We start from the raw sequence: 72,089 nt of genomic DNA, 5'->3' as shown, positions 1-72,089 counted from the left end.
GATCTAGGTCCTGCTCACAGTGAATGAAAAGGTACAACACCAACATTATGTTCCTAGATACTGAAGTATGTTTCCATGCAATTGGCTATGGGAATGTTACTACAGCTATTCTACAGGCAATCAGCTAAAGGAGGGCTGCAATTCATGCAGAGGTCATCAGCTGATCATGAGCATCACTTACAAAACACATGCTGCTGCCTAAGCAAAGCAGGTGTATTTGTTCACATCCACTAGAGAGGGAGTGAGAGAAACAGACAGAGACAAAGTAAGTCAGGGAGGGGTGGGAGAGTAAAACCTAAGCATGCTGTGTTACACACCTACCAGTGCGGGGTTTCAAACCACTGACTGACTATGAATTGCTATCACATGTCTATGCAGTTATTGCATGCGCCACATAGCTTACATGTTAAGGTGCTGTCCAAACGTATATGTGATGGTGAGTGACATCTGCAAGAGTGATATGGTAGCGATACTGTAGGTGTAGTACACGTGCCTGTCCACATGAACAGGTGTCAGCATCAACACAGTCACACTCTCTCAGGACTCACACACATTTACACACTTGTCAGGGTCAGGAGTACACTTCCTAACTAGTTAGTTTGCCACAATACAGTACTGTGCAGGTATCACATGCACTACAGGGGTTATTCAGAGTTTATATGGGCAAAGGGTATGTGAAGGTGTCTGACATCAGACAGCATGCTTCAGTATGCCAATGGGGGTTTAGTGAGTGAGAACATGGTCGAAAGTATCATACACCACACACACAGACACAGTGTGCTAGTACTTACATACAAGCGTGCATTACTTCATGTGCGTGTAGCAGTTGACTGTGCCAGAAGGCTATACAAGGCTAGTTGAAGGGTATACCTTGGCATCAGGCAACATGATAATGGTCTGCAGTGTGGCTCAGGGGTGTAGTGTCTGGATTGGCCCACACAGGTGGGTATTGTATTCAGCATCCAGTCACCTCGGTAACTATTGTGTGTGGCCATTGTTGTGCAATGCTTGCCATGTATGTGTTCTTTAGTCCATGACATGGATGCTGTCTGGGATGTGCACACATCCCACAAGCATGTACAGTGACATGTGGAACTGTACCTGGGGTGTCTGGCCCATGTTATGTACACCGATTATCATCAGATGTGCCTGTCCTTGGGGCGTGGCCAAGGATGAACACAGGATAGCAGCAGATTTCTTCAGCTCCACCAATTTCATTACATTGACAGGAATTAATTACTTAAAAAATTAATTCTTGAAGTAATTTTCTTTCTAAATATGTTTGTTTTATATAGTTCTTGAACTATATCTAAAAAAGAAAGGAAATCTTAATAATATTCCTGTCAGAAATTACTTTGGAAATTTTCCTGTCAGTTTATCAGTCTGAAATGAGTTCCAGTAAGACAAATTCTCAAGACTCCAGCATCAAGAAAGAACTTCAGTCTCTGATAATTATAGTCCAGCAACTTACTGCTAAGATGGATAAAATGGATACTAAAATAGACACTTTCATAGAAAAAACTACAAAACAAATAGACTTGTTACATGTGGACCTGCAACAACAGAAGATCCGGATGACAGGCATAGAAGAAGCTGTGAATGACATGGAAAATAAAATACAAGAACAGGAAATCAACATTGAGTTTCTGCTGAAACAAAATACACATTTACAAACAAAGCTGGATGACCTGGAAAATAGATCTAGGCGCAATAACATTTGGATTTTTGGACTGCCAGAAAATATTGAAGGTAACAATATTACTTCTTTTTTAACAACATGGCTCCCTAAAACTTTAGATTTACCAGAAGCATTCTCTTTTGGTATCGAAAGAGCACATAGATCTACAGCTAATACTAACTCTAACAAAAACTATCCTAGATCAGTTATAGTTAGATTTCTATCATCTTTTGATAAAGAGATGGTTCTTAAATCTGCTTGGGCTAAAGCTCTTGTTAAGTTTAATGAGACAACTGTGCGTTTTGACAATGACTATTCTTCCATGGTAATTGCTAAAAGAAAAGTTTTTCTGCCACTAATAAGGGAGCTTAAAAACCACAGTTTAAAACATACCTTCTGTTTCCTGCCAAGCTTAAAATCTTCCTTCCTGATGGTCCTAAGGTCTTCGATGATTTAGACTCTGCTTTACTGTTTGTCAAAGAAAAAGGATTTTGGATAAAATAGAAGAAATGGAATGGGCTAGTTCTTCATTAAAGAGATTGGCAACTGAAGCTTCCTGGAAGACTTCAGAGAAGAAGAAGAGACTAAAAACAAATGATTTGTTATATGTTTTTTTTCTCTCTCATCATTTTAGTTCATTATTAATCTTTTTGAATATAGTTCCTGCATTTCCAGAAAGCCTCAAATATTTTGGAAAAGATTTAATCAAAGTTATTCTCTATGTGCAAAGAAATGTTTTGTTTCATAACCAGTCAAAATGCCTGAGGATTTAATGGCAGGCTGTGACTCGATTTGAATTTCTTTCTGAAAAAAGTAAGGTTAGTAATTTGATACATTTTTTATCTTTACCTTTTTTTTTCCTTCTTCTTTTATTATTTTCTTTGTTTAAACAATGACATTCTATTTAGATTATGTAGTGGGTAAAGGGTGTGGGAGGGCAGGGAGAGAACAGTAATGAAAATATCATTAATAGAATAATAACATATTTATTTCTTGTAAAAGTTTATAAGTTCTTCAAATGCTATTTCTAATTATACTTTCTTGATTATACTGCTTATGCTTGTTTGTAAATAATCTGTCATGCTTTAACTAATAATAATCAGAACTAAATAAGAGTAAATAATATGTTTTATTTTTAACTCTATTAATATAAACAGTAAGTAACATTCCATTGTATATACTTCTTACAGCTTTCTCTTACATTTTTTATTTCTGCCTCACTCCCTTTTATTTTCTACTCTCTTTTCTTTTCTTTATTAATATATAGAAATGCTTTTAGACTGTGTGGGCACAGTGAATAATAGGATTTGTATGAAAATTGAGTTGGGAGAAGAATGCTGAGTTTTATTGCTTGTTGGTAATTTTGAGTTTAATTTCACTTGCATAGAGGCTGTGATGATCTGTGGAATACATTGTGGAGGTTCTGTCATGTTTAGATGCATTTACACTGCTAAATGAATGTTTGTCACTAGTTTTAATAAGTTTCCGCCAAAATGTTAAGAGAGACAATCTGGGATGTGGGCTGTCTTATGCACAATGTCCTTGAGTTACCTCAGAATCTTCAAATCACAGAATTCTCACAGAGAAACTGAAAGCAGTTAGTATAAACATTGACAAGGTTATCACACTGACACACCACAGATTCAGGAAAAATACTCTGTTCATAAAATATGTCAGTTATAATGAGTTTAAATGATGTAGTTTCTTGTAGTAAGTAAATGTCTTATTTTAGAAGGCATAAAAATGAAACATTTATTTAAATGTTTTTGAAAATCTACTTAACAGCAGCATAATAATCTGTGTTAAAATTTGTGTTCCAAACATATACTTTACTATAACTCATTTAATTCATCTGATTGACAAACATAAATAATCTTATAACTCTATTCTGGAAGAAATGTCATGTGATATATTTTAAAGCAGTAGGTTAGCATGATTGTAAAATCTGGTTACCAATATGTGTTTGCTGTGCATTATTTTGTATAAAGCAGACAGATTTATTCTAGGGACAGCAAGTAGGATAGTGCTCTACTAACACACAACTCAGTGAGATCAAATATATATATATATATATATATGTGTGTGTGTGTGTGTGTGTGTGTGTGTGTGTGTGTGTGTGTGTGTGTGTGTGTGTGTGTGTGTGTGTGTGTATGTATGTGTGTGAGTGTGATGGCTTTTTTTCTGAGAATCTGCATAACTATCCAATATGATTTATAATAATTTCTATGAATACAATATTTTACTCTATTGACAAAATGAATGTTTGCCACAAGTTTTAATAAGTTTCCCGCCAAAATGTTAAGGGAGACAATCTGGGATGTGGGCTGTCTCATGCATAGTGTCCATGAGTTTCCTCAGAAGCTTCACTCACAGAATTTTCACAGAGAAACTGAAAGCAGTTAGTATAAACATTGACAAGGTTATCACACTGACACACCACAGATTCAGGAAAAATACTCTATTCATAAAATATGTCAGTTATGATGAGTTTGGATGATGTAGTTTCTTGTAGCAAGTAAATATCTTATTTTAGAAGGCATAGAAAATGAAACATTTATTTAAATGTTTTTGAAAATCTACTTAACAGTAGCATAATAATCTGTGTTAAAAACTTGTGTCCCAAACATATACTTTACTATAGCTCATTTAATTCATCTGATTGGCAAGCATAAATAATCTTATAACTCTATTCTGGAAGAAATGTCATGTGATATATTTTAAAGCAGTAGGTTAGCATGATTGTAAAATCTGGTTACTAATATGTGTTTGCTGTGCATTATTTTGTATAAAGCAGACAGATTTATTCTAGGGACAGCAAGTAGGACAGTGCTCTACTAACACACAACTCAGTGAGATCAGATATATATATATATATATGTGTGTGTGTGTGTGTGTGTGTGTGTGTGTGTGTGTGTGTGTGTGTGTGTGTGTGTGTGTGTGTGTGTGTATATGTATGTGTGTGTGTCTGTGTTTATGTGTGTGATGGCTTTTTTTTTTTTTTTTTTTAGGTAATAGCGGAGGTGTTTCTGAGAATCTGCATAACTATGCAATATGATTCATAATAATTTTTATGAATACAATATTTTACTCTATTGACAATAATGAGTTTAAGTAAATGCTCATATACAAACAATTCAAGATTTTTTTGGAAGCTGTTGATAGAATTCACATGACAGAAAATAGATGCATCTTAATGCATGTAATGTCTGAATCATATTAGCCAAAGTTTTTGATTTAAATGAATGTTAGAACATAATTTTCTCTCCTCTTGATTTCTAACATTAAGATTATTTGAATGCTATTAGAATTCAAGTGTTATATATTACATAGATCTATATAATAGTATGAACAGTTTAAAAAAAAAAAAAAAAAAAGTTTATTTTAGTTTATATGATGCTGTTTTACCAAATGTGTAGTTTTGTCTTGATAGATAATTGAATTGAAAACTGTTAACCTCAGTTAAATATAACTAGTATTAAATTGATAAGGTGGTAGCTGAGGTACTGCTGCTTAGGGTAGGGGGTTAACTTGAGTAGTAAATACTGTTCTAAGTTGGAGTTTTCAACTCCAGGCGGGATGCAAGGTTTAATCCTTACATTATTTTCACTTGTTCATTGTTATATGTATATAGTTTTGACATCCACAATATATTTTGTACACTCATTGTCACTACAAACAAAATTGAATCCTATACAAAATCCCATAAGAGCTTTAATAAATACAGCTATATTTAAAGGTACACCTAAAAGAGGAGATGTAACATTATTTATCTTGTTATTTGTTATTTCAATCATAAGATTCTTGAGTTTTAAAAATGCCAAATGACATCTTTAAAAGGAATTTCTTTAAACATTAATGGATTGAATAATCCATGTAAAAGGGCAAGCCTAATAAGATACACTAATCTACACAAGGCCAATCTAGTCTTCCTGCAAGAAACCCATCTCTTGAAAAAAGATATTGATAAACTAGCCACTAATAAGTATGCAGTATTGGTTAGTTCAGAGCACACTCAGAAAAAAGAGGAGTGGCTATTTTATGGAATAAAAGTATGCCCATTCCTAAAACCATTAAGTCTTATCAGGATGACAAAGGAATGTTTTGTATGGTTACAATACAAATTAATGGGAAGACTTACACTTTAATTAATGTATACTGGATACCTGGAATTGGTATTAATACAGTGAAACATCATATTGATAAGATCATATCATTCTCTATAGGGGATATTATTTTAGCTGGTGATTTTAATTGTATACTACATGAAAGTGATACTACCACTATAAAGAAAAGAAGAATTACATCTAATGCAAAACATTTAAATGATTTTGCTAATTCTTATCATTTGAATGATATTAATAATCAGATAGAGTCAAAATCATTACCATACACCTTTTTTCTAACAGATACAAAACTTATTCAAAAATAGATAGGGTCTTTATTTCTAACCAGATGGTAACAGATTTAATTAATTCCAAAATCATTTCATGTCCTATATCTGATCATAACTCAATTGTTTTGAATTCATGATAAAAAATACTCATAATGTTCAGATCAAAAGGATACCAGCATACTTAACTCAGCTAAAAGACTATAAAGAATATATACTTTCAGAAGTACAACATTTTCTAGACATAAATAATACTCCTGAAGTCTCCATTGTCTATGTTTGGGATGCCTTAAAATCATATCTATATGGACAAAGTATCAGATGGTATAATAACAAAAGGAAATCTTGGGATAAGGAATTGTTAGATATTCAAAGTAAACTAGACTCTTATAAACATAATAATAAAGAAAATATTATGGACAAGAAAGTTATTGAAGAAATAAGCAAACTAAATGAGAAATACAAAGAAATTTTAACTCATAAAGTTAAAATAACTTTAGAGAAATACAAGTTTTGTCTTATTCAATAAGCCCCAAATACTTACATAGACTTAAAAATAAAACAAAAAGATTGAATAAACAAAACCATATCAAAGAAATCTTTTCTCTAAGGAAAAAGAAGAATGTTTCTAGTACACCAGAAATACTGGATGAATTTAGAAATCACTTTCACAAGATTAACCATAACAACATTAACATGGAACCTAAAGATAAAATAAAGGAGTTTATAACCACAAACATGAATAAAAAGCAATAAACAACAGATTAAACTATTGGACAAGAGTATTTCATATACAGAAGTTATTACACAAATAAATAAGCTTAAATCAAACAAAGCACCGGGTAATGATGGTATTATACCAGAGCTATATAAAATCCTTTCTAAAACTACATATTCATTAATACATAAGGTTTTTATTCTGGCCCAAACTGAGTTAATAACCCCCCCCATCTTGGCAATATACATTTATTTCACCAATTTTAAAACCTAATAAAGATCCAACTAGATGTTCTTCATATCGACCCATCTCATTACTTAATGTTGATTATAAAATGTTTATGAGTATTTTTGCTGATAGATTGAAGACAATTATCCCGGCATTATAGACATAGATCAGGCGAGCTTCATTGTAAATAGAAATACTTTTGATAATATAAGAAGAACTTTAACATTAATTGATTTTGCAAATAGGAAAAAGAAAGATTTAACACTTATTAGTCTTGATATAGGTTCAGCATTTGATTCAGTAAGTTGGGACTATCTGTTTACCTTACTGAAGTGCACAAATTTCTCTGATGCATTTGTAAATTTAATTGAGCATTTATACAAAGGAACGCTGGCTTATATTAAGGTAGGAACATATGTTTCACAAAAATACCCATTCTTAAAGGTACAAAGCAAGGATGTCCACTTTCTCCACTATTATTCACTTTAGTAATGGAGCCTTGGGCTAATTTGATTAGAAACAGTACTGACATAGAGGGTTTTGAAATAGAAGAAAATACAACATCAAAATTCAACTTTTTGCAGATGATGTTCTAATTACATCAGCAGGATCTAATTCTTCTATGCAGTCTTTATTTGATAAAATGATGAATTTTAAAAGTATTTCTGGTTTAATATTCAATGAAGAAAAACTAAAATACTACCTATATATACACGAAAAAATACTCTCATTAGTGATTTTACTAAATATGTACCCAACTCAGGTCAGATAACTTATTTAGGTATAATACTATCTAAAGATATTAAATCTATTATATATAATAACTATAATACCTGTTTTCTTAATATACAAAATCTTTTAATACCTGGAATAATATGTTTTTTACTATGGAGGAGAGACTTACAATTATTAAAATGATAATATTCCCCAAGATTTTATACTTAATACAATCAATAATACTTTCACCTACAAAAATAACTATCAAGAAACTGAATACACTAATGTTAAATTTCTTATGGGCACCTAATAGACCTAGGATTGCATTAAAGAAACATACTAATAGCTGGTCTCAAGGGGTATTTCTTTTCCAGACTTTAATTTATATATTATCTCTTCTATTATAAAAGTTATTACTTTATTAATAGATCGGTCATATGTCGCAAAATGGAAAGATTATTGGGAGCTAATTAGTATGCACTTCATGAAAATCTCCTTAACACATAAAAATATGATTATAAATAACTCCATGTTGTGGTTGCTAAAGGAATTTTGTACTTCACCTATTACACCTAAACATATGGTCTGTTACCCATTAAATATTATTATTAGTTATCGTAACTTTATATTCATGCACCCTAAGTATAGGGAATGGAATTTTATTGTATTCCTATAATTTATACTCAGGGTATGCTTATGTCATCTACTTCTGAAGGAGCTCATTTAGCTATAGATAATAATCTAAAGTACTGGTATCAGCTGATATCTGATAATAAAGTTAAAAATCTAGATTTCTTAAAACAAGAATTTGATCTAAGAGAAACTTGCTGGTTAGAGGTTCAGATCTTTAGACAACATCTCATTGATAGAATAGATCTAATGTCTATAACAGTTAAAGAATCTATTCCAAAACTGATTGATTACTTGATAATAAATTTACAGCATAAAGTTTCTGATAAAGGTAAACTTTCATATATACATAAAATTATCAGACAAGAAACTTTTTACAATGTAGATTCATACTGGAATTATTTCACCTCTATTAATGGGGACCCACCAACTCAACAAGATAAACAATATATATTGGAATCTGCTTATAGAACTACATCTTCCATTGTCTGGAGACTTTATACATGGAAATTTTTACATAGATCTTTTATACACCTTTGATGATGAATAAAATTAATAATAAAGATAATCTATGTAAGAGATGTAATGTAGAAATTAATGCTGACTGGGCTCATATGTTTTATGACTGTATGAAGTTGAAAGAATACTGGAAGTCAATTAATGAATTTTTGTAGGCTCTTTTACAGATAATTTCATTATTTCTAAGTCTCTTATATTATTCAACACACCTGTACCTCAATGTGTTAAAAGATTAAGCTTCCCTTGTTATGGTCTATCCTAGCAGTGGCTAGGAAAATAATAACTAGAAATTGGATTTCAGATACACCTCCTTCGTTCAATGAATTTAAAAATGTTATGAATATAATGTGTCATATGGAAATAAGCACAATTAGAATGAGAACAACTAGAAAAATATCACATTTTATTGTATGGGATAATTTACAAAATTTGTTAAAAAATTCTAATTTCAATAGCACAGTATTTTAGTTTAATTAATTGATCTGATTGTAGTGGATGTCTTTGTAAATACTTTAGTTGTTTTGTTGAATATTATAATAATACCTATTTTTAATTATTTGTATAAAATTGTTATGATATTTCTCTTATATGTTAAAACAATAAACTTGTTTTAAAAAAAGAAAAAAAAAAAAAAAGATGTGCCTGTCCTTGCCTCATGTGCCAAGAACTGATAATGGACAGCAGGTGTGCCCAGCACTCACATTGATAGCATGATACAGGTATTATCAGGTGTCAGTGGGCATCTGTCCATACAGGGCATGTGTTTAAGGCTTGGAATGTCCTTGGTGGGTCACATTTGATGGCACCACAGGTGTTGCAGGCGTCCAGTGGGGAACATAGTGAAGACACACTGTCTGAATGTATGTACCTATTGTACTGATGGACAGGGTGCCATGCCATCTGTAGTCCACTGCAATCACACCATGGTTACTATCTGTGGGCAATATGCAGGGTACTACCAACATAGCAGTTGTTGCCTAGGCAGTGTGTTTGTGTATGAAATATGGGTTGAGAGTGATCTCTGTGTAATACAAGGGTTGTTTACTGTGCTCACCAGGGCTTGATGTCACATGTAGGGGTATGGATTGCCACCCCAGCCTCTCAGCTAATTCGCATCTGTTATCCTTGTAGGGTGGCCATTGTGACATATAATAAGGCCACCATATAAGAAGTTTGCAAAACCCACTACACAATGTGTTCAGTTGTTACACACTCACTGCCACACAGGATACAAATGACAAACACAGACACACACACACTTGTCATCACTGGGATTAGAACTCCTAACTAACTAGTTTATTACACTACAGCATTGCACAATGATAGGACACACCACAGAGCTTACTGGAGCATTCCTTCCCCAAATGTGTATTTCACTTTGTATGACATCTGCAGGCTTGCTGAAGAAGGTCATTGGAGGTTGTAGTAACTGTGAATGGCCTCAAAAACATTGGACCCTACACAGACAATGAAACACACACACACAAACAACCACACTTGCCATGTATGTGAACAGAGCCCCATACCACAGTACTATATCACACTACAGCATTACACTGTTATAGTATACACCATGGAGATTACTGAGCTATTCTTTCCCCAAAGGTATATTTCACAGTGAATGACATCAGCAGGGTTGCCAAAGTAGGCCATTTGAATTGTAGTGAGTGTGACTAGCCTAAAAAGCATTGCTCCCTACACAGACTAAAAAACACACACACAAACATCCACATTTGCCATGTGTGAGAATAGAACCCCTACCACAGTACTATATTGCACTACATCATTATGCTGTTATAGGACACACCATGGAGATTACTGGGCTACTTCTTTTCCAAAGGTGTATTTCACAGTGAATGACTTCAGCAGGCTTGCCAAAGTACGGCATTTGAATTGTAATGAATGTGACTAGCCTAAAAAGCTCTGCCCCCTACACAGACAGAGACACACACACCATTGCCATGTCTGGGAATAAAACTCATACCTAACTAGTTTATCACACTACAGCATTACACAGTTATGGAACACACCACAGCGATTATTGGGTTGCTCCTTTTTCCAAAGGTGTATTTCACAGTGAATGACATCAAAAGCCTTGCCAAAGTAGGGCATTTGAATTGTAGTGAGTATGACTAGCCTAAAAAGCATTGTCCCCTTCACAAACAGAAACACACACAGTTGCCATGTCTGAGATTAGAACTCCTAACTAGCTAATTTATCACACTACAGCATTACACAGTTATATGACATGCCACAGAGATTTCTGGTATACTCCTTTCCCAAAGGTGTATTTCAAAGTGGATGACATCAGCAGGCTTGTCATAGTATTGCTATGGAGAGGGTAGTATGTGTGCATGGGCCATAACCCATTCATCTGCAAGTAGACACACCACATGCAGGCACACTCAGGTTTATATTCCACAGGTACATGTATACAACTGCCAGGTGACTACTGCCTTGTACAGTCATGTTGCACAGCTAGCACTTGCACCACAGCATCTGTAATGCTGATGGATACCAGTTCTACAGTGAGTGACATTTACACATCATGTGGGTGTAGCCATTTGGCTGCATGTTGGGTGGGACAGGCTCATGATGGAAGGCTCTTTGTCACGGTCACTCTCCAACACATCTATGTATGTCTACTTTTGGCATATTATAGTGTGTTGTCCTTGGATATATGTCTGTATTCCTATCCAATGTGTGTGCGAAGCATGACTGGTGCATACTGAGGAGTGTATGCAGTAACACCTGCAACTGTCAGATATGTATGGTCCATTGTTGTTGGCAGACATGGGCTTCATTTAAGTGTGTGAGCATGCCCAGTATGCCCTTTTGTATTGAATGTGGGGATTAATTCCAGGTAGTTTGTATTCCAGTGCAGACCTTTGTTTTCTACACCTACAGGTAGCAAACTATTACTGCAGGATATCTGTAGATCAGTTGGCAATATGGGGTCAAACAAGTGATAGGGTGTACTGTAGATGATTGTGTCTGTGCTGCTTCTGCTACGTGGTACTGGTGTTAGCAGAGATATTCAGACATGTGTACTGTTATACACTGTGATGTTTTATGTCCTCAAGTACTGTCAGGTGGACATTCTTGCTCACAGTGACATCCTGGGGAACACAGGATGAATGCAGCTGTGTCGAGTATTGTGGGCAAATGCCTACATATTCATGGAAAGTTATGCCATTTTGGAGGGGGAGCTGCAGACACTTGCTGCTGGGTCTGTGTATCCAGTTCAGCACCTTAGTACAGTGCTGACATAGGATCACATACTTGTACATCCATCGACACGACAGTATGGCCTTATCTTTCTGTGGCAATATCTCACAGTTGTACAGATTCACACAGGTTACCCAGAGGCAGGGGTCATATGTCAGGACATTACCCCTATTGTGGCGTATGGGCAGGTTTGTAGCCACCCATTTTTGTGTTTGCAGCCAGGGATAGTATGTGCACACAGCTGTGTTTCAGACCTTGTACATTCCATGCTGCCCATGCTCCCACCCCCTCTATTATTCTATCCTCTTCCATACTTTATGCATACATTCTCTGATACTTTGCCCAATATTATCACCTAATCACAGCTGCATTTTGGTGTTGGTTCACAGTTCATGCAGTGGAACATGGTGGACATGTTACTGTGGTTTGTCCACATGGCCTTGCATATGGCTTATGTGGAGTGTGTTATGTTGTTATTTGGGTGACCTTGACATAACATACATTGGCAGTACAGGTGAGACACAGATCTTTGGCAGAGGCCTGTAGGCCATTTGGTGGTGATGCAGGCCAGCTGTAGCAGGCCATTGCATTCTGTCAGTCCTACAGTCCCAGACTGCCATAAAGTATATTCCCCTGGGGTGACAGGGTAGGTGTGCTAGGTGTTCATGTCAATATTTTCTACCAGTATTGATCAGGTGGTGTGGATGCTGTCAGGGTGCTACTTACAGCTAGGGACATACCTGCATGGGACATGTGCACTGCATGCTACATTCTTTCGCTATTGCCATACACAGCTGGGGGTCATATTGTACCCATTCCCAACAGCAGGGATATGACCAGAGAGGTACCTGTGGGTGGTGTTTGGGTGAGCTGGGTGCATGTGTGCTATGGACACTACTTTCACCTGACTCACAGATATGCATGGGGCATTCCAGTTCTGCTGGCTTGTACGGGGATATCAGCTGTTTTCCAATACATCAGTCCTATCACCTTTGTGATCTGCAAGTGTTCGGCCAGATAACATCGGTATTCCCTACTACAAGCCCAGATAATGCGATGCATACCTGTATGTACAATTCCAAGGGTGTGTCTATTTCACGGTTACACATTATATACTGCATATCTGGGGTACTTTTCCCTGTGTACTGCTTGTATATCTAGCCCAACAGTCATGCCATGTCCATCTTTCAGATAGTGACACATATTACCACCATACATTTACAATGGTTTACTACTAGCATGTATTATACTGTTGGAATTGCCTTTGGCACTGCAGTTGTGAGAACTTGGCCCTGTCATCGGCAGTAGTGGGCAATGGCCACTAGGTCAAACCTCAACATGCATACATACTGACCACTCTCACAGAACATGAAACACACACCAACCTAACACACATATACCTGCATATTGTACAAATGCTACAATCTATCCTCCTACCTTGGCCACCTGTGGTCATCTGTGCTCCACTGGTATTATGCCTACACATACATAGGATTTGGGTGGGCACACCTGACTGTTACAATGTGCGTACATCGGATTGGGGGACACCAGACCATTATTACATTTCTACATAGGATTGGGGGGGCACACCTGACTGTTTCTACATTGCTACACAGGATTGGGGCACACCTGACTGTCACTACATTTCTACATAGGATTGGGGGGAACACCTGACTGTTTCTACATAGCTAATAGGATCGGAGGGCACATCTGACACTTGTACACATTTGCTATGACTGTACTGGTATGCCAGGTACTCCATTTTGTTCTGTTTTCTAACCTAATTAGCTGAGTAGAGGCATATCAGTGTGCTACAGGTCTTAGGTTTGATTGACCTACATATTAGTTTCTGACTTCCTACCCTTCAGAACTAACACCCCACTGATTGACCTGATATAGTGTGTCTGTGTAGGCCTGGGGGGAGGTTACTCATAGGCATCATTTAGAGGCCTTAGCACAGCCTTTGTTTGTGTTTGTCTACACCTGTCCTGCTGGATGAGACTGTTGTTGGGTATGTGAACCTCCCTGACTGGCATGTATATGTGTCATATGGACACACATGTGGCCCAGCACATTTCCTGCAGTGGGTTTTGTCACCATGTGTAGTACTGGCTACTGTGGTGACACCAGTATTTGTTATAGATCTCATGCTGCCATTGTAGGTGTCTATCTGCTGGCATCCCATTCAGACACCCGATTCCCTTGCATGCTCACATCCATACCATAGATACAGGTAACACCACATACTACTCCATTCGGCAATTGGCAAGGAGAGTGACTTAACTTGGGGGTGTGCCAGTACTGAGGATGGTGCTGGAGGGCTGCCTATGTCCGATGCACATAGTACACTCCCTATACATGGCTAAGCACAGGTAGTGTCATGTTTGGCATCCCTTTTACTGTATGTGCGAGTCAGAGAGAGGTGTCATTCTCTGGGTTGCGCCTGTGTCACTGTATGTGCTATGTGTTGCCTCTTTGCCAAGGCCAGGGCATACTGGGTATGCCTCCTTCTGCCTACTGGGGCAGGCTCAGGTTGTTCCTCCTCCTAGTCACTCTGTGCCTGTGCAGGTATTGGCAATGGTGGGGGGATGTGTGGTCCTGCCCCATGCTGCTCCTGCTGCAGCTGTTTCCACAGGATCATATTGTGTAGCATGGCACATACAATGCCAATTTGAGTACATGTAGCTGGGGAGTATTGCAAGGCTCCACTGGATGTGTCCAGGCACCAGAACCATGACTTGAGCATCTCAAACACATGCTCTATTACAACTCTGGTGTGTGTGTGTGCCTCATTATGGAGTTCTTGTTTGGGTGTGTGTGCATTTCTGATGGGTGTTATCAGCCACGACTCCAGTGCATAACCAGCATCCCTCACTAGGTGACTGTAAGAGATGTCCCCCCTGGCAAATCTCTGGTACAGCTGCTTCAGATGCCAGGTGTGGGTATTGTGATAGCTTCCAGAGCAGCCAGCACACACATTCAGACCTGGCAGTTGATGGAGGGGAAGCCCTTGCAGTTGATGTAGACCCTACTCCGCTCACCAGGTGGTGCTTTGATGCATATATGCATGCAGTCTATAGCACCCACTACCTCAGTGTATTCTGCTCTTTGGTGGAAGAGATGCATATTGCTGGCCAATGCCTCGTGTGTTGGGGAAATATACATGCTCACTGGCATGTATTGACATGGCATCCAGGAAATGCTGGAGTACCCTGGATGCTGATGCCTGTGAGATCCCCATGATATCCCCAGTTGACCTTTGGAAGGTACTTTTAGCTAGTATTCTTAGGCCTACACATACCTTGGTATCCACTGGGATGGGTTCCCCTCTGTTGGTTCTGCGTGTGAAGTGTTGCTGGCACAGCTCAACAATTTGCTGTTAGAGGTCCCTGTCCACCCTATAGCACTCCACCACCTCCAACTCATGTAGCCCTTGGTAGGTTACCCTGGCTCTGTACAGTTTTCTCCGTCTCCTCACTGTGGGTTGGTCGACAGCACTCTCATCGTCACCACCCTCAGCCTCTTCCACATGTTGATGTATGATAGCTATTGCAGCCCCTATCATTTTGTTGTATTTGTTTGTTAAAATTCCCCTGCTTGTATACACTGGTGGTGTAGACCATGTGAGAAAAAACAGAGGGAAAGGTGTTTGCATACTTTATTGTAGTGTTCTGGGCTAGGCTGGTCTACTGCCTGTGTAATTGGCTGATTTCGATACATTTAACCTGCCAGTTATGCTAGTTTTCCCTGATTCCCTTCCTACTGCTGTTTTCCCTTCCCATTGCCTTCCTGTTTAAGCTTAGTGGTACACCATGCAAACACAGTGCTCAAATGTGCATAGAGCTGCTATTTCCTGGTTTACTTTTTTTTTCCATTAAAACCAGGTGCGCGGTGCACACACCTGCTTAAGCAATGTAAAGCGTGTTAGGCAGCCTCAGACACACACCCTTGCTTAGCTCTGCTAAGCTACAGGCAAACCCAAGCCACAGGTCTCCAATCCACTTACAGTATGCCTGACATACAGCCTATGATGTCAGCTTACTCCTAGGCTTGCACCATGTATTCCTGCTCTTACACTGTTGGGTGCTGACTAGCATGCAGGGGAAATCTGGGATTCAGTATCATTCCCCTCATTTGCATAGGATTGCCTGCTGATACATAGTTACAGGTCCCACACTGAGCCTCCCCCCTTAGCAACCACTATTCACTGGCCATGTTGTTGTCTGCTTGCCATTGAGTATACTGCAAAAATAGCGATTTTGGTTAGAATGCTTATTTTAGGGTTTTTATTTTATTTTTCACCTGATCCCATTTGTGTGCCACTGCCCTATGCTTAAACAGCCAAGATCAGCTAAAAAATATATAAGTTGATTATTTTTTTATTTTTGCAACTGTTTTCCATGCCATTGGCCATATATTTAGACATTGGCATGCTTTCTACATAATATCCACCCTTTATTTGGAGCTGTTATGGCTCCTTTTTGTAGTTTGCAGAAATGTACTTGGTTACTGGCCGAGTACATTTCTGCAGATTACACTAGTCCTGCACGGCCAGCTTCCAGCTTCCTGGATCACAAATTCACCTCATTTGCATGGATGTCACCTGCAAATGGGGTGATTTGTATACAGGGGCTGAGTCCGTACAGGACTAGTGCAGGAGCACTCATGCACGTCCCTACAAATTATTCCTGGGTTGCACTGCAGACATATTGCCTGCTGGAGCTCCTGCACTAGTCCTGCACACCGTGCAGGGCTTGCTGAATCTGGGGGAGTGTGTTCTTGGAACAACAGTTCAGAGTAGCCACATTAAGAAGAATTGCTGTGGATTTTAGGTGAGGAAACCTTGACATCTACCTATAAAGGAATCTAGACAGGATTCAGGATACTTGCAAGCACCTAAGTGAAATGGACCAAAGGAAATTACTGATTTTGTGTAAACAATGTTGGTAAAAAATGATGTTTCATTTTTTTTATTTAATGTTTTTCACTTAGATAGTTTGAGGTTATTGCTCCTCACATTCATCATCATGTGTTTAAATTTAGTATATATATATATATATATATATATATATATATATATATAGAGAGAGAGAGAGAGCTCTATGTTATCTACCATTTATCTGTAAAAAATTAACCACTTTTTGACATGTATTGTATGTATATATATATTTGTGTGTGGGTTTTTCACATTTTAGTGGCTCTAATACAGATGTTTTCACTACCTAAAATGTTTTTGTTGCAAGGGAATTGTTAACGAATTAAGTTGTGCTTTTTCAGAAATTTATATTTGTGGTACAGGTCTACTTAATTACATATAATTAGGTCAAAGTCTTGATGAAGTGGATACTATTAATAAACTGCTGATATCAAGAGCAGACTGGCATAAATGTACAATGATGCAAATAGAAAAATCTGGGCAGTAATACACTAGTGATCACACAAATTATCGGTGATCACTACTATTTTATATGTGTGTGTGTGTGTGTGTGTGTGTGTGTGTGTGTGTGTGTGTGTGTGTGTGTGTGTGTGTGTGTGTGTGCATGTGTGTGTATGTTTACTATTGATATAATCAAAGAAAGAATCAGCTACATACTCCTGCACAAATGGTCACTTGATCACTGGTGAAATTAAACATATATATATATATATATATATATATATATATATATATATATATATATATATATATATATATATATATATATATATATCTATATATATATATGGGTCTACTTTGATAGACCGAACGCTACTACCGACACAAAATCACCGCCAGATAACCGACAACACACAAAACCGACAACGCAAAACACCAAACACCATAACACCGACACACCGAACGTAAACAACACATCACACTACATAACATACCCACTAGCCCTAACCCAAACCCTAACCCTAAGGTCCGACACTATCGCACACTCACCCTACCTGCACCCTAACCCTAACTCACTTAACCCACCCCTAACCCCAAGGTCCGACACTATCGCACACTTCACCTACCTGCACCCTAACCCTAACTCACTTAACCCACCCCTAGCCCAAGGTCCGACACTATCGCACACTTCACCTACCTGCACCCTAAACCTAACTCACTTAACCTGCCCCTAAACTACAGTCCCTCACTATCACACACTTACCTTACACGAACCCTAACTCCGACACTAACACACACTCACCTTTCCCACAGCCTAACCCGAAATCCCACAATATCGCACACTTACCTCACCGCTCCTAACGCCGTCACTGTCGCACACTTACGGAGTCGCGATCGCACATTACCCTTGTCGGTCTTTCCACTGTCGGCAAATCACCCTGTCGGTAAACTTACCTGTCGGTCGTTTGGTCTTCGTTTTCCGCGTGTCGGGGAATCGACAGTTCGGTCTTTTAAAGTAGACCCATATATATATATATATATATATATATATATGTGTGTGTATAGATGTATATATATATATATATATATATATATATATATATATATATATATATACATACTGGCACACACACACACACACACACACACACACACACACACACACACACACACACACACACACACACACACACACACACATTGATTGATCTATAGGTATGGTGACCAGGTCATTGCATTTACCTAACTGAATGTCATCACAGAGATAATGATCACTCATTAAACAGATAGTGTTTTATACATATTATAGTTTGCATCAAATACCATTTTGTAATGGCCAAAATTAACTTTATAATAGTATCATTATTAATTGTAAGGCATTTATTTATTTTACTTAATTTGCTTTAGTCTTAATATCAGCAGCTTCTTAGAAATTTAGGAGGTTAACAACTATCAGCCATATCCAGGTAGCTAATATGACTGGATTCTAGAATTAATTGTACAGAACTTGCTACCCGAATATGTTAGAAGCTTCTTCATATGCATGCCCCATCTTTACCAAACCCAGTTTTGTAACCTAAGTGTGAAGATAGGTGAAGGCTAGCCAGATAGAATTTTGTAGATAATTCTGTCATTTGTAAATATTAATATAAGCCACAGGCTTGTTCTCTTAAAAGGAAAATATGGTGTTAAATGTGGAACTGCAAAAATGTAACAACAGTGCACTCTGCTGTAACAAAGTTGATAAGTCAATTCTTTGATGTCAAAATTCGGAGCCGATATGTTTGTATGAAGGAAGTCTGCCTTTTGTTTTGAGGCCAGAGTTAATGGCTAGAATTTGCATGTATAATTTCTTTTATTGCTCTGGTTCCTGACCAGCTGCAAGATCAAAGGGGCTACTAACCTCCAAGAGTCTGTTAGCCTGGGAACCAGAAAGAAATTATGTAATCTGAAATGAATCAGTGGTACTGTGTTATCAGTTTAAGGACAAAAAGAATGAGAACATTTGTCTTGAGAACATCCAACATTACCAGCACTGCCTGTTTCTATATGTAAGTAGGATCTTAGACTTTAGTGTTTCTCTTAGAAATATCTAGGAATTAGGAAAATTAGACTAAGGGTTTTTCTGTGATGTCAGAACTTTTCTACAGTATTATTTTAATCATTTCTCTGTGATCTCTGAACTCTTGAATAGAACTGTGTAGTAAGAAGTATTGTCTTTTGTTTTTATTATTTATTATTAAATATTTTTAAACCTTTCAACTGTGGCTGTTTTGTGTAGAGATCATTTAAGCTCTAAGAGTACATTGCATGTATATAGTGAGGAGTGTCTGCATGGTTGTATATAATTCTTATCTCAAAGTGTGTGTGTGTCAGCTATTTGGGCAGAGACACGAAGCACTGGTTGGACAGAGAGGGTGTTGGAGGTTTTAGCATGCCCACTAGGCTAAGATCTGGACCCTATAGCTGTGCCAGTTGGGAGTTTGATTGGGGACCTGGAGAGATAGGGAAAAACAAGCCCCAGACTGACTGTGATCTCTGTGTGCTCTTAAGGGAAATTGTACTTTACTGTGTGTGTATTTACTATCCTTTCCCTATATGGATGCCACTCACTGGTGTTAGTGGTGAGTATTAAGGCTCCTTGATTGCTGGGCCAGTGGACGTGTGCCACACTAAGATTTAAAATTATGCTGCATGTGTTAATAGGTGGAGTGCAAAAGGTCATCCCATAAGTATTGTTTTTCAAATGTTCCTTAATTTGTTTCTAATTTAGGTTGATAATGTTAATGAAGACTATAAAAATTTGCAATATAGAATTTCATATTTTACACCAATTACTGGTTTTCAGGCAAAATACATTCCATTTGACTAATTCATGAGAGTTGGAGTATGTGTTATGAAATTTATATACAAAAAAAGGTTAGTGTTGCACTTAACATGCCTGCAGGTGGAGAACCAGCAAAAGAACTTAATGGTTACTCCCTCATCATTATTATAATATCAGCATTTGATGGATGAATGTATGCTCTATATATATATATATATATATATATATATATATATATATATATATACATATATATATATATATATATATATATATATATATATATATATATATAGATAGATAGATAGATATATCTGGCTTTACAAGTAAAGCAGTTCAAGGAAAATACCTCTGTCTTCAAAATGACAGATTCTAGAAGAGGATGATATCATGTAACATTTCTTAACTAATTAAAAGTTTAAATTATCATGGTAAATACATTATTAATATTTAAGATGATAAACCCATTTGAAAACATTTTGCAAATTATATCAGTGCAGTATGATAGTCTTTCCATCTTGATGAAAATGTTAAGACAAACCAATTTCAACATTATGAGACGAGTTTATTCCAGCTGATAAATTGTGGTATGTGTGTGTGTGTGTGAGAGCATGTACAGCTATGTGTGTGTGTGTGTGTGTGTGTGTGTGTGTGTGTGTGTGTGTGTGTGTGTGTGTGTTTGGTGGAGGTTGGGATTTTGCAATGCTACCATGCTCTTTAATGGTGGGAGCCTTGCTGATCAAACTCAGGGAATAAGTAAGCTTTCATACAAATGCAATAATCAGATTATGTGGAAAACATTTTTCACTTGTCCCAGAATCCCTATGTATTTAATCCTTACTACTGTGGGAGCTCCTGCAGTAAAACAACCAACTCTCTCCTGCTGGGGTTGCTGAGCCAATGGTGTCCACTCAACCCAGTTATTATTGCCCAGCTCATCAGAATCCAGACCATTAATCAATCTCAAGTCAACCATTCTCCTGAATCTAGGACTCTCTACCTTGCAGTTAGCTACATTGTTTCATTTTTGTATGATCTGCTGCTGTCATGACTTGTGTCTTAGCTTCCCTGGGCATTGTACTGAGGTTTTCTTGGCCTTGTCCTGGTGTTCTGAACACTGATTTTTTTCTTTGCAATTTGAGTCAACATTAGTCTTTTTCTGTATACTGGGGTAATGCTGCACCTGGGCATACAGGGGAACATACCCCCCCCCCCGTGAAACTATGTGCACCAATGAGTGTCACAGTCCCCAGTATAAAAATGAAAAAAACAAATGTTACCCTCCATGGATCTGTGATCTAATTTCAAGCATCAGCAGAAAATTCCATTTAATACAATGGAATCTTCTGATGATACAATATGCTATAATTCTTTGTACAGTTGGAAAAGTGTGAGGTCTTTTCATGTATGGTCAGAAGATTCCATTGGCTACAAAGTATGAGTGCTTTTCAAAAATAAGATACATTTGGCCTCCCAAGACAAGGATAACCACAAAATATTCTCTAACTATGTCCGTAGCCTCAAATTCAATTCAGAATTGTGTGCAGAGCTGATTGTTAATGGCACTACCTATACTAAGCCAGAAGATATAGCAAACCTACTGGCAGACAAATTCAGCTCTAATGTTACTCCTCTCTCCGTCTCAACTTCCCCTCAGAAAATACCAACAAATATAACACTCCCAGCATCACTAGCAAACAGGTCCTCAGTGCTGTCTCTAAGGCCAAGAACACTCATCAATGGGCTCAGACAATATCCGAGAATGCCTTCTAAATAACATGAAATATGACCTGTCAAGCCCTCTGGAATTGTTATTTAACCATAGCCTCCAGAAAGGCTTTGTGCCTCATGAATAGAGAACAGCAACAGTCATCCCTCTGCACAAATTTGAGCCATCTACAGACCCTGGAAACTAAAGTCTCACTAGTCTCATATGGAAAACCATGGAAAGAATTATCATGGAAATGATCAATAACAACACAGGAAACCCCCAAACACTGGACCCAACTCAATTTGTTTTCATCAGGGGTAGCTCAAGCCTACTTAACCTGGTGGACTTCTTTGAGCAGGTCACCAAAGCAATGGATGAGGGTAAAATGGTTCACAATGCATACCTTGACCTGGAAAAGGCATTTGACACAATACCTCATTTTGGCATTGTTAATAAACTCAGGAGAATAGGTATAAACCCTTATTTCATCCAGCAGATAGCCTGGTGACTTACAGACAAGACCCAGGAAGTTAGAACTGGGTGTCCACCTCTACAAAGAGTCTAGTCAAAAGTGTAACCGCTCAGGGATAGGTCCTGGGACTGTTCCTTTTTGGCATTTACTTTTCTGAAGTTATAAGGAACAAACCACACTGGATCCAATAATAAAAGTTAGCACTTTCGTTCACTGAAATTAGTAAACTTCTTCAGACAAAGATAAGAAAAAATAGGTACACTTATACAAACTTACAAATGATGACATCATTTCCTTCTTACAAAAACCAAGCCCCAATTTAAAGTACTAAACCACCAGCATGGTAAAAAATAAATTGATACAATCAATTCAAGAAATACAAATATGTAAATATATTGAAGTAATACATAAATCAAGTCATAAGAATAAATGTAAATAAACACATGTAAGCATCTAAATATATTTAAAGAAATAAAGAAATAAAAAATTAATAAACTCATGGCCTCACCTGCTATTTCAAATAGGATGAATGGACATTTCCAAACTAAAGACAACGCTGGCAGTGCAGTAAGTACGCCATCTGTTATTCCTATGTTGAACGACTGGTTTAAAGACCCAGTTTGTTTTATTAATGTGCCTTTACAGGCCGACAATTCAAAGAATATTGGTACCGAAAAAAATAATTTAGTTAATAACTTAAAATCCTATGATATTAAACTGTTTAGATTAAAAAAAACTACAAATTGAGGTGCAATACCTGTCGGAATATGTTAAGAGACAGCAAGTCCCAAAGGGACTGAGACAATGGCGCTTTCCCATGGGCTTAATCCTAAACTCAACATTTCATAAAGAACTATTAAATTTATTTGATCGACAAGGAGTTGAATTTATGGAACTATTGGTCAACGACTATTATACCCAGATGGACATTTTGAAGGTTGAATTGGCTGAATTGGATTCTAGCATCCATTTGGACAAAGACTTTTTGCACTATAAATATGACTTTTTACATATTTTTTCAAGTATTGAAAATGCTTTGTCAAAAATTAAAGAGAATAAAATCAGGAAGCTTAATAGATATTCTTTAGCTTATGGGAAGGGCCTAGCATACTCTTCACCTTCTTCTAACCTGAATGGGAATGCTAATTCAGGATTGAATAGGGGCTTGACTGATTCTATTGATAATTCCACTAACATGGACAATAATGGGAGTTTAATGAATGGTACTAAGCCCAATGATGTATCCCCGATTAGAAGAAGTGAGAGGCTTGCTAATAGACATACTAGTGTTAGCACGAACAACAACAATAATAATAATACTGATGGCTTAACCCCAACTCAGGGTTTTCAGGGGAACAAGAAAGCAAACACTGGTGGACAACAAAATCGTCCACAACAGCAACAATTTTGGAAGAAGAAAGCTCAGAACAGGAGGAGGAGATACTTTTTTTCTCCTGGTCCTGTAAATTACCCTAGTCCTGTTAGGATTTATCAAAAATCTGTTCAAATTTTACTGAACAGCACACAGGATTTCAGAATATATAATTATTCTGCTTTTCTTCCTGCTCCTTTGCTTATAGATGTTCTTGCTAAGGGCTTAACTTTTGTCCCTTCTATTAGAAATGACTTGGCAAGAACTCTGATTGATCTTAATACCTTTACCAGGAAACTTAATTTGAATGTGTTGTTCAGTAATAATTCTAGTCTTATTAAATACTTTAGGGTTGTTAGTGTGTTTAATCCTGCTTTACACCCTTCCATATTATTATTTGAAAAAAATTGTGAGAATGATTTTTAGGACAACTTTGAATAATAGGGTGTCATTTAGTAGAGAATTATTCAACCTGTCTCGACCAGAGAGGAATGTGTTAGAAGATCTGAGGTTTGCTAACATTTGTGTCATTAAACCTGACAAGGGGGGTGGGTTGGTTTTTATGGATAATGAGGATTACAACAACAGTATGTGTTCACTTTTGGCAAATGAGGCCTATGTTAAAGTTTCTCTTAATGAAATGAAGGCTGCATTAATGATTTATTTATTGATGGACACATTGATGTGGACTTATTTAATTTTGTTTCCATTTCCCACCCACTGACCCCTACCTCATTTGGCTTACCCAAAATCCATAAAAATTTGGATAAACCCCCTTTTCGTCCAATCATTGACGGAAGGCAATCCATCACATATGGTTGTGCCAAATATGTAGATGCTAAGCTTAAAGAAGCTCTGAAAAATGAAACCCAGATTTGTAAAGATTTGTGGGCATTTTTAGGGGCTATGAATGACCTTCCATTTTCTGAGAATCTTAATTTCCTCACAATCGATGTCCGTGATTTATATACTATAATTCCTCAGGACATCGGTTGTGAGTGGATCAGGAATTTTTGCTGGAACAATGTGTTGATGGTTCCTGTATTGATTTGGTGATTTATTTGTTGGAGTTGGTTTTAAATAACAACTATTTTTTATTTAATAAGGATTTTTATTTACAGAAATCGGGTGTTGCCATGGACTCTCCCTGTGGGGCCACGTTTGCAAACACCATGATGGCTTATTGGGAGAAACAATTCCTTTTCAAGGATTTAGTTTTCCAAGAAAGGGCCGCATGGTACACTCGTTATTTGGATGACATTTGTATACTTTTGCAAGGGGATAAATCTTTAGCTGAATTATTTGTTGAGCATATTACTAAATTCACCAATTTTTTAGAATTCACATGGGAATTCAAGACTGATAGAATTTCTTTTCTTGATGTTGAGTTGATTAAAAATCTTTCTTTGAATAAGTATATTTCAAAAATTTTCAGAAAACCTACTTATTCAAATGCATTTCTTCATTTTTCCAGTTGCCATCCTTTCTCCCAGAAGAGAGGGGTCGTTAAGGGTCAACTTGTACGGGCTGCAAGGATGATTTCTTTGGAATGTGATTTTATGGATGAATGCAATTTATTGAAGGAAATGTTTATTAAGCGTGGATACCCCATTAAATTAGTGGATGACCTCATTGTCGAAGTCTTCTCTAAAAGATTGAAGGGTTTTTTTAAACCTTTATTGATTGTAAATGACAGTTTTAGTATTGTTGAATCAGATGACAGATACTTGAACACCCATATAGACCTAGTAGGTGTTAACTGTAATGGACTGACAACAGGCCCAAATGGTATTACATCTGACTCTAATCAGTTGTGTGTTCCCCCTGATGCTGACATAGCTAGATTGAGTTTTATTACCACTTTTTCTATTGATGCCCCTTTATTGAAATCAATTATTTTTAAAAATTGTTTTTTTCTGTTGGATGATATATCGATTAGAAATCATGTGGGTGATTCTCCTTTTGTGGTATTCAGAAAAGGTAGGAATTTGAAAGCCTTTCTTGAAAACGGCACCTTAAAATGCCACTTACCACATTGTAGCATTTTTAAATGTAAGGCTTGCCGCTGGTGCAAATATATTAATGTTGTTACCTTTTTTGTTATAAATGGCAAAAAGTATCATATTAAAGGTAAATTCAATTGCAACACAAGGGGGGTTGTTTATTTGAGTTCATGTTTGAAATACCCTGCTTTTTATGTGGGCAAAACCGAAAGACCTCTCAAAAACAGAATCTATGAGCATATGTATGCAACTGATAAAATGAACTTGAATAATGCATTGGTTAGACACATTAATGCTTTCCCTAACCACAAGTTTAGGTTTCTAGTTATTGAAAAAACATTTGACAACATTAGGGGTGGACCAATAGATTTGAAGCTAGATGACAAAGAACTTATTTGGCAACTGAAATGGAATGCTTTAGCTTTTCCGGGCTTGAATAATTCAGTTTCTATTAAAAGCATCTTGAAATTGAGGGCTTTGATGAGATAAGATCACATATACATCTGATATATATATATATATGTCTTCCTTATAATAACATATTAAAATGAGAGATATATATTATTATTTTTTATTTCTTTAAATATATTTAGATGCTTACATGTGTTTATGTGCATTTATTCTTATGACTTGATTTATGTATTACTTCAATATATTTACATACTTGTATTTCTTGAATTGATTGTATCAATTTATTTTTTACCATGCAGGTGGTTTAGTACTTTAAATTGGGGCTTGGTTTTTGTAAGAAGGAAATTATGCCATGATTTGTAAGTTTATATAAGTGTACCAATTTTTTCTTATCTTTGTCTGAAGAAGTTTGTTAATTTCAGTAAACGAAAGAGTTAACTTTTATTATTGGATCCAGTGTGTTTTGTTCCTTATTCTTTTTCATTTGCAGTTTTTGTTTTTTACCAGTTTTTTCTGAAGTTATGACCAATGTATAGGGCCCCTGGCCAATCACATTTGCAGATAATTGCAAATTAGAAGCAGTCAAGGAAACCCCCACTGATACTAATGTTCTCCAGGAAGGGCTGACACAGACAAATAACACAGCCATGGACTTAAACTAAATGCCAAGAAATGCATGATAGTATCCTTTGGGAAATCATCCATACCTGGTAACTATCATATTAACAACACACCCCTAAGAGCTGACCCATTAGTCATGGACTCGTGGACACACATAGTCAGTAATCTAGCCTTTGATCATCACGCATCTGCAGTAGTGAGGAAATCATTCGATTTCTGCAACTTAAAAAAGAAAGGTATGGCATTTAGGTCCAAAAAGGTCATTGTTCCACTGTATTCAGCATTCATCAGACTTATCATTGAGTAGAATGCCCCCTTTGGTGTGCACCTAACCAGGCACCTCCAACACCCACAGAGGTTCCTCAGTAAAATAATACAGAGAACAGGTAACATGTCTTACGCAGACTGCTTCAAACCCCTATTCCTGTATTCTGACTACTACAGGCTTTTGAGAAGAGATCTATACCTGAAATAGAAGTCATTGTCAGACTCCACCCAAATGGACCTTCTGCATATCTGCAAAACAAACAGCACCAGAATTATCTCTTCTAAAGACTAAAACCCTGCATGTAAAATAAAAAGGTCCTGCTGAAGATACAGGTATGTATTCCAGAGAATATCCCCTTCTCTGGAACATGCTCTCCATCCATGTAAAGCAGAGTTCCTCCCTAATCCAATTCAAGTGTAACTTGGACAACTGGATTGGGAACAGGAAATTAATCTCTGATTTGGCATTTATGTCTCTAATGGACACAAGCAGCCTGTAAATGTTTTATCTCTTAGGCCCCTGCTTATAAATTTTTCATCTCCCAAGCCCTTGCCTATACTTACCAATGGTACCAGCATGTGTCAAGAGTTTTGGGATGCATGGTTAGGCTTAAAAAGGCTCTAGTGGTCATTAGCTTAGTTGACACCTATGAACCTATGAATCAAAACACAAACTCCAAATCTCAAACTCAGCTCGGCTGTTAAGTAGATGTGCCTTTCATTTTGAGCACGGCATTGTATTTTTCAAGCTACCTGATTTAGGCTCTAATGGGAGGAGGAGTAGAACACACACACACACACACACACACACACACACACACACACACACACACACACACACACACACACACACATTTTTCCTTTTCCCACCTACCATATATGGCACACCCACACCATTCTGTATATTTCTATTATTCATGGCTTTTCTGCACCTTTTAAGTGCCTGGACTTTGGGTGTCAGTTTAGACAACAGTCTGGTCTCCTGTGGTTCATCCCACCCTTGATTAAGTGAAAATGCTAACTAGTGAGCAATGAGAAGTAGCAGAAATCTGCTGAAGTTTCAAGTAATAGAAATATGGCGTGCAGGCTCAGAAAAAATATCAATCTCATTTTGTTATTGAGGTGAATAGATGGTCAGAAAGCATTTGCGAGAAAGCCCCATAGAAAACAGTAGTCTAGTGGTGGCATGATAAAAAGGGAAGAACACCTGTGTCAGTTTTGGGATTTTTCAGGTATGCTTGTTGATAACAGTAGACAATCAGATATTTATTATCTTTGGTGGTAATTTAAATGGACGATCCATATTTCCAGCAACCATGTGCCACAGACTAAAGAAAAATGAAAAAAAACAGAAAAAAAAACAAAAAAAGAAAAACCCAGAATCAAGGCAAACGGTATTTTGTAGGCCTGCCTTAATATGTGCATTTCAATTGAATGAATAAACATGATTCTGCCCACCTTACTTCTGTTTGTTTCTTCTTGTTTTGATTTTCTATGTACAGTAATATAGATTGTCCTCAACAACAGTTATTTATTTACAAATTTATTTAGAAAAGGAGTGTTGATGTGGCAAATGTTGCAAAATGTCAGCAGTCAGAACTGAGAAGTGGAGATTGTATCTTTTAACTGCTTCTGATTTTGCAGAACCTCCCTGATTTTGCCTCATGTTTTATTTGTCCCTCATAAAATGTTTAGTTTTCTGGTAAATCATTGCTGCTCAATGGCACTCTTCTTATTAACCAGAAAATTCACGTCAATATATAACCTGTTGCTTCACTAAATTTTCAAGTAACATAATTTAATGTAGTCCCCCAGCTCCCACTGAATGAACATCAGCAGGTACCTGATGAGTCATCTGTAGTAAATACCCAACTAACACCAAAGAAACTGATTTTCTTAGTTTCTTAGTTTCTTGATTTTTATTAGTGTTATACAGATTATCTTTCTCTCATTTTGGCTGAAAATGATGCTCTGCCCCTCCTTGTCTATCCTAAAAAATGGTAGTTTTTGAGAAAAGGTTGTGGATTATATTTAACCTAACAAATAACAACTACAATAAAAGTTATAGATTTATTTTACTTCAGAAAATGCATGTCAATTCACATTCTGTTATTCTGTCAATGTCTTAACTTAATGATAATAATATTTAAAAAAAAGTGCCCCTGATTATGTGTGGATTGGTCCTTGATTCGGGAGGCAAGAGGTTGAAAGTTATGAATGTTTTTTCATAGCATACAGTATACATTTGTATGTTTTGTTAGTATTTTTACAACCTATCACTTCCAAAAGAATCAAAATGGACAATTTTGCAGTTCATTTCCAGTCATGAAGTAATGCAGGTGGATTGGCCAATCTCTCTCTGGTTCAAACAGATGAAATGCAAATGGAAAAAATAGTTCTGCAGCAGTACAGTCTTGTGAAAAGTTTGCTTGAAAAAGGTGGTCATATACTTGATCTTTTGTCTGGAAAAATTCTTTAAAGCAGGCATTTATGTGCAAGACTGGGGCAATTCATTGCTTTTTATGTTAATACCTGCTCACTTTTATTAATTTTCATTCATTTTTAATCATCTTGAAAGACACTCACTTCCCAATTTATGGCTGCAATTTTGAAAGTGACTAATACATATAACTTTAAAAAATCTGTATTTGATAGAGAGAAGGAAAACAAATAAACATAATGATGCGTCTAGGCTTGGTGACTCTCAACAGTATCTGAATGTCATTGTATTAGATTATTTTGAATTTCATTTGCACAAAAGCTGTCTAATAAGTTACATTATACATTTAAGTGTTAACATTTCTTGCCATTTTTCTTTGACAATGCTGCATTTAATAGGGAGATGTCATCACCAATGAGAAAGGAGTTTGTTCACTGTTTCTTTATTTATATTGCAATGATATAAAGCTATACATTTTTGTACTTGCAACCCTTATCTTAATGCCTTAGAAACCCATTTCTGCCAGAGTTGGTCAGTAAATTCACTATCCTTGTTCAGTAAAGAATCTGTTCCAAATTTATAAACTACTGTTTAAGTTGTTAAATGTGCAAGCTAATTCACCGTGCAAGTGATTTTTTTAATCTTGAATGTGAGGTAGGTGTCTGTAGTGCTATGTTAAGATATGTTTATTTATTTATTTACTTGATTTTGTTTACTAGGGAAGTCTGACTGGGATTGTTTGCTCATTTAACAGTGGCCCAGGGACAAAAGCTCCAGTAGCACAGTACTATTAATAAAGAACAAAACGGAAGTATTTGTACACTGTTACAAAGTTCAAATATGTTTTACAATGTTTAGAAAGCAGATAACCCTGGAAAGTCAAAGAAATGCAAACTATTGATAAAAATCAGTGGGGGACGTGTCATGAGGATAGGATAGCAGCAGAATTCACTTGTACTGTTATATTTTATATTTCTGACAGGACATATTGAATTTTGTCTATCTTATAGACTACCTGAAAATAAAACTTTGTAATACAAGATGTCCTTAAAGATATAATCAAAATAATTTCTCGATACATAGAAATTTTACTGTCAGTTTCTTTACTGAGAAATTACTCTCACAGACAGCTTGAAAAATGAGCCATCTGAAAGCAAACTTATAGGATTCATCTTTTAAGAAAGAACTTCAGTCAGTTGCTGTTGTTGTTGTTGTTTGTCTTATGGCTTTTTCTCGGTAAGGGGTTGCCACAGCGAACTCCAGTCTGCTAATGATTGGCAGTAGATTTTTTACGAAATGCCGAGGTGCCAGCTTGACACCCAACCTTCAACGAAGGCATGCCCATTTACGCACGCATGTCTTTTGTACACTACCCAACCACGGGGAGGACATGCAGACTCCACACAGAAGGCACTCCTAAGCCAAGCCGAGAATCGAACGGGAGAACCTCTTGCTGTGAGGTAACAGTCGGTCATCACCAATATTCAGGATTTATCTCTGAAAGTAGACAAAATAGATACTAAACTAGATAATTTTAAACAGAAGTGTTCCAAACAAATGGACAAAATTCAACAAACACTACAACAGCAGAATGTATAAAAATCTGGAATAGAGGACTCTTTAAATTATATGGAAGGGAGACTGAAGGAGGGTGAAAATAATATTGAATTTTTATTGAAGCAGAACACATTTCTCCTGAATAAGATTGATGATATTGAGAATAGAATTCGAAGAAGCACTATTAGAATTTTTGGTTTACCAGAGAAAATAGAAGGAAATAATATAGCAAGCTTCCTGACAACCTGGTTACCCAAAATCTTAGACTTGCCTGAAGCATTATCATTTGGCAAAGAGAGAGAGTGCAAAGATCCTTGGTTTCTACTCAATCCTCTAAGTACAATGCCTGTCGAGATATACTATTGTAAGTATTTTTTCCTCACAAGATAAAGAACTAATCTAAAAACTGCATAGTCAAAATCTCTTATTAAATTGAATGAAATAATTATCTGCTTTGATAATGACTATCCCACCTCAGTCATCTCTAAAAGAACGTGTTTCCGCCCATTAATTAGAGAACTGACGAAAGTTCATCTTCTGTTTCCAGGCAGACTGAAAGTTTTTTTTTTTGCTTTTTTTTGCTGGATGAAACAAAAATCTTTAAAGAACTGAATGCAGATGTAACTTATTTAAAAATTAAGAATATATTGGAGCAAACAAGGATATGGACTGGAATAGTGCTTCCTTAAAGTGTCAAACAGAGAAATATAGATGGAAAACAAATGAAAAGAAGAATCAACTGAAGGACAAATAAAGTACAAAACATTTTATTTCAATAGGGAAAATAATTTAAATGTGATTTCCTTATCTATTTACATCATACATGTTTACCTCACCTGAGGTCCAGATCGATGTGAAAGGAGACTTGGATTTTCCTATCCCAAGGTAGACCAATATATTTTATCTTCATAGTAAACTTTACTATAGGACTAATTTTTCATAACAGTGCTACTTCGTATTTGTCTGCTTTATCTAATACCAGCATTCATAACATATATTTTCTGGATGTATTGCTTAGCACTGAATATGGCATTTGGGATGCATTATCTGTAAGTGACTACATGCAACTACCTTGTATATAATCTGAGTTTTCTCTTTTCCTTTATTTAAAAGTCCAACACTATTCAATGTATCTTGTATGGTGTACTGTTTATTCTTTTTTTTTAAATAGGGAGATTTTCTTTGCTTTAAATGAAAATCTACTGCAGTTTCAGATAATAGAGCTTGTTTTTCTGCTTTTGTATCAGCTTGGATATATTTTTGGTGTTCTGCTGCTTTTCAGTTGCTATGTTTCTGTTTGATTGGGAGGTTTTCTGAACCAGCCACAGATGTTTGTGTGTTTGATGGCTTTTTGTTTGATTTGGCATGCTGCCTCTGAATCCTTGGATGTACATAATTTCTTTGCAAGACCTGAAGTCTCTTGGTTTGTGGAGTTTAAATTAAACAAGAAGCAGTACTGAAGCTGTAACTAGGAGGAACAAATAAAATAAAACCACTTAAAGTGATTCAAATGGCATTTTATTCCATAAACAGTGGTTCAGTTTGTGGAGATGCATGTGATACTAATTAGCATCATGTCCTAGGTGCAGGAGGTCTTGTTGAATTGTTATAAATTGAAGGGTGCCTTCTACTGAGACCTTGGCAGGTAGAGATTTGGGGTTTGGAGAGTGTTTTGATAGTCTTGGCTTTAATTATAATTACAGAATGAGCGGGGAAGTTATTATTGGCATTTGAGAACTGTCTGAGAGCTCATTCTTTTTTTGTTTTGTTTTGTTTTTTTGTTTTTTGAACCTCCCACCATTTTCAAGAGGAGTGTACTGGCAAGAATAAGCTCTGATGATGTCACCAGGCATAACTGTCAGTCAAATTCTTTGGGGTGAGGTTTACACTCCATGCTGTTAAAAGGAGTAGAAATGGGCATTCATTTTTACTTTCCAACATAGTAATTGATTCAGTAACACACATAATAAATAATGAGTTCTTCTGGAATGGCAGTTTTCTCAAGTTAGTCTAATAATAAAAAGTGAATTTAGATTACTTAAAACTGAATGTGTAATAGTCTGGATGACAGCTTTACGCCATCAATGCCTAGTATTAAAAGAAATGTTACATGCACTGCCTAATTTGTTTAATTTATAGTTAAGTCATATAAGCTAGAGTCAAATAATTACTGAAAACTTAAAAGTTTATTGAAATGGGAACACATTTATTTTAAATGTTTGCAATATGAATGCTCTTTTAACAGTTAAATGGGTATCCTAGTTGTCATTGTAATTAGATACTATAAAGGATTTGTTACAAAAAAGGGGGATTCTTATTTCAATTAAACATGGATATCATAGAATATATAATTGATTATAATGTACCGGTTCTTATATTGAGTTTGTAACAAATTAAAATCTTGCTGTTTGTGCTGGAAAATTAAAAATTGCTTATTTATATAACTGCAATTAAGGCTCACTATTTTAAGAAAATTTTACAGAGTTTGTTAATGTTACCTCAAAATCTCTGTTTTATCTTTCAGACAAACAAGATATAAACATTAATAAAATGTTATATTCCTCTATAACTAAAACTATGTGCTAAGACTTTATAAATCAACAGTTAATAGGGTGAGTATTTCAAATACTGTATTATATATTCCTCTCTCTAGAAATGGCAAATAATTATAAGTACAGCAGAGAGGAAGTTGCTTTATGTCTTGATGGGTGGAAGTATTTGGATAATTTCTCTATTCAGACATGGAGTTATAGACTCCAAGTGGGGTTTTGTATGATTTTTAATAGTATTTTTACATCATATAACTTGTTATTTTTGGGTGTCTACTGTTGTTCTTATTGTATTTACATTTTGCAGTCTATATAATAATAAATATACTAATTGTTATCAATTATTTTCTAGATGGGAAGTGATTCAAAAGCTTAAATTCCATTCGAATTACATGAGAATACAATATAGAGAATCAGAAATTAAATAACTATGTCTTGTTTTAAATGTATCTCTTTAAATATCAGTGGCTTAAATAACAGTTGCAAGAAAGGGAGCCTAAATAAATATTTGAAACTATGTAATTCTCAGATTATATTTTTGCAAGAGACTCATTTACTACAATCTGACATAGATAGACTTAATAATAAAGCATATTCTGTCTTATCCAGCTCTAATTATTCTCAGAAAAAGGAGGGGCAGAAATACTATGGAGAAATTCTATTTCTATACCTAAAATAATTAACACAATCATGATAAGGGTTTACTATTTTCAATAACCTTGGAAAGTGATAAGAAACTGTACACCTTTATTAATCTTTATTGGTTTCTAGGTTTCTAGGTATAGGAATTAGAACTGTTAAACAACTTCTAGAACAAAGTGTTTACATTACAAAAGGTAATATTGTAATAGCAGGCGACTTTAATTGTATTTTAGAAGCTGAGGACTCTAACACCACCAGAAAAAGAAAACTATTACCACCTGCTAAACAATTAAAATAATTCATAGACTTAATGCACATCAAGGCAAATGGTGTTGCAGTGGAGCACCCTGATGTTAAGAGGTAGGGGGCCTGTGTCGGCACAGTGGTTGGTACCAACTGAGTAGGCATGTCTTGTACGTGCTGAAGAAAGGCTAAGATTGGCTGAATTCTCCTGTACATCACCTTACTGGTATGCACTCATCCAAACTCTGAAGCCCCCATTTAGTGAGACTTGCTAGGCTACCATGTGATGGAGTGCCTGGAGGACCGATGCCTCCACACCGACCCTGCGAGGACATCCCCAGATAGACATAAGGTGATCTATCCCTAGCCTGGGAGATACATGGCTCGATTGTTCCTGAGGCATTTGAACCTGTATAAAAAAAAATAAAATTTGAGAGAAGAGAAACAATAAAGGAAAAAGAAATGTATAAGCAAAATAAGTATAAAAGAGAAAAATCCACACAATACTGTTTTAATGCAAGGTAGCAACTCAATAAACCAGTGAAAAAATATTTATTGAAGTAAACTTGTGTATGGGAAGTACTTACGCATACAGTTGGGGGCATTGATTGGGAAAGTCTTATATAAACTGGGGCAAATGTGTATAAGAGTATTGGTTATGCATACCTGTAATGAATAAAATGGCAATGGATTTTTTCTTTCTTAATGGTTTTGTCTTTCAATTTTGCACTTTTCATACTCTTTTTCTGTACATTTTACAGTACACAGACATCAAATAGGAAAGAATTTGTTATGTACTGCAGTTAATCATGGTTATAATGACCGCATTACACATTTTTCTTGATGTGCTCCTGCATTCATTTGCATTTTTTTCAGCTGCAAAGGTTTGCAGGATTACCACTGAAATTAGTTTTAAAAGCATTGCTGTACTGCAGTTTATGTTACCCTAAATTGTGTGTAATAATTTGTGCTTTTCTTAGTTAAGTAATAAATATCTTAAGGACACCTATTACTCTTATCAAAAGATTCTACCAGCTGCTTTGTTCTTTTCTTCTCCTATTGGGAGTTTAACTGCATTTCCTCCTCAGCTAGAAGTAAAATAGAGAAGGATAATGCAGTCATTATAACCATGATTAACTGCAGTATATAACAAATTCTTTCCCAGATTTAATAAAGTATGTGTAGACATAGTGTAGAGCCGACACAGAAGTTACCATGTCCATGTACACAGTTCCCCCTCAGTAGCACAACATGCATATTAATGAAGGCTCATTGCTGAGGGAGAGCTTTGGAACATAGTTATTGAATCAGTGCAGGGACTGTGTTACTAACTGTGTCTGAAGATGAGTAACACACTCCCTGCGCTGTCCAAGTGCAGTATATCAGTGCATTTAATTTATTTTTTTACGTTTGTGGGGTGTGGTGCAGAGTACAACACTGCTACGCAGTGAAGAAACACCTGCCAGATATCTAAAAATAGAAACTGGATGCATTTCATTATACATTTAAAGGTCAAGTTTAAGCATAGTTGAGTGGGTTTGCACAATGCGGCGTGATGCTAAGCAGTGCTTAAAGTTAGCTCATAGGTATACATAAAGGTATAACAGCATTCCACATATCCATGTAGCCAAATGGGTAGAGTTACAGCAGTAGTTTCAGGGTTTGAATACATGGAAGGGAAATTAAGCATTTATTTTCCAAATACAAATTATGCCAATCATTTTAAATCATGATCTCCTGCACTCAGCTAAGCTCTGCTAAGACCTGCTAAGCCATGGTAAGCACTGCTTAAACAATCTCTGTTTATGCACTGCTTGGCACCACTAGGCTGTGCTTAGCTGGTTTGCACACTGCTAAGCACTGCTAAGCATTGCCAGTTTAAGCACTGCTAAGCTCAGTTGTGCTGGTTTGTGTGGTGCCAAGTGACAATTCCCAATTTTAAATATTGCCTAATGGCATGTAAGGGAAGGAAAACAGGCTATATTAAGCTCACCAGGTAGGAATACAACACAACCAGTTAAAGTTTGAATTGTGCAGTAACTGTGGCTGCATTGGAAAGGGTACATTGTTCCAGGCACAGCTGTGGGGCATTCAGGAGTCCAGGGTCATGGTTGGACTCCTGGTGAAAAACCATGATGACTGGCTGCTGCAGGGGCTGTTCCAGAGCTCAGAGTGCAAGGCTGAGTCCTGAGACTGGCTGGCACGTGAACTCACCAGTGTTACAGGTATCCCCCACACAGGTTTGCAGGTCCATCCCCACTGTGATGACCTGAAGCATTGGAAGGGGGATCTTCTAGTCACCTAGGTCCAGAAAGCTTGGGCTGGGAATGCCCCACAAGTTTGTAAGTACTATCACCATTGTTCACCAATACCTAATCTCAATGTTTGATAGTCAGGAATGCAAAATGGTCTGCTTCTCTCCCTACAGCTGCAGAGGAGAGAGCTTGCACTGTTGCCGCGCATGCCAGGCACTTGGCCAGGTTGTGCCATGACTGTGGTGAGTACAGTTGTATTTTGCAATCTATAATCAAATAAGCAAGAAAGGGTAAAGCATTAATGGCCAATAGGTATATACAGTGAAGATCTTTGTATTGCAATGAATGTGGACATAGAGCTGTACTGCAATATGTGACTACTGCCAACTATAGTTCAATAAGCAGGGAACAGTAAAGCATTAACCCTGATAAAGTGAATGAAATAAAGTTTCAACTGCAATAATTATGAATGACATCTGTATTGAAACCCTTGCATTACAGCAACTGTTGTGCAATAAAAACTTGAAACTATACCAGTAACTGCATGAAGGTACCCCTAATAAAGCTGTGTTGTGTAATATGTTTAATTAGGGCTATTTTGCATGAAATCAATTATGACAACTGTTCTGAAATAAAAACATGAAAGAATACCAGTACCTCTCTTAAGGTATAACTAATAAAGAGTGTTATGTAATAACTGCAGATTCAGAGCTGTATTACAAGAAATGAACCGCAACACTTCTTCTGCAATAACATATGAAGCAATAGCAATAACACCCAAGGTATATTGTGTATATCAGGCTTGTCTTGTTTTAACCATTGCATTTCAGATATATGCATTCATGCTCCAATGTACAGTGCTGCAGTCAAGTATAAGAGTGCAAATAGGTGTAGACTGAAAATATACTACCTGCAACTGTATATGGGTGAGGTAGCCAACCCAATAATCTGATGTGGTTTGTAGACTTCATATATATTTCCACCCACTAAAAATATATTGTGTACACCTGCATTCTATGCAGCAATGTATAGGTTACCTAGTATCTCTGTCATGCATTAATTTAATGCATGTGTGTTCAACTGGCACTGCAGTCTAGTATAAAACTGTAGTACTGTTACCAGGTCATATTTTGATTCCTGGTGAGCTCTAGGCAAGTATTAGTCAGTCAGTAATCAGCAATGACACAGTAGCTCAGTTTGTTAAAGCTCTGTATGAAGTTTATTTTGCCACACACACAGACCAGAGTTCAAATCCAATGCCATGCAGTAATAAATATTACTGAATCAGTTATGTATTGATGACAGATGTTCTCTCCACAGGAAATACAGGTAAATGGGTGAGGTAGCCCATATTATGAATAAATAATTTATGTATTCAGATGTAACAGACTGTTAACATCATTGGCCAGGAATGTGATAATACTACAAAAAATAAAGGCACAAGTCCAATAATAATAAAATAAAATAAATAGAATGTGTAATCTTGGTATGGCTGTATGCCTGGAGTGTCTGTGAAAGGTTCCTGCAGTTCTATCCCCATGTCTGCCAAGCATGGCATGATAGTTGTTTAGCCTCTGTACTGTACACATACATGTCTCTCACGTGTCACACTGTCATGGAATGTAATTACTGTTGTTTAATTCCTCTGTCACAGATGTATCACCAATATGATTTTTTCAATAGCAAAGTAACAGTACATCAGTCCACAGTACACCGTGGTAGTTATATAGGTCCAGTTGATGTGCAAGTGTTCTTTTCAGATGTGTACCTGCTCTTTTCAGATGTGTACCTGCAGGTGTTACTGCTTGGCCCATACTGTCCCATGTGGATAGCTTGAGAGGTATGTACATGCTACAGCAGCTATAGAGCACTGCTATACATAAAGAAAGGACAGACCTGTAGAGTAGATATCAGTGCTGTTGTAAACTATATAGCCTATACCGGTATTAATGGACTGTATCTCTCTCTCTCTTTCCCAACCTCTTATCTGCATCTATATTTATTATTGTTATTCATTGGTTATGGTTTACTATTAACATATGTTGTTCTGTAAACTTTATTTTGGGGCATGTGTTTTATTATTGTTATGTATTACAATGGCTGCATATAAACATAGCTTGTTGAATTACCTATGTTGTTGGCCTTATGCCATAACTGTTACTGGCATGCTGTTAATATACAGACTGTTATGTTATTTATTGTTGTGTTCCATATAATATGCATTGAAATGTTAATGGGTTATTTCCAAGGTTCTGGCATGCTGTTACAACTAACAAAATTTTTTGTTCATAACTAACCTATACACACTCCTATACCTCTGTCACCACAGCATGACAGGGCCGTGGCACCAGTTACCAGCGCATCTGTGACCCAGGCTGGTGATGCCCCCTCCACTAGCCCTGCAACACCTTTGGGTGGAACCGCCTCAGGGGACAGGGCCTGCCCCCCCTGGAGCAGTGGTGGATGGGGTGTTAGTCACCCAAGATCAACTACCATCCATGGTGTGCTGGATCATTCATAGCAGCTATGAACAACACTTTCACAGGATTGAGGGCAGACTCAACAACTTGGTGGGGCCTGGTGGTACTGGTGCCCTGTCTGCAGCACAGCCACCTTTGGGGGAGTGAAGGAGCAGTGTTGACCTCCCATGAATGGGGATGTCAGTAATGCTGCTGCCATCTGGAGGCACATGCATCTCTGATTCTACAAAATCCTCCCCATCCAAGGTGTTTACTCCCTCTTGTGCCTGCTGTCTTGTCTGTCTGCAATTGTAACCTCTCCCACCCAACTTACCTCCCCACATGTACCTACATCTCTTCTCCAACATTCCACTCTATCCTTATTAAAAAAAAATGGGCACCTGTCCCACAAAATATATCACCCCATACATAGCCCTCCATTTCACGTGTCCACTGGACAGAACTAATTTGGTCAAATTGGCTTGATAACACATTTATGTTGTCTTCACCCATCTCTCTGAAATTTGAGAGTCCAAATTCATCTACAAAATCTGTCAAAATGCACAGCTGTTGCTGTACAAGAAATGGAAAGCTATGGTTCTTTCCTACACCCATTCTGCATATCCCAACCTGCCTTTCAGTATGTTTTACCCTGCTTGTCCCCACTTCACCACTATCCAATCACCCCCTTTTTTTATCTTTTTAAATTTTTAGTGCTAGTTTGTTTGGAGCTAAGTGGCACGCTGTGCAAACCTGCTTGAATGTGCTTTAATTTGCCTTAATGATCCTATGTGTTTCTTACAGTGTTAGGCACATCTACAAAATAATCACCCCGACACGTCTCAAACCTGGGCCCCTGTCAAATACACTATATTGCATTAGCCACTAGGCCATTCAGCTCTTAATCATAGGTTCATAGGTGTGTACTAGGCTAATGGCCCTGGAGCCTTTACAAGCCTAGCCCATAGGATTACCCTGGCATCATGCCACCCGACCTTAGTTCCCAGTACCTCTCTCGAGTAAAGCCACTGGAGTGATCTCCGGGGTGAATTTTCTATTTCCCATCCATTCATCAAGATTACTCTTGAAGAGGGCCAGTGTGATGCTCTGTTTGACATGTATGGGAAGTCTACTCCATAGCATGAGCAGTCTCTGGGTTATGAGCCTGTCCCTCCAGCTTGTTCTGTCAATTATGGTAATGATGTTGAGGTCTCTGGAGCATGTGATGTGGAGGCATTGGGATTTCTTTAGATGTAGCATTTCTAACAGAGCTGGGTAAATTCATGCAATTTTAACCCACACAGGTTGCTGCTACTAAATTAACTGCTCCCATGCTTGCATGTAAAATAACTGTATGTAGAGTGCACATATGCATATAGCCTAACTATATGTCACCTACTACTCTGTTATTGGCACTGTAACATAACAGATGTACCTTAATCACATGCCTCGATTGGACTGTAAAGTGTACCCTTACCCTGGCTCTGCTGTAATGACAGGGCTGACACTACTGCCACAGTTACATGTACAGCCTGCTGTCCTCCAAAGTATTCACACACACCCCCATGTGCTGCAGGCTGCAGCAGCAGCTGCAGCCTGGAGCATACACAGCTGTATGTTAAGCTAGCTGCTAAAGACCTACCATACTTCACAACCCCCTAGTACAAGGGATCCAGCCATACATAGGGGGGTAGGCAAAAGTCCACCGATAGGGATATGTTTTACAGTTTGCCCCTACAAAGATAGTGAGCTGATAGCATAGCAGCTACTGCATTAGTATGCATATTCTGATGGGTATGACGTCTGACACTCACATGTCTCTCTCTCTCTCCTTACTGACCTAATCCACAATGCTTAACACTGAACTGCCAGATAATCAGAATGTCATGAGACAATGTCCAAACATATCAGGCAAAACTGTGGACATACCTCATAAATCTCAACAGTGGACAGTATTTGTGCCTAAACTCTGTGATGCTGTAGTCTCCACACCTCACTAATGTCCATCCCAAAGAGTAAAAAAGGGGCCAAGGCCTGCATGAAGGCCTTAAATATTGCAAAGTGGTGCCATGTCATTGGCTAATGAGAGTGCAACTCACCTGTTTTGCATACAGTTAGTAAGTCTGAGCTACATATTGATACACAGGCAATTACCTGTTAATGAGCATTACCTACAAAAGGCAAGCAACTGCTTATGGGGAACACGTCTGTATGTTGTTTTACTTAAACAGACAATGGTTTTGCAAGCTGTTTGCAGAGGTACACATCAAAAAAGGATTACTTCACTCTACCAGTATGTAATAGATGTTCCCATATAATGGGATGCAGACAGGAGGATGGAGGTATAAAGAATAGGGATTACAATAGGCCTGTAGTGCATCTATGGTATTCACATGTTGGTGATACTCTGCTGTCCAACAGCTACTGGCATGCCTCACAACTGTCCGTGCTTAGAATCAGATCACAACTCTGCCCCTGTTACTCCCTCCTACAACAGTTGGCTGTTGTAGGAAAGTTAGTGGATTATGAGTTAGAAATATTGACAATAAGTAAGGGTGTACATAGCTGTAATATCAAATGATCTACTGTAGTTCACCTCCTCTCAGTCTGTCAATATCACACAGAAATAATTCTGACATTGTAAAAGTGTCCCTGACTGTCCCTGATGTACCCTGGCTAGGTCACTGCTTTGTTGACTTTTGTACCTCATTGCTTGAGAGCTATGGTTAACATACCTGCCAACCCCTTACAACAGAAATTCAGATCATAGTTAGTGGGGGGGGGGGGTAAAGACCCAAAGTCAGTTACAGAGTACAAACATTGGCCATACAAAAAAAAACTATGAATAGACTAACAGATATTACTATAGCATAAGTGTTTTCTGAGGGGACTGGCATGTGACAACCAGAGTCTCTATTTTCTGACAACAACCATCAGTGACTGGCCAACTGTTTGTCAGACAAACATGTGTGTGTGCCAAAAGGACCACATCTCTGGGGCACATGTTCACATTCCATACACATCTGTGTGGTGGAGAGGCATGATGCCTACAGGGAAGATACACTACAGCAGGATTGCATTGCTACCTGTCATTGTGGCATACTGGTGCTGCTGGACTGTCCCCATATAGTTGTTGTAATAGCACACAGCTATTTGTCTGACAGTGGCTGCATGACCTAGTAGTGAGACTTTGCTTGTAGGGGATACACCACAGCAGGCAGCAGTGATGGGTGCAGAGACATACAGTAGAATCTATGACAGCACACAGGGATATACCCAGTATTGCTACTATCTTGGTGATAGCCACACATGTAGTGTGTTGATAGACTGTGGGTATGACATGTGAGGGAGCGGTGGATAGTACAGCCCATATTGGTTGTACAGGGTCTTTATATAGTGGATGTCCACATATCTGGCCCTGTGATGTGTTCCCCTCTTTTTGTCTTTCAGGAACAATGTATCACAGGAGGCATGGACCTTTTATAGCTGCAGAGAATAATGTTATCCTGGATGGCCTCAGACTGCATCATCACATTCTGCTGTCCAGGGCTCATGAAAATCATGACCAGTGTGCAGCACTGTGGGCTGACCTCATCACAGTGGTTAATCAAATTGGCCAAGAGGGTAGGACATACGAGTAGGTCCAACAACTGGCCACAGATATGGTCAATGCTGCACAGCAAAGGGCAACTGCTGTGGCCAGGGACAGTGTTGCCACAGGTGGAGGGCCTGCAATGAAGCAACTACTCTTGGCCACAGAGGAATTCCTGGTGAACGTAGGATCAACACCAGCTCCCAGGCATCCATCACCCCATACATCCTGGAGGTGGATCCCACAGTGTCCACATCAGAGGAACATGCACTTAAGCTTACTGTGTTCATCAGTGTAATTCTGCATCAGTCATTGTGGCAGGCTCTGCATACCAGTACGCAGGTGTCAGGTCAATCTGCATTGGGAGGATTTGGTTTCAATGCATAGCTGTGCACACAAATTCAGAATGTCAGCAATGTAGGCAGAAACACATTAAGTACTGCACATGTGGCTATACGCACATATTACCTTGTAACAATGCAACATTTGGTATTGCTAACAATACTGCTCCCTCAAATTTTCATAGATATATCAGGTGTGGCCGGAGTCCATGGCCTTGTACCTGATAATTGGGATACTGTTGTTTTACAGATCATATATACCCTGAGAATATTAAGGGATGCCATTTTGCCATAGGCACAACTGTTATGCTTAGACAGAGTTAAATAGTTGTATGTTCCATTTCGGAGGATTTGACTACAGTGCACACAATGGGTAATCACAGCTGTGTATCTGTAGGAACATTAACACATTTGCACTTATAGTTATGAAGGACTATGCAGCCTGCTATACAGGAGCCAGTCACTCCAAGATGCCTGTTCACACACAATAGGGAGATGGTACATACCTGAGATAGTGATACTACAACTGGCATTTATGCTCAAGATAGGTGCACTAGGTGTTAGGTGTAGGTCTATCAGATACACTGTCATATTGCTTACCTCACAAGTGTATTAAACTGGCAACATTAACAGGATGTAGCTGCAGTGTATGCTATATAGGGCTTGTCTTGTCTGTGTATGTTGTGTGTTTTTGTCATGTGCATGGGATCAGAGATAAGATGTGGGATATGTAATGCAGTTGTGGCTCCTCAGCTGTATGAGTGTGTGTAGATTACTGTATGTACTGATTTTATCTTCCTTCTCACATGTGAAAATGGGGCTCGGAGTCTGTCCCCATCACAACCTGATGTCAGTGTTTCATCAGACTCTGATGATGATGGTGGCCATAGTGAGGCACAGGTGGGGTTGTCGGGGGCCGAATCTGCCCCAGGGGTTTACATCACACTTCCTCCCCCATTGTCCCTGCACACAGTCAGTATACCCACACATACTCAGTACCCTAAGTCCACAGATATTGGACAGTCATAGGGTGGCAACATTGATCAGGACAGTGTGATAACTATGGCATCAGTGAGTGTAGACATTGGCCATAGCCAGAGAGCTCTCAAGGTCCCACACAGGCAGAGTTACAAGGGTGCTCGAAGGAGGACTGCTGCCCATTCAACACCTGTCACAGGTGTTACATCATGGGTCACGCGCAGCATGTTTTGGTCAGTCAGTGAGGCTCAGGCATGTTCCAAATGCAATACCAGATGGATGCTCAGGGTTATAGATGCATCTGACATCTGTGACTGCCTCCACTGCATTGGTGATGCCATGGATCATTTCACTGATGTAGTGGAAAGACTGAGGGCTGAGACAGTGTCTGTCTTTCACCACACATTGTGCTGGAAAATCTGGTTGGAGTAGGGCATCGGACACATAGACGTAGGTCAGCAATGCCATCTGCTGACCATCCACGTGGCCATGCACACTCGACCTGCCGTAGTGGCAGAACCTCCAGAGCTACAGAAGGAAGTGTGCTGACCACACATTGATGTGGCAAGCCATTGGAATGTGATCCTGGGTGGTCCCGTAGGAGACATGAGCCCAGCAGATAGCAGTCACCATCAGCTACTAGCACCGCATCTGAACCTGGGCATGGTGGTGCCAGTGCCACTCCTGGCAGAGCCAGTTCCCATGTTCATGGCCAAAGATGGTGAACTGTCCACTCTGCCATGTACAGTGCACAGCTGTCCAACATACACATGTGTAGGGCTAATACTGGGCTTGACTGTGTAGATGCACACACACAAATATTACTGTCACATGCAGGTCACCAACAGAGACACATGGCACCCTCCATGGCCCAGCTAACCAGCACCCCTTCCTGACTCGCACACATTATGTCAACTGTTTGGCACAGCCTAGGCCTCTGGTACCCCCAAACCACACCCTGTGCATGTGATGATATCTGTGCCACATTCCTGTCATCCATGCAGTCAATGCAAGGACAAGCAAATATGTATCTGATGCACAGGGTGACTATATTACTTTAAATGTACCTGTGTAGTGCACTATTGTTATGCATGGCGGGTGTTGTGGGCCACAACAGGTACTGTATGCTGGCATGTGTCATGCTACATATCAAACTTTATGTATGTTTGTTGCAAGATGTTAGACCAGTGGTAGTGTTATAGAATGACAGGTGTCTCACAGACCTGTGTATATTCCTGTCCTAGGGGTCTGAGTGGCTAAGCTATGAGGCTTGGCAGCAATACAGCGGCACAGGATGGCATGGCAGCACAGCAGAAATATGACATTGGCAAGGTATGGCTGTATACATGCGTGATTACCTAGGTGCATATGTGCAGAACAGTGTGTCAGGGACAATGGGGGCAGTCAGCATAATTATGCATGTATACTCTATGACAAGGTCTGCTACCCTGGATACACATACAACTCTAGATGCAGGCAGACAGCAGTTATGCCTATGTAGATGAGGGTTATTTAGGGTCAGCAGCTAGTCACAGTGCTGTAAAATGCATGCCTATTATACACAAACAGCCCAAATGGCCATGTCCAAACTGCTGCAAGGGAATATACTTGTACACACACAGTGAGTGGCCTGCTGTGAGATTAAACCTCCTGCCTCAGCACTATTACACAATATACCTTGCATTATTAATCACACGCATCACAGAGTTTATCTGATATTAAATTGTCAGTCAGTGCTGCTAAGGTGGATGACATCAGCAGGCCTGGTAAAGGAGGCCAACGTAGAGGCCGGCAGGTAGTCACAGGGCCATAAAATGCATAACCATTGCTAGAGATAGGCCATACAGGCATGTCTTTACTGCTGCAAGAGATATATTTGTACACAACACAGTTGCCTGTTGTGAGATTAAAACCCCTACCGATCTAGTACTACATTCTACAGCACAAAGTGCTTATCACATGTGCCACGGAGTTTGCTTGACATTAGGCTGTCAGCTAGTGCTGTTAAGGTGGATGACATCAACAGGTGTTGTAAGGGAGGCCCATGTTGAGGAAGATGCTAGTCACAGGGCCATAAAATGAGTAACAATTGCACAGACATATGCCAGATGGGCATGTCTGTAGTGCTGAAGGGGAAATATGTACACACACTGTGGCTGCTATGAGACTAGAACCCCTACCTACCTACCTATTATTACACACTATAGCTCACAGTACTTATTGCATGCTCCACAGGTTATGTCTGTTCTATATGTGGATGTAAACACAGTACGTTTGGGCTACACAAAGTGGTCTTGTATTACACAGCATGTGTGGCCTGCAGAGTGAACCTGCTTGATGCTGTTATTGTATCTAGTGTCCTAGGAGTGGGACACCTGTTAATACCCCTGCTATGTGTGTACAGTTACCAGTATTGCCATATCTGGCCGGTTGCAATTTGGTAGGTGGACAATTGGCCAGTGATAATATGGCCTGTCCAAGTCCTGCTTTGCAAGCATTGCACATTACACCAGCTGCTCACCGTTGTTTGTCTACAGGGTGACATTCCCCAGGCAAAGGTTCTGTGGGTGAGTGGGAGTGGATTATGTCCTTTTGCAGCCTTGGTCTGTTACCATCAGACAACTGTTGTGATGTGTAGGTGCAGATAACCCCAGCATTTTGCATGTAAGTGGGGACATTTGTACACCCCCCCACACATATGTCTCTCTCTCTCTCTCTCTCTCTCTATATATATATATATATATATATATATATATATATATAAGTCAAAATGTAGAACAAGTCACAATGTCGAATCAGCTAAACAAATTCAGCAGATTTGACATTGTTGCCAAACAGATTAAGTGATGTCCATATAGAAGCTTAGGTAAAGGAAACTCCTATACTATACTATTTCCGCAGTCCAGTACCACCCTGATATTTTGTCCAAGGCATTCCCCAGCTGTTTGCTGAACATAATATGTGTCTCACACTTATCAGCTGTACAGATTGTATTAGAATGTCCAGAGTTTTGGATCATATTCTTGGTACGTTTTTACATAGCACTGTGATTTTCTTGCACATTAGTGGCAAATCATTATAGATGACGTTAGTAAATGATGACATACATTTGAGTGTCAAACTCGATACATATTAGGGGATTCATGCTAATGCATGACCTGTTTTTCTTTGAACTTTCCACATCTGTCTGGGCAATGGTTTTTCATTCTCCTTATATTTGGGCCTTTGTCCCACTATTGTTCATGGCTTTGTCCAGATTTACTGCTCTAAGAGGTTGAGAGGTATGATTTTACTGGGTACATTATGCAATACCACACACAATGTGACAGTCCTCATACCTCTCACTGTACATGTTTTTGCAGAATGTCCAGCATTACACCCCATATGTTTGCTCTGTTCCTCATACAGTTGTGTTTTTCTGGTAATATAATATAAAATACAGGGCACTGAATTGTTGTAAGTATTGACACAGTTAATTGGCAGCCTTTACATCCTGCAGCTAATCTGACCTGTTGTAACCTGCTTATACTAGTCACTTTCTAGGTTAATCAGAGCATGTATAATGTCTGTAGGATTGTCCCTCTGTCCACCCATTTTCTCTGGCTTTGTCCAGCATTCTTGCAGTGACAGATTGTTGCATTATGACAGATTGTTGCGAGTAACGCACACACAAAAGTTGTAGATGCAGCCAGCTTCGATCCATCAACACCAGCAACAATACTAATATCCTTACACCAGTAAGCCACACCAACCTCCAGAAAGCGAGGTTTAATTCCTCATACTATCAACAGCATACAGACATACACTGTGTCCCTTGCTGTAACCCCTGCATTTTGTGAAAAATACATATGGCCAGCTTCTATGTCACAGTCCTGAAATTGTGTGGTCTGCTGATATATCCTTGCGAACATATTGTTCCTGCATTTGCATAGGAACACTGATTTGTTGGGAGTACAGTACTCTGGCATTGACAGTCATGCGTCTGTCCTATGACCCCACTGTTTGGCATTTCCCTTGTATAATGCAGTGGGGTTTCCAGCCATGTGACCTAATGAATATTATGGGGAACTCATTATTGGACAGAGTACCTGTTGTCCCAAGTGGCTGTTAGTTCTCTGCAAGTAGCCCAGTAGCCCAATCTATTCCCTTACATACATATGCTACCATAGTCTAGTACCCCACCCATACATTTTTTGTATAGAAGAGTGACTTACCTTGCAAATGCAGTGGTTGAGAGACCTGTGTTTCAGTACTGACTCTGTCTGATGCCCACAGTACACAGCCAGTACATGGTTAGGTACAGGTTGTGTAGGCTGGCTGGCACCCTCTTTACTATGTATGCGAGTCGGAATAAGGTGTCAGAGGTGTTAGTCCCTAGGACCCTAGCTTGTCAGTGCATGTGCTATGCATTGTCTCTTGGCCAAGGCCATGGCATAATGGGCACACCTACATCTACCTACAGAGACAACCTCCCTGTGTGTGTGGCTGTTGGGACCTAGGCACTGGTGGGGGGGGGCTGTATCCCTTCCCTCTGATGATCCTGCCACAGCTGCTTCTGCAGGATCATATTGTGTAGCATGCCACATACTGTGAACATCTGTGCACATGTGGCTGATGAGTACTGCAGTGTTCCACCAGATATATCGAGGAACCGGAACCATGATTTGAACAGCCCAAACACATACTCTATGATGTTCCTAGTTTGTGCGTGTGCCTCATTATGGCATTCTTTGGTAGGTGTGTGTGCATTACTGGTTGGTGTCATCATCTATGTTTCCAGTGTGTAGCCAGCAATCCCCAGTAGATGGTCATATGGGATGTCCCCCCTGGCAAACATCTGGTACAGCTGTGATGTGTGCCAGATATGGGAGTCATGATAACTGCAAGGTCGGCCAGCACACACATTGATGATAATGCCCTGGGCATTGCACATGACCTGGCAGTTGATTGAGTGATACCCCTTGCGATTGATGTAGACTCTACCCTCCTCACCGGATGGTGCTTTGATGTGTACATAAGTGCAATCTATGGCACCCAGTACCTCAGGGTAGTGTGCTACATGGTAGAAGAGACACATACTGCTGACCCTCTCCTCAGGGGTGTGGGGTAAATAAATGTGCTCACTGGCATGTGTTAGCATGGCATCCAAGAACTGGTGGAGTACTCTGGATGCTGATGCCTGTGAGACCTGCATCATGTCACTAGCTGGCCTTTGGAAAGTACCTGTAACTAGTATCCTAAGGGCTGCACATACATTTATTTCCACTGGGATGGGTTCCCCTCTGTTGGCTGTGGGTCTGAGTTGAGGGAGGCAGAGCTCGATGAGTTCTTGTAGTATGTCCCTGTTCACCCTGTAGTGGTCTTTAATCACCAGCTCATTTAGCTCCTGGAAGGTTACCCTGGGCCTGAACACTCTTCTCCCTCTCTCTCTCTAGGCCTATTGTCAGCAGCAGCACTGACTTCAGCATCTAACACATACAGATGTAACAGAGCTGCAGCAGTCCCTAGTATTGCTTTAGTTAAAAATCCTATGTTTGTACTCCACCGGTGTAGAGTATGGGGGTGAAATCAGATTGTAGAGTATGTGCAGCTTTTCTAGTACTCTGCTGTAGGTACAGCCTGTGTGCTTGGCTACCTATAATGCATTCCACCTGCCAAGTACATCATTATAATTGTTTTTAATGGCCCAGTTTAAGTGGTACAGGGGTCATCAGTAATCTATATATGATTGGCTTTCCCAAGGAATTTTCTTTTTTTTAAACAGCCTTCCCTGCTAAGCACTGCAATGCAGTACTCAAACAAGTGCCGCAGGTATAAACAATGCTCAGCACTCAATGGACACACCCTGGACAGGTATGTTTAGCACAATGGCACACTGCGCAAACATGCTCATACCAGCTAAAACATGTGCCCCAAAGGTAAACAAAGCTTAGTAGGCACTGGACATCCCCCCCATTCAGATCAGCAGCGCACCATGCAAACGGATGCTGCTGAGCTCCAATGTGCTTAAAGAACTACAGACACCCCCCTTTTGATGCCACCTACCTCTTCTGTGGACACCGACATGGTTCTGGGGCTACACGGATGGGATCTGCAGGCATGGATACCCATCTTTGCTATTCAGTAACCCAAGCTCATTTGCATACAGATTGATGCACACAACCAGGAAACTACACTATTTCAGACCCTGCCTCCTTAGCAACCAAGCATTCTACCATTGTACATAGTCTAGGCAAGGTCCTATAATGCGTTATTGGCACATATTTTTTTTTTTTTTTCATTTTTGCACTTTAAAATTTTTTTTTTTTTTGCATAATGGCATGTTTGCTCACTGCTGTGTGGCACACAAACATAATATGGGTATTAAAAATATATTTATTTTAAATTATTTTCTATTAGGTTTTGGATACACAGGGCATAGTTTTGTGCATATCTGTGTCTGTTCTATCCTTCTAACTGGGCTTTTACAGCCCCTATTCTCTCTTTTATTTCATGTACACTGAATTTTTCCATGTACACTTTGAACAACAACACAGGGTCTGTAGGACTACCTATCTGCTTGCTGGATTGCTCCAGCACCCTCATTTGCATGCAATTCACCTGCTTAGGAGGTGATTTTGCATCTTACAGACACTTCCGTGTTCGCACACTCGTGCAAACTCTTTAGCTCTCTTTACTGGATCGCACAGCTGCTTAGTTCCATGTATGCTTCGTGCCACTATGCCTATACAGTAAAAAAATCCTTGTAGGCTTTATTGAATCCCCCCCTTGTTTATCTGTATTTGAATGTATTCTACATATACACCTATGTCATATTCTCTGTAATCATTTCTTATTTCTCTTTTCCTGTCTGATTGTATCTGTTGAATGCATGCATGTGTGTATTATTAAAATACACTAGTCAAATATTCTGTTAAATTGTTTGCGGTACTAAAAACATATGAGTGGAGTCCCGTTTTTTTGTTTTGAAAAATGCATGTAACACTGTGGAATACCTGAACTGCAAATGCTGAAATGCAACAATTCAAGAAAGTATGGATTTCCTTTTTCTGCAAAACTTTGTGTAATATACACCAAGTAATATTGAAGTAAAACAGCTTGTTCTTTGAAAAGTTTTGTGTGCTCATTATTTCAACAAAGTAACCACCCACTCCCCTCCCCCAATAGTTAGTCTGACTAGGGTGTATTAAGTGTCATTTCAGCCATGTTAAATGTGCAGCAAGAAATACTTATGAAAAAACAATCAAGTTCAGAAATTATTTTTATTAATATTTAGTTACTGCTCATAAAAAAAAACTGTCTTCCTGCAATTTTATTTATTTATTTTATTTTATTTTACATTTGTTTACTGGGGAAGTCCGAATGGGCAAAAAAGCTCCAAAATAGCAAATATACACTGTCCAGTTCGATTCTCAGCTAAAGCATCTTCTGCGTGGAGACATGCGTGAATGGGCGTGCCTTCGTTGAAGGTTGTGCATCAGGGCTGGTAACTCGGCACGTAAAAATCAACTACCAATCATTAGCGGACCGGAGTTCTGCTGTGGCGACCCCTAACCGGGAAAAGCTGAAAGACACATGCATACACAAGAACATTTAACATTACAAGTAAATAAAACATTACAAGAAAATAGCAAACATCTAAGTAATAGGAATATGTTAAACAATAATCACAATGCAGTAGTAGTTGTTCCAAAGTTGTTACAAGCTAAAAGCATAGAAAATGTAAGTTGAATGTTATTAAGCATAGGCTGAAAGTTTTTAAGCGAAGATTCTTAGTAGAAATTTTTGAGAAATAACTTAGGATCTAAACAGTCTGGTGCATGAAGGGGAAAGTGTTCAGCAGAAGAGGTAACTAACACTAGCTAGGTATACATAGGATTTTATGAGGGTAGATATAGTAAGTCTAGTTAGAAAATATAATGCTCGTTAGACCAAGTATTAATAACACTGGCAAGGTTGGTGTAACCAAAACTACTTTGTCTCACACGTTGTTTTCTTAATGGAAACAGTTACCAGACCATACAATTACTAATGGATAATTTTTAAGTTTATCTTTAACAATAATCATTGCCAGTAATATCTATTCATAACATTAACAATTTTTCCTTTGTCTGAATTTAGGAGCATTTGGTTTCATGCAGTGAAGTAGGACCTGCTCCTTTTTTACTTTTTTAATAGGTAGTGGAGAAAGAAATATCAGTACTAATGTGATGCAGTATTTCTAGGATATTTTGATATGTATGTCTTGTTATTGTGTAACATACAGACTTGGATGGCCAGGGATTAACCTTCAGATTCATTACAACCTGACATTCGGATGACTCCATTTTGAATTTTACCAGTATATTCTTATAGTCTTTTTAGGCCAAGCAGTGCATGTCTGTGGACAAATTGGCATTGCTGCAGGCTGCTTCAGAGTTAGTAAACATCTGCAGTGTATTCATGGATTTTCATATCTGTTCATGTAGTGTGTGATGCTTATTGACAATCGGCAAAAATCCAGAATATGCCAGTGTACTTCATAGCACATTTACATTTTACTATTATTCATAGACATGCATATAAACTAGACTAATTTGCATACCAAATGTGTAAACTGGACTGAAGTTATGCTGCAAGGTCTAGTTGCATGATATTGATTCACGAATAGCCAAGGTGGTTGGCAAATTACTAAGGACACCACAGGCATCAAAAAGTAAGAAAAAAGTTTATAAATCAATTAATAGTTATTAGCTAATTAACAGTTGCTGCCATAATGTTTTAAAGGTTAGCTGTAATGTGCATTTAAACATAACATTGCATGACTTGTTAATTATGATGAAGTGCTTGCAAGTTGTTTGACATCTGATGCTGTTCATTGAAATTGTAATAAATGAACAATACATCATTACAGAACTTAGGTATTGTCCATACATCTGAGAACTTGTTATTGCAGTTGAGAATGTGTCCTGTACAGAACACAGAAAAACAGATGTGTAGTGAACGTGTTGTTCTACTGCTGTCAGTGAGGGAGGAACACTTGGCAGTGGTAGACAGTACTGCAATTTAATGTAGGTGGAATTACTTTCATCAGTATTGAATAAGCTAAAGTCATGGTGCATTTTAAAATTATATTTCTGTTTGCTAATTTATGTATTTGTGTTGATAGCATGCATACCAGGCCTTTGGCTTATGGTTTAACTGCTGATGTCATCCAGACAGTACTGTGGCAGTTGCCTGTAGCCCCCCATTTTTTTGTCTGTATAGTACAGATGGAGAATAAGGGATCCAGGCATAGACATGATAACTTTAGCCATGAAGAAAATTGTATATTTGTGGCAGCACTTATGACATATGTCAAACTTCTATTTGGTAAGGGAACCCAGACAAGCTAATTTATAGATCCCCATCCATGGGTCACAGTGCCTACAAAGCTTACTTGACCAAACTAGAGACAATCCAAATTTTACGAAACACACTAATTATGGAGGCTTTCAATTATCCCACCATCAGCTGGAAAACGTGTACTAGCCCTAACTTGCTAGCGGAGAAGTTCCTTGACTTTGTTAATTCAAATGCCCTGGAACAAACTGTACATACTCTGACAAGAGGAACAAATGTTCTAGATCTGGTCCTCACCAGCATGTCAAACAGGTGCACTGCTGCAACTGTTGGACCCTCATTACTTAAAAGTGACCATCAAATCAGTCACCTTCAAGCTGGCACTAACACCAGAACTCACAAAGGGTGAAATCAGACTAAAAACTTCACCAAGGCAAATTATACCCTCCTAGGTGAAGGTATAACTGCATTCCAAGCCCCACCCCAAACTGGAAGTGGTAACTATGCCGAAGCTTACACTAAAGCCCTGTATAATCACTTGCATGAATATATAAACTTGGCTGTACCAGAAAGAATCAAAGCCAGAGTCCCAAGTAATACAAGCTGCCATGGTGGACATCCAGCATCAACAAACTTTACAATAAATGCAAAAAGTTGCTGTCCAAGAATAGAAATGCAAGGCCCCAACAATGGAAAAGCACTCTTCTCAGCCTCAAAAAGCAAATAAGACAATTTGACAAATCCACCAGGGGCTCCTTTAACAGAAACTAACAAGTACAGCCAAAGATAACCATAAGGCCGTTTACAGCTGTATATGTAACCTAAAACATAGGCTCCAAGCATGTGCAGAACTATTAGCCAATGGTATCACACACACTGATTCCATAGAGATAGCAAACCTGCTAAAGGATAGGTTTGGCAAACTTTCACTCGCTCAGCCCCTCCTAACTTACAACAAACCTTTACTCCAAACTTCCCCCATCCTACATATCTGAAGAGCAGGTCCTCAAAGCCCTGTCCAAGTAAAAAAACACAGCCTCTATGGGACCAGGTGACATCCTAGGCTGTCTTCTAAACAGGCTAAAATATGAACTACCATCACCACTAAGTACCCTTTTCAATCATAGCCAAACCACAGGCTTTGTTCCTGCAGAATGGAAAACAACTACAATTATTCTCCTCCACAAAGTTGCCCTAGCAACAGATCCAGTGAATTACAGACCCATAAACCTGACCAGCCTCAACTGTAAGGCCATGGAACGTACCATTATGGACCTTATAAATAAAGACATGGGTGACCTCCAAACTCTGGAACCTACCCAATGTGGCTTAGGGAAGGGCAGATCCTGTCTGTTAAATCTGGTGGATTTACTTGAAAGTGTGACCAAGGCCACTGATGAGGGCACATCTGTGCACACAGCATATCTTGACTTGGCAAAGGCTTTTGACAAAATCCCACATTCAGGCATTACTGATAAACATAGAAAACTGATTGTAAACCCCTTCATTGTAAGATGGGTTGACAACTGGCTCACAAACCGGACACACACTATAAAAGTGGGTGAATCAAAATCAATCAGCAGACCTGTTACCAACAGGGTACTACAGGGGTCAATGCCGGGTCCCCTGCTGTTTGGTATATGCTTCTCAGAAGTTCAGGACAAAACTAAGATGTTGTAGCTGACCAAGTTTGCAGATGGCTGCAAACTAGGTGCAATCATTAAATCCCCAAATTATGTCAGTATACTCCAGGAGAGTCTCACACAGACCAACGACTGGTGTATTAGTCATGGTCTCAAACTAAATGCAAAGAAATACATCATAATTCCCTTTAGCACAAACAATGCCCCTTCACATTAACGAATCAGCAACAATACCCTAAGTACCCATGAAGTGGTAAGGGACGTGGAATGAGAAGATGACTGTGGCATTAACTTCGATCACCACGTGTCTACTGTAGTAAGGAAATCTTTCTACGTAGCACACTTGATTAGTAAAGGCATTGCCTTGAGAGCAAAAGAAGTTATAACCCCTCTATACTCGGCATTTATCCACCCCATAATTAAGTATAATGCCCCATTCAGCATCTACTGTACTAATTGCCTGCATCAGTTAGAGAGCATCAGAGGTTTCTAACAAACAAGATCAAGGGGCTCCAGCATGTGCCATACACAGACTGGCTAAAGTGCCTGTCACTATACTCCGTATCGTATAGACTTCTTAGGGGAGTCTTATACCTGGCCTAGAGAGCAATCCAAGACTGAAACCTAATGAACTTGCTGCATATCAGTAAATGAAACAGGACTAGGGCTACCCATTCCAGGGACCTAAATATGGCCTGTGACTTAAACAGAACATGCTAGAGAGACAGATATGTGTCCCAGGGACTGCTCTTCCTATGGAACAGACTTCCCAGCTATGTGAAGCTGAGTTAATCTATTACCCAGTTTAAGCACAACCTAGACCAGTGGATGGGGAATAGGAAATTACACTGGGCCTGGCACCCATGTCCCTTATGGACAGAGACAATTTATAAATGCCGGGCTCTCAATGTCCTATTTGGATACAGGACATCATTATCCTTTTGGAAAAACTTTCCTAGGCTTAGAAAGTCCTCCGGGTCATTAGCCTAGTAGCAATCTATGAATACATTCTATCTATCCATGGGGATGACTATGATACAGAGGATGGTGCAACTGGAATAATTAGAGGTGGTGTGGACACTGTTCCAACCAACCAATGCCTGCAGCAGCATTTACCTTCATATGAAGGTTGGTTTAAAGAATACAACTTTTAAATGTTTAACACTGAATGTAACAAACAGTGCTGTAATTAAACACGTCACAATTCATTATTATTATTAGGTCAGCCTTGTACATCAACATCTAATGAAAATGAAGGCAGGCTTCATGGTAAGAGTCATTCTTTCCCCGTAAGCTTATACACCATGAACAAACCTGTATATCTACACCAGTGTCTCCACACACACATACACACACACAGACACACAGCCAATTTAGAGTATCCAATCCACCTACAGCATGTGTTTGGAATGTGGGAGGAAACCGGAGTACCCAGAGGAAACCCACATGACCACAAGACTACACACAGAAGGCATCCAAGCTGAGAATCAAACCAGAGAACCTCTTGCTGTGAGGTGGCAACGCTAACCACTGCACCACCATGGCCACCCAAACCAGCAAAAACTGACTATGAATTGAAATTCATGTAAAATAGGCTTGATTAGCATAACATAATTTATGTCACTTCTCATTACCATCTCATTATCTGCTCATTTGCATAACTAAATTTGAAGGCACCACAAACTGGCATAAATGGCCTCTATGAATCTCGGATTAACTACAGCTGTCTGCACTTACCCCCAAATTCCCTAATGCATTTGTGTTAATGACTATGAATACCGGGGTTATAATGCCACCATTTGTGATAAGCACATCTCTGTTTTGTTGATGTAGTTAGTGACTTTTAAGGGAAGATGTGCTTACTGATTGAAAACTTTTATTTAGGAATAACAAACAATAATGGTCCTGCAATGCATGGAAAGATAATGATAAGCCAGTTGTAAGTAATATATACAGTGGATATAAAAAGTTTACACACTCCTTTTACAACAAAGTATTGGTTTAAGGCTGTGCACACACAACAAAGCATTAGTTTAAGGGTGTGCCCACTTATGCAACCAGCGTATTGTATGTTTTTTTATTTTTTATATTTTTCCTCTAACATTTGTTTGTTTTTCAATTGAATTGTACCGGTTATAGGTCACATTAAAGGTGGGAAAAGTTTTGAAATGATTTATTGTGGTCTCATTTTTTATTTATATCACAAAAACCTGGCATTTTAACAGGGGTGTGTAAACTTTTTATATCCACTGTAAGATCTAAAAAAATGGTAGGGCTCTTAGCTTATTTGCATAACTCACTGAATATTTTTAGGGACAAAAATGGTGCTTTTTCTAACTGTAGTAGGTGGTAATCTAAAATAAATCAGAATACAGCTTTATACAATGAAAATGTCTAAAGAGCTGCACCAATAAGCAATGTAGTTTTTATAAACAGCAGCTGAGATACATAAACATAGTTCACAATATGCAACATTAGTGTGATGACAGACTGAATAAGTAATGTGGAAAACAGTTCATTGGCAGGCCTAACAGACATTCAATTAGATCTGCAAATTATATAAAGTACACATGGACCACACATATAAATGAACAGATTACATGCCAAATGCATGTATAGATCACATGTGTTAAATATAAAACTATGACTAACAAATGAAATCTATTGGTTCTGTGATGGGGGGGGGGGGGGGGCAAAATCCTGACTTTGACCCAGGTGATCTGTGTTCCATAGTGGTTAATTTATTTGCTTATCATGCACAAGGTACAAAGTTCAACCCAGACCTCCAGCCAATACCTGTATAGAGAGTGTGTGTGTGTTCTCCCTGTGTCTCTGTGAGGCTCTTTTCACCTCTAAAACATGCTGGGTGTTTCCACCTCAAACTCACCCAGGAATGGAGTTGTGGGCAATATCACAGACTTTTCCTGGTGCTTAATATGGAAGAGTTGCATACACCAACCAATTTAGGCATCAGCTATGGTAAGCAGTGTGATGTCCCTGCACTGGCCCATAATCAAGGAGCCTCAATCTTCACCAGTAGCACCAGTGAAGGACATCCACATTGGGAGGAAGACAAGTACACACACAGTAAAGTACATTTTCCTTTAAGAGCACACAGAGATCACAGTCAGTCTGGGACTCATTTCTTCCTCTTTCTCCAGATCCACAATAAGACTCCCCACTGCCACAGCTATAGAGTTAAGTCATTAGCCAGGGTTCCAAGCCAAGTCCTCCCGGCACTTTCTCTGTCCAACCAGTGCTCCATGTCCCTGCCCAAGTAGCTCACACACACACACACACACACACACACACACACACACACACACACACACACACACACACACACACACACACACACACACACTTTGAGATTTGATTTATACACAAACACACACCTGGAGAAGGCTAACACAGGTTTACTAGCTATGCCTCCTTCTGCCCAGACCATAAGGTAGTTATCACTGCCACCAGAATCCCTTACCAGCTATTCTAAGGCCCTTTCCAAAGGGTGACCAATCTTACTGTGTAATGTCACTGTTATATAAATGGTAAGAGTGACCAAAACTTTTAAGGCTATTTAGGAGTGGCCTATACAGTGTCACCAAATACATATGCAAGTACACTAAGAGCTTAAATATCTCTAAACAAACCAGCCACAATTAAAAGGTTTAAATATATTTAATAATAAATAATAAAAAAAAAAATGACAATACTCAATAACTCAACATAGTGACAACAGAGTTCAGAATCATAGGAAATATTTTAAAACAACATTGCAGGGCAGTCTCAAATAAATATAGAAAACATCTAAACTAATCTTCAGTATATTCCTAACTATCTCTAAAAGAGACTGTATTCTAAATAACTTACTTACAGAGCAAGGCTAATGCAGATGAGAAGTGCTGAAGATGGATGTATCCAGGTCCAAGCACAAATACAAAATGCACAGTCTCTGAGAGAGTTCCCAAATTAATATCAAAACAATACTGCTGGGTCAGCTGGATGACATCACTATTTGTCACCTGCCTTCAGTTCCCAGGCTAACCGATACCAAAAGAATTTTTAGCATCTCTGTGTGAGAAGTACATATCTCTCAGAAATTTGACTAGAACTGGACAGGATGTCACCTAAAAAGACTTACACTATGGCCGGAAACGTCCACTATGCAGGTACCAATTCAAACTTTACAAACGCTAAAAAAGATGTGGCGGGTAATTGAACAGTGCTACAAGAACTTTATTGAGTCTAATTTTGACTTCAGAGGACTGGACAAAGCGGATGCCCAGACTGAAGGTAGAGGCGGTAATTTATCGAACACTGATAAGAATCTAAAAAACTTAATGTTTGAATTTGGTAGTAAAATGTTTGAATTTGGTAGTAAACTGAAAAAATGTAAAAATCTACAACTGGAGAACAGTTATCTAATGAGATGCATAGACACTTGTATAGTCCCTATGGGACTTCGTTTTTTCAAATACCCTATGGGTATTGACTTGGACTTTGACACTAAAAAGGAATGTTTGAAACTGTTTGATGGTTTTGGAACTGCATTTATGCGATTTATTGTACAATGTAATGACAAAAAGATATGTATGCTTATGAGTGAACTAGATAAACTAAATGATGTTATAGTCAATGATGTGTTATATGAGGAATATGAGTATTGTATAAATTCACAATACAATTGGGTTCAGAGACAAATGGACATACAATTTGAAAGAAAGTGTAAAAAATATCAGAGGGATTTAGAACAATATAATAAGGGGCAAGCATATAGATGGGACAAAAAAGATAGCAAAAAAGGCAAGACACATTTAAGAAGTACAACAGGTAGAAAGGGAAGTACACACACTCATTATGATTACCAACACAGAGACAATAAATTTAGAGAGAGATTTGATAATAATAATTTTGATAATTCATGTGATGGTAATGATTTTTTAGGAGAACAGAAAGGGAAGAACAGTGTATACAGAGGAATAAATCAGACTGGAAAGAGGGAATTCCACTACCCACAACCAAGAAGGTTAATTGGGGAGGGGCACACAAGATAGGATTTAACACAAGCAAAGAAAGGATAGTGAAGATTAATGACATAACCAGTGAATTCAACCAGTTTTATATACACAACTACACACAAATAGAAGTAAAGAAAGAACACTTCACTTTGTTCAGCAAAGGAATGAAGTACGTGCCAGTAAAAAGATTTAAGGTAGAGGATTTCATTATAGACTTCAAAAAATATTTAAGGAAATTAAATCTTGCTATAATATTTGACAAAGAGAAGACCAACATTACAAGTAAGTCTATGTTTAAAAAGAAAAGTACTTATACCCCACCACTCAATAGTGTACTAGGGTTATATGAAAAAATGGTCACTGAGGAATTATACAAATATAGCAACAAAATTAACCACACTAAAATTAGATATAATTTGACCATCCCTGAGTCCACAGCATTAAAAGAATTTCAGCAAAATAAAATGGTAAGAATAATGAAACCAGACAAAGGGGGAGGAATAGTACTATATGGGCAAGAAGAATATAAGAATAAAATCAATGAAATCCTACTGAATTCTGGCAAGTACGAAACCTCCTCAAAAAATGAAGTGAACATCGGATATAATAAAATCAACTTATATTTAGAAGACTTGTTGATAGATGAAAGAATAAGTGGAGAGTTATATGATTATTTGAAGGTGGATTCTCCTATTATAAGTACTATGGTGGGTATTCCCAAGATCCACAAGGATTTAATTGACCCCCCTTTTAGATCTATAATATCAGGTAATAAGGCTAAAACCTTTAATTTTGGCAAGGTAGTGGATGGTTGGCTTAAACCCCTATACAAGTCCTACAAACATGTAATTATAGACTCTTGGGACTTTTTAGGGAGATTAAAGCAAGATATGTTAACACCTGGGGCTCTTCTAGTGACTATAGATGTGGTAGACTTATTCTCAAGCATTCCACAAGAGGATGGACTGCTTAGACTGGAAAGGTCTATGGAAAAATCAGGTATTTTTTCAAGGGACAAAATACAACTTACAGGAGAATTCATGGAACTAGTACTGAAACACAATTACATAATGTTTGAAGGAGAATACTATATTCAAACAAAAGGAGTAGCAATGGGGGCAGCGTGTGCCCCCATTTTTGCCAATATTTATTTATGTGATTGGGAAGAAGAACATATATTCAGCAATAGTAGATTTCAGGAAGTTTCATGTTATTACCGCTTTTTGGACGACATTTTTCTGATCTGGAAGGGGAATAGAGAAGAATTGGATTTATTTATGAGTGACCTGAATTTAAAGAGTAATGAATTGAAATTCACATATAATGTGGAAATGTATACTATAGCCTATTTAGACACCCTTATTATTGTGGATCAAGGGAAAATAAAAAGTAAGGTATATAGGAAAGAGACGTTTAGTAATGGCTATTTAGAATATAGTAGTTCCCATCCCACTACACAAAAAAGAGGATAATCAAGGGACAATGCATTAGGGCTGCTAGGATGACATCTGAATTTGATGATTTAGTTAGTGAATTGCAGTTTATAGGGGACATGTTTATCCAAAGAGGATATCCTAGATGGTTAGTGAAGGATGAGACCAGTTATGTTTTGAAAGAATGGGGTAATAAATATGTACCCTTATTAGGAAAAGGTCCTTTGGTGAAAACATATAATATGGCAGCTGCTAACAGAGTGACAGATGTTGAGTATACTAGGGCCTGTATTTTACAACATACCCCTTGGACTACAAATATTAAAAGAATTATTAGTAACAACTGGAACATATTAAAAATGGACAGAAAAATTATAGAAACAGTAGGAGACACACCCAGATTTGTATCCAGAAATGGGAACAATTTAAAATGGGAATTAGAAAGAAAAATACAAATAAACAATAATGAAAGAGTTAAGACAGGTACAACAAAATGTGGCACATGTAATCAGTGCAAGTATATATGCTTAGAGAATAGCATAAAATTGGAAAATGTTACCAAGACAGAGATATGTTTCAAGAAAGGGAATTGTAGGACTACCCATTTAGTCTATCTAGCTAAGTGTGCTGATTGCCAATGTTACTATGTAGGAAAGACCGATAGGAGTCTCAGGCAAAGGATATATGACCACTACTACTGCATTAAGAAAAAAGATGCAAAAAATGCCTTGTGGAGACATTTGCAAGAAAGCAATAGTTGCAAATTGTTTTACTTTGCCATATTAGATATAGTCTCAGTGAACCCCAGAGGAGGGAACGTAAGTAAAAAACTGGGAGAGTTAGAAACTAGATGGCAAATAAAATTAAATGCATCTACCCTACCAGGATTAAATGATCACATTTCAGTCAAGCCAATTTTGGCAAACAGTGTTTAGACTGACAGGAAGGGTAGACAAATTTACAATATATATTAGGTTATTGCATATTGACCAATTTGTCCCAGAAGCTTGACATTATCAGTATGGACCATGAATTTACACATCATGTTAGGGGCACACAAGCATTATAGGTACATTTACATAGAAATTAGTGTTTTTTTAAAAAAATATCCACATTTTTTATTTTTAAAAAAATGCATAAATCATAAATATGTGTATACGTTTTTTAAGAAGTTAGTATATTATGTGGTTGTCTTTTTAACCAGACTTACAAATGTTTGTTTAAGGGTAATAGAGAATAGGATGAGTATTTGCACTAGCACTTTAAATGTTTTGAAATTGAGTAATTATTTAATTAGGTGATGATGACACCTTTTATATATTGTATGCCTAAGGGCAGTCATTTGTTCTGAAGAAGTCTAAGTACAGTTAGATGAAAGCGCTTAACAACGTGTAATAAAGAGAAGTTATATTTTATACTTTCACATTGACTTGCAGCATCTTGATTCCATCTCCAGGGGAATTGCTTTTCGGTTTTTACGTAGAACTGGACATTGTAAAACAGTTAAATATTTTTACATTTTAAACCTAGTAATTATTTCTGTTTCAAGACAATACAAAGAAACCTCTAGATATAGACATCCTGTCTCCTTCAGTGAAACTGAGATAAAGACAATCATAAAACAATTAACTTACACATACAGTTTAAATTACAGTTAAAATTTCAGTTTAACATATAACCATTTAAGCTAACACTACATACTTACCAAAGCCTAAAGAAACACTTGGAGTCAGTGTTAGCCTGCTTTGCTCGCTGTGCTCGGGCTTGCTCCGCTCCCCTTCCTGCCTCCTATTCTCACCCGTCCCCACTACTTCTACTTTTATTCTAATCCCTAATCACCTGACCAGTAGTCCAACCCCTAATTCCCTAACAACTAGCCCAACACACTCATCCTACCTCCCCTCACCCTCCAATCCAATTACATCCCACACCGATCCCACTCCCAAAAACACATTCCAAGACAACACACCTCTACCCTCACATACAACCAACCAGGAATCCTAGTTTTACTACTCACCCAAAGTAGTATCATGCTACCCACACTCACATCCCTATCACTAGCTCTACTATTGCTAACCTTCCTAATTTCCTTACAAACAGACCTACCGCTGCACAACTACTCCTATCACACTACCCACACTAGCCCACCCTCTCAAACCCACTCAAACTTTTACATCCACCCTACAATCATAAATTGTATAACTACATATTACTCACTAACAAAAATGACACCATTTCACCACACTAAGAAAAACTCTTATAGACCAAGCTCACAAAAATTAATATTAAAAAACACATACTGACACTCCTACAAACTCTGCTAACCTCTGGTGACATTCACCCAAATCCAGGTCCCCTCTCAGCCAGACAAGACCTGCTAATCCTAAATCTCAACATAAGAAGTTTTACCAACAAGATAACAGACCTTCATGCATTCATAGCCCACTACAACCCTGATATACTCGCCATTACAGAGACCTGGCTTAAATCCAGTATCCAAGATGAAGACTTTCTTCCCCCAGGGTATAATACACTTAGATCTGATAGAACAAAAAGGAAAGGAGGAGGAGTAGCCATTCTCTTTAAAAACACCCTTAACCTCCAGCTCCTGCACACCACACCACCCACTTTTCAAAATGCTGAAGTCCTATTTTCTGTCCTGTCCATAAGAAACACTAAGAAGATCAATATAATATGCTCCTACATACCTCCAGGCAAAACTCAATCATAATAGAAGACATCCTACACTGGACAAAGGACAATCTACCTCAGGAAACAATCCTACTAGGAGACCTTAACACTGACTGGGCAGCCTGTAACTCCAGCAGCCTCTCTACACATATCAGTCTATATGGGTTCTCCAAACTAGTTGAAGAACCAACTAGAATAGATGAGAAAACAAAGAGAGAATCCATACTGGACTGGACACTAACCAACTATCCCAAACAAAACTATACAGTAGGCTGTCTCCCAGATGACCTATGTGATCATCTTCCCACCTTCCTACTCCACAAACACTCCAATCACCCCAAACCAGTAGTCTACAAATTCGTATGAGATGACCGTAACCTTACCCCACGATACCTAAATATTGTACTAAGCCACTGCAACTGGGAACCATTATGGACACTTGGGATAGACCAGGCAGTAGACTACTTCAATACTACCTTCTCTAACATCCTTAACAGTCTAGCTCCCAGCAGAAAGATCAGAGTTAAAGCCAACTACTCACCCTGCCTAAATAGGGACACCAGAGCCTTACTAAGAGCTAGAGATAAAGCCTGGAAAATCTGGAAAACTGACAAAACCCCTAGCTCCAGGCAATACTATCAACAGCTTAGAAACAAGGCCAAGGCTGAATCCAAAATAAACAAACAAAACTATTTTATTAGCACCCAAAGGAAATATTCAAGTAATCCACAAACATTCTGGCATGCCATTAACTCCCTACTAAAGCTAGGCAAAACCGCAACTCCAGCACCCAGCTCTACTAACAATACCATAGACATAGCTTCTCAAATTTAATAACCATTTTACTAAATCCATCTTAGCCCTGTCCAGTCAAATAACCAAAAACAGTCTACCTCAGTCACAACCTAACCTATCGCACACCACCCCCTCTTTCAGCCTATCACCAGTGCCCACCTCAACTATCAGAAAACTCCTCCTAAAACTAAAGCCAACCACACTGGCAACTGATAACATACCTGCTGCATACCTAAAAATGGCTAGTGACTCCCTATCATATCCTGTCTCCATCCTTCTCAACCGCTCCATACTAGAATCCTACATACCCAAACTCTGAAAAGTATTTCATATCATTCCCCTCCATAAAGGAGGTAATTCTTATTAATTCTCCATCTACCAACCTAATGCCATCTTTTGCCCCTTATCCAAAATTCTTGAGAAATGCATCCACTTGCAAGTGATGACATTTCTTAACAAACACAACCACACACAACGCGGTTTCTGTCCACATTACAGCACTACCACAGCCCTTCTATCCTTCACTAATTATATAAACCTTCACAGGAATGATAACAAATATGTATCAGCCATTTTCCTAGACCTCACAAAAGCATTTGATATGGTCTCCCACTCCATTATACTAGACTCACTAACATCATTATCCTTCACCTCCTCTACTATAGCCTGGTTCAGAAGCTACCTATCTGACAGGCAACAATCAGTCCATTGGAAAGGAACTCTGTCTACAGAACTTCCAACCACCATAGGAGGCCCACAGGGCTCTATACTGGGCCCACTATTATTTTCTGTTTTCATAAATAACCTCAAATGCTCTACATAACATTCCACACTCATACAATATGCGAATGATTCAACCCTGATCTGCTCCGCCTCATCTCCCACCACCCTACATACACTCACTCAAGATATCTTTATCTCAGTAGAAAAATGGATATCAGGTATCCAACTAATTCTAAATCCCAAAAAGACAAAACTGCTACTATTTACCCCTAATAATCAAAAAAAAACTCTCCTTTACCATAACATCTAAGGATGGCAGCACCATCTCCCCTTCTAACCACACCAAACTTCTGGGCATCCAAATAGACAATAATCTCCACTTTGATGTTCACGTCACACATCTCACATACCATAAAAATAGTACACAAAAACTAGGCTCCCTATACAGGCATAAGTCCTTTCTCTCAGAAAAAGCAAGAGTCACTCTTGCACAAAGCCACCTCCTCTCAACTCTATTATATGCAGCACCAATCTTTACCCAAATCAGACAATGTGACCTAGACAAACTAGGATCATGCTACAATAAAATAGACAAGTTTGCTACTAACTCAACCTATAGAACCCATCACTGTGCTGCACTAAAAGAACTAAAATGGCTAAATGGCTTGAGCTATCACAGCTACTTAACTATCACCAGCTGGGCACAGCCTACAATATTCTCAAATATCCTAAAAAAAAAAAAAAACCCTCATTATCCAACCTACTTACTGTCTATACTGCAAACCGATACCTAAGATCCAGTGAAACATCTCTCCTCTCCATCACCAAGGCTAACAATAATGCAGGGAAAGCGCTCTATTCCCACACCGTTGCCAGAAATTGGAACTCTCTTCCCCTATATGTGTCCACTGCCCCCTCCACATCCATATTCAAAAACTCTCTCAAATTGCACCTTCTTAGTACCTGGTTATGCCCTTGTATCCCATAATCATACTCATACTATTATTATCTCCCCAAACTCCTCTCTGATCACATGCTGGATCTCTGATCTCCTGTAGGCTTGGTCATCTGAAAGGTACTTTTAACTGTAGAATCTTACTTGATATATTTTCTTCTCTTACCAATGTATATCTTTTTACCCATGTTCTATATCTTCTTTTACCTGGAGTGTTTTATTAATTTCTTGTTATACTACTGTGCTCAGCATATATGATAAAACCTGTTTTGTGTATTATGCTGGATGTACTGTAACTGACATTATCTTTTACCTATGTTCTATATCTTCTTTTACCTGGAGTGTTTTTATTAATTTCTTGTTATTTTACTATGCTCAGCATACATGATGTAACCTGTTTTGTGTATTATGCTGGATGTACTGTATTTGTATAACTTGATGCTGGAGCTTTTCTCCCCGGGCCTCTGCTGAAAATGGACCTGGCCCAGTCAGAATTTCCTGGTTAACAAATGTAAAATAAATAAATAAAATAACTTATTTTCTTAGGGTTTGCAAGTTAACTGTTCTTTTCCAGTAGGGTACACTGTGGTTACATTCTTGAAGCTCAGTACAGAGCATACAGTTCAACACACACCTCTGCACCAGTAGTTTAATATACACATAACATATAGTTCTCTTAACTTAGACAAGCTTATGGATCATATTAATATTCACAAATGATATATGATTATTTACAAAATTCCAGATGGCTGGGCTGGTAGTGTTACATTTCTATATAAATCATATTAATATTTTCAAATGACATATAATTATTTACAAAATTCCAGCTAGCTGGGCTGGCGGGATTTTGGTTTGTCACACTTCTCCCACCCCATGAGAACTCAAGCTAGTTTTTCAAGTGACCCTTGAGAAATGTTGCTTGAGAGGGTTGAACCTATCTGGGAATCCCTTACCCCATTCCCTGTCTTGAGATTTCAGCTGCATTGGCATTGCTGACCCCAGTGCCATGCTGCACTGTGCCATCATATGCCTGCAACTCTAAGCTCCTCCATAGTAATTTTGGATTTCCCAGACTGGCTCCATGAAGCCATAGATCCCCCTCAGACTCCTCCTGTTGCCAATAGTCAGCACAACGGCCTCCCTATCATGGTAAGGTTTCAACATGTTAACATGGTACAATTTGTGCCCCTGCCTCCTGTCTAGCAGTTAACATCACTGACCTTCTTACCACCTTGTAGGGTCCTTCCCAAGATGCCTGCAGCTTGTTGTGTCTGACAGGAATTAGAAACATTGCCTGCTGCCCTACAGCATACTCTCAAGTTTGATCATTCCTGTCATACCATTTCCTTTTCTGCTGTTGGGTTTCTGCCAGGTTACCCTGGGCCAAACCCATGAGTTCCCTGCGCCTTGTCCTGAGGTTTAGGACATATGCCACAAAAGGCTCTTTGTGACATTCACACTCACCTTTCTATTCATTTCAATTCAAATCTAGAGGTCCCCTCACCCTATGCCCACACAACTCAAAGGGTGAAAAACCTATGGATTCCTGTGGAACCTCTCTGTAAGCAAACAACAGATGGGGCAAATATTTGTCCCAGTCCCTCCTAAACTGGTCTGCAAATGCCCATAGGATCATCTTGAATGTAAAGTTTAACCTCTCAACAAGACCATTAGTCTGGGGGTGGTAGGGGGTTGTCTTTAGGTGCTGCACCCCACAGTACTTCCACAGACAAGCCAGCAGGTCTGACATAAATTGGCACCTCTGTCAGTCAGTATTTCATTTGGAAAACCTACCCTGCTGAAAATCTCTAACAAAGCAATTGCCATCTTTTCTGCCTCAATGGAGGACAGACCCACTGCCTCAGGGTATTTGGTAGCATAATCTACTACCACTAGGATATACTTTTTCCCTGTGGAACTTGAGGTACTCAGAGGCCCCACAATATTCAAAGCTACCTGCTTAAATGGCTTCTCAATCACAGGCGAAGGCATCAAATGAGTTCTCACCTTGTCTCCTGCCTACCTTTTGGCACTGCTCACAACTCCTGCAGTACATCTCTGGAATTCCCAGGCCAATAAAATTTCTGCATGATATGCCTCTTTGTACGTTTTATGCCCATATGATCTGGAAAGGAAATATCATGGGCTATGGCTAGAAGTGCCAGATGGTAGGATCTGGGCACTACCAACTGCTGTATTCTCATACCCTCTAACCCTCACTCAGGGGTCCACTCTTTGTGCAGTAACCCTTTGTCCCAGTATACAGATTACCCCTACCCTCGAGAATCAGGTGCTTCACTAGCTACCTCTCTCAGGCCTTGTAATGTAGGGTCTGAGAGCTGAGTCTGTCTCAACTTTCTCTTTGTAACCCTTCACCAGCTCCCCTTCCACAGGAAGTCTGGTATCCTCTGCCAGTGGTGCCGCACTGTCAGCCTAATACTACTACTCACCTCTGCCCTTGCAGTCACTCTTTTCAAGGGAACATCAGTACCCACAAGCAACTGTGGCTCACCTTGAGTCTCACTGTTACAGGGTAGCTCCCTCCCTGAACTAACCACCTCACCAGTCCTGGCTGCAAGTGTGTGGTCTGTCTGGGTCCCCCCCCCCCCCCAGGCTACCAGACCCACATGCTTGTCTCCAAGCCTGACTGTGTGTAACTGCATGAACACATGGTACTGCATTATCAAAATCATTCCCTATCAGGACATCTGCATGGATATCCTCAAACACACCTACTTGCTCCCTTCCTTTTCCACCCACCCAGTGAAGGTGAACCCTATCCAAAGGTATTTGGAATGGGGTCCCTCCTAAAGCTTTGACTTGAGTAGACTGCCCAAGCAAGTAGTGCTCTTCTGTAACCATTTCAGGCTTCACAATGGTTAGGTCAGAGGCTGTGTATCTCTTAGCCATGTCCTCTTTCCCATTCACTAAAATATTATATAACATCTTGTGGTAGTTTGGTACCCTTGTTGTCTCAAGACAACTTACTGCTGGCATTTTGTCATTCCCACTTGCTGGCTCTCCCACCTTTTGTTCCCCACCTTGCCTCCATGGACATCTATTTGCTACTTGGTCCCACTGGTTGCATTTAAAACATTTAACTTTTGGTCCTGGATGTGTACCTTGACTAGTGGCATCCCCTGCTACTGGCGGACTCTGTTGGGGCAGTCTGGGCTACCCACAATGGGTTCCCTTAGACCCATGAGCAGCACTGGGTGTCCCTTTCCTGTGCAGTGATGCCCTGCTTGATAGGTATAGGTCTCTCTTCTTCCCCAACTCATCTGCAGTAGTGCATTGTCTATCAGCTAACCAGATTCTCATGTCCCCAGGCAAAGTGCTAAGGGCTTGTGCCCTCACCAAAAGGTCTGCCAGCTCTTCAAAAGTGGTGACCTGACATGCACTCACCCACCTATGAAAATAAGTGCTTAGTTTTGCAACATATTCACACACACTTTCACCTGCCTTGCGTCTATACTCACAAAACATTTTCCTATAAGCTTCAGGTGTTAACTTAAACAATTCTAGCAGACAGTTCTTTACAGCATTATAATTTAAGCAATCAGCATCAGAAAATTTTGGAAGAACAGTTAGAGCTTTACCGTGCATTAAGGATGTCAGAAACCATACCCAGAGCCCTTGGTCAGCATTATACTGTTTACAAACACTCTCAAACACATGAATGAAACTATCAAAGTTATCCCTCTCTGTAAATTGTGAAATAGATTTACTGTCCTTTGTTGCTTCTGGGGTTCAGTTACTCCCTTCCCCATTACCTCCATGACTCTGGCGAAGAGTCAGCATCTCCTTTTCATGTTGCCTCTACATCTTCTTCTCCTCAGCTTCTAGGCATTGCAGTTTCTCTGCTGCTTCTATTTCCAAATGCTTGGCCTCCAACTCAAGTCTCTTTAACTCCAGATGGATTTTTAAGTCCTCTGTGGAAAGGTTGAGCTATCCATTTTCTGAGTTGTACATCTCCACTGCCAGTCTGATTGCCCTCCTGGTTGCTATTTTGTGATGCAGCTGTGACTAAAGCTGTAGTAATCTCTGCTTTAGTCAGGTTAACATGCACCAGTCCTTTAGCCTGGCACATCTCAGCTTGCCATACTCCTCTGCTGACATGCTTGCTTGCTCTCTCTGACTAACTAAACTAACAAAAAAAAAATAAAACAATTGTGATATGAACTCTGAATGTTTACTGTGTGGCTGATTGAGACTACAAACACCTTCACTGACCACAGTACACAAGCTACAGGAATTTAATATTCACACCACTACAAGCAAATTAATATGTGATGTGGCTATCTCACCACTATCACCCAATTAATACGTAATGTGGGTATCCCACCACTGCCAAACAATTAATAGGTGATGCCCCTACACTGACCCAGTAATCAAGGAGCCTCAATCCTCACCATTAAAACCAGTGAGGGATGTCCACACTGGGAGAATGACAAGTGCACACACAGTAAAGTACAATTTCCTTTAAGAGCACACAGAGATCACAGTCAGTCTGGGGCTGGTTTCTCCCTCTTTCTCCAGACCCACAGTAAGACTACCCACTGGCAGAGCTATAGAGTTGAGTCCTTAGCCAGGGTTCCAAGCCAAGTCCTCCCAACACTATCTCTGTCCAACCAGTGCTTTGTGTCCCTGCCCAAGTAGCTGACACCCACACCCACACAGACACACACACACACACACACACACACACACACACACACACACACACACACACACATACACACACTTTGAGATTTGATTTATACACAAATGCACACCTGAAGAAAGCTGGCACAAGTTTATTAGCTATGCCCCCTTCTGCCCAGACCATAAGGTAGTTATCACTGCCACCAGAACCCCTTATCAGCTATTCTAAGGACCTTTGCAAAGGGTGACCAATCTTACTGTGTAATGTTACTGTGAGCCAAATGGTACGTGTGACCAAGACTTTTAGAGCTATTTAGGAGTGGCCTATACAGCGTCACCAAATAAATATGCAATTACACTAAGAGCTTAATTATTTCTAAACAAACCAGCAACAATTAAAAGGTTTAAATATATTTAATAGTAAATAATAAAAGGACAAGATAATACTCATTAACTCAACACAGTGACAACAGAGTTCAGAATCACAGGAAATATTTTAAAACAACATTGCAGGATGGTCTCAAATACAGAAAACATCTAAACTAATCTTCAGTATATTCCTAACTATCTCTAAAGGAAACTATGTTCAAAATAACTTACTTACAGAGTAAGGCAAATGCAGATGAGAAGTGCTGAAGATG

The sequence above is a fragment of the Protopterus annectens genome, chromosome 12.part0 (genome assembly GCF_019279795.1).
Source record: "Protopterus annectens isolate FY-2018-M chromosome 12.part0, PAN1.0, whole genome shotgun sequence".
Taxonomy (NCBI): domain Eukaryota; kingdom Metazoa; phylum Chordata; order Ceratodontiformes; family Protopteridae; genus Protopterus; species Protopterus annectens.
This window is presented reverse-complemented; position numbering follows the sequence as displayed.